Source organism: Equus asinus, chromosome 5 (genome assembly GCF_041296235.1).
Source record: "Equus asinus isolate D_3611 breed Donkey chromosome 5, EquAss-T2T_v2, whole genome shotgun sequence".
NCBI classification, from domain to species: domain Eukaryota; kingdom Metazoa; phylum Chordata; class Mammalia; order Perissodactyla; family Equidae; genus Equus; species Equus asinus.
This window is the reverse complement of record NC_091794.1, coordinates 96,456,611-96,517,558: the sequence shown is the minus strand read 5'-3', so window position 1 is coordinate 96,517,558 and position 60,948 is coordinate 96,456,611. Positions and strand designations below refer to the sequence as shown.

The 60,948-nt window shown below is 51.2% G+C and overlaps 2 protein-coding genes across 2 annotated transcripts; both read right to left on the bottom strand.

The window, feature by feature from the left end:
* Positions 1 to 4,150: 4,150 nt before the first annotated feature.
* E2F2 (E2F transcription factor 2) lies at positions 4,151 to 24,192 on the bottom strand. Its single transcript, XM_014855090.3, has 7 exons — positions 23,505 to 24,192; positions 18,000 to 18,105; positions 16,148 to 16,367; positions 15,168 to 15,326; positions 13,947 to 14,061; positions 11,958 to 12,150; positions 4,151 to 7,569 (listed from the first exon to the last, which is right to left on the bottom strand). The coding sequence occupies exons 1-7, from the start codon at positions 23,757 to 23,759 to the stop codon at positions 7,301 to 7,303; spliced, it is 1,317 nt and encodes a 438-aa protein (XP_014710576.1). The 5' UTR covers positions 23,760 to 24,192; the 3' UTR covers positions 4,151 to 7,300.
* A 16,777-nt stretch (positions 24,193 to 40,969) lies between these two features.
* On the bottom strand, positions 40,970 to 43,271 carry ID3 (inhibitor of DNA binding 3). Its single transcript, XM_014855088.3, has 3 exons — positions 42,192 to 43,271; positions 41,992 to 42,074; positions 40,970 to 41,458 (listed from the first exon to the last, which is right to left on the bottom strand). The coding sequence occupies exons 1-2, from the start codon at positions 42,813 to 42,815 to the stop codon at positions 42,015 to 42,017; spliced, it is 684 nt and encodes a 227-aa protein (XP_014710574.2). The 5' UTR covers positions 42,816 to 43,271; the 3' UTR covers positions 40,970 to 41,458; positions 41,992 to 42,014.
* Positions 43,272 to 60,948: the final 17,677 nt, after the last annotated feature.

Below are 60,948 nucleotides of genomic sequence, written 5' to 3'. Positions count from 1 at the left end.
ACGGTGGTTCTATGTTTAACCTTTTGAGGAACTGCCAAACTTTTTTCCAGAGTGGCTGTACTATTTTACATTCCCTCCAACAGTGTACAAGAGTTCCAACTTCTCCACATCCTTGTCAGCACTTGTTATTATCTGTCCCTTTGGTTATTGCCATCCTAGTAGGTATGAGGTGGTGTCTCGCAGTTTGGATTGGCATTTCCCTAATGGGTGGCTCATGATGTTGAGCATTTTTTCATGTGCTTATTGGCCATTTGTATATCTGCTTTGGAGAAATATCTGTTCACATCCTTTGTCTATTTTTTAATCGGGTTATTTATATTTTTATTATTGAGTTGTAAGTGTTCATTTTATATTCTGGATGCAAGTCCCTGATTAGATATATGGTTTGCAAGTATTTCCACCCATTCTGTAAGTTGTCTTTTTACTTTCTTGATGAAGTCCTTTGCAACAAAGAATTTTCCAATTTTGATGAAGTCCTATTTACCTATTTTTTTCTTTTGTTGCTTGTACTTCTGGTGTCATACCTAAGAAACTATTGCCTAATCCAAGGTCATGAAAATTTATGCATGTGCTTTTTTCTAAGAGTTTTATAGTTTTAGCACTTACATTTAGATCTTTGATTCATTTTGAGTTAAATTTTGTATATGGTGTGTGTTAGGGGTCCAACTTCATTTTTTCACATGTGGATATCCAATTGTCCCAGAACCATTTGTTGAAAAAATTATTCTTTCTGCATTGAACTGTCTTGGCACCCTTGTCAAAAACCAATTGGTTGTAGAAGCCAGCCCTGTGGCATAGTGGTTAAGTTCACGCACTCTGCTTTGGTGGCCTGGGGTTCATGCATTCAGATCCCAGGCGTAGCCCTACACACCACTCATCAAGCCGTGTTGTGTTGACACCCTACATACAGAATAGAGGAAGATTGGCACAGATGTTAGCTCAGGGCCAATCTTCCTCACCAAATAAGTAAATAAGAATGACAAGCTATTTATTTTTTAAAAAAATCAATTGACTGTAAATGTGGGGGCTTATTTCTGCACACTCCATTCTATTCCATTGATCTATATGTCTATCCTTATGCGTGTCTTGACTTCTGTAGCTTTGTAATAAGTTCTGAAATTGGGAAGTGTGAGTCCTCCAACTTTTTCTTTTTTGAGACTCTTTCGACTATTCTTGGTCACTTATATTTCCATATGAATTTTAGGATCAACTTGTTGATTTCTGCAAAGAAGCCAGCTAGAATTTTGATGGAGACTGCATTGAATCCATAAATCAATTTGCGAAATATTGCCATCCTTTCATTTATTTAGATATTAATTTCTTTCAACAATGCTTTGTAGTTTTCAGAATATAAATTCTGCACTGCTTTGGTTAAACTTATTCCTAAATATTTAATTTTTGAAGCTATTGCAGATGAAGCTGTGTTCTTAATTTCATTTTTTTGAGTGGTTCATTGCTAGCGTATAGAAATACAACTAATTTTGTATGTTTATCCTGTATCTTACCACCTTACTGAACTCATTTACTAGTTTTATATTTTTTGATGGATTCCTTAGGATTTTCTATATACAAGATCATGTTATCTGCAAATAGAACTAGTTTTTCTTCCATCCAATCCAGATATCTTTTATTTTATTTTCTTGCCTAATTGCCTCGGCTGGAACCTCCAGAATAATGCTGAATAGAAATGGGGGGAGCAGGCATCCTTGTCTTGTTTCTGATCTAGGGGGAAAGCATTCAGTATTTCACAATTAAGTATGATGCTGTCTGTGGGTTTTTCACAGATGCTCTTTATCTGGTTGAAGAAGTTCCCCTCTATTCCTACTCCATTGTTTTTTGTTGAATCACGAAGGGGTGTTGAATTTTGTTAAATGTTTTTTCTGCATCTACTGAGACGATCATGTGGTTTTGGTTCTTTATTCTACTGATAATGGTGTATTACATGAATTGATTTTCAGGTTTTTAAACCAACATTGCACTCCTGGGATAAATTCTGTAGTGTATAATCCTTTTTATTTATACGTTGCTGGATTTGGTTTGCTAGTATTTTGTTCAGGCCACTCAACAAAAATTCAACTCCAATCTCAGGCAACCACTAATTTACTTTTTGTCTCTATAGCTTCGCCTGTTCTGGACAGTTCATAAAAATGGAATCAACAACACGTGATCTTTTGTGATTAGCTTCTTTCACTCAGCCTATTGTGTTTGAGAGTCCATATTGTGTCAGTACTTCCTTCCTTTTTATGGCTGAATAGCATTCCAGTGTATGCATCTAATATTTTGTCTCTATTTACAGTTGATGGATATTAGATGTTTCCAGTTTGGGGCTATTATGAATAATGCTGCTACGAACATTCATGTACAAGTCTTGTCTTTGCATGAACATGTTTTCATTTCTCTTGAGTAGACACCTAGGAGTGGAATTACTGGGTCCAAACGCTCATCTTTCCAAGGAACTGCCAAAGTGGCTGCATCATCTTACTTTCCCACCCGCAAAGTACGTGGGTTAGCTGGGAACTTATTTAAACTGAATGTTTCCTCATCTATAAAGTGGTGATAACAACACTGACCTCATAAAGTGGGCATTAAATGAGACTGTGATGTGTGCAGGACTTAGCAGTGCTGGGCCCAGCCAGACACACAGAAAGGCTTAATAAATGGCATCTTTTTAATGTTCCCTTGTCATTGCTAACGTCTCAAACCTCAGACCCTGCTTTGCTCACCTGGGCGATATTGTCTTCCTGCCTTCCACGGAAACTGACTTCTGGGTATCAAGTTACAGACACTTCTCATTAGTCAGTCCCCTGTCGTCTAACAGGACCCCCAGGCCTAGTCCCCTCATCCCACTGCCCTCAGGGCTGTCAACCTCTTTGGCTCATTGGGCTTTCCTAGGGCAAGGGCTCCAAATTGGCAGCGTTGGGGCAGCAGGCAGTGCTCCGCGTGCCTGTCATTGTCTGCTGGATGACAGGACAGAAGGTATTGATTGCTCTGCTTGGAAGGGAGGTCTCCCTTCCCCCATATGCCTGAACTCCAGGCTACTCCTATTCATCCTGTAAGACATAGTTTGGGTACCTCCTCCTCCAGGAAGCCTTCCCAATGACCAACTCCCTCTCCCCCCAACTCCTATAATGTATATTACTGCAACTGTCACATCATTCATAACTATATTTCTGTGTCTGTGTCTTGTGAGCATCCTGAGGGTGGGGACTATTCTTATTCACTTCTATCTCCCCAGTGCCTAGCACATAGCAGGTATTCAATAACCCATAAGTAACCATATCCATGTACAAAGTATTAATGGTTACAAGTTAGCGTCAAGGAAAACTGCAGAAAATGTCCTTGAACTGGGCCTAGAAGAATAAGCAGAAGGCTGCTCAGCTGAAACAGAGAAAGGGCACACGAGGTGGAGTGAACAGCATGTAGAAAAAACCCAGAAGAGGGAAAGGATGTTGTTCTGAGGAACCGACACAGAAGCCAGTGTGGCTATGGGTGGTGGGAAGGAGTGGCCAGTGAGGCTGGAAAGGTAGGGGAAGCCAGGTATAAGGCTGCAAATGGCTTTTCATGCCAAGCCAAGGGGGGGACTTCATCCTGAGGGCAGAGAGGAGCCACCCACTAAGTAGGGGAGTAACACGATTAGAGCTGCATTTTAGAAGGATCTCTCTGGGGTAGGGTCATGGGTTCTCAAACTGCAGCTGCATTAAAATCACCGGGAGGGCTCATTAAGAGATTCTGGGTCCCCTCCCGTGAGTTTCTGGTTCAGAAGGTCTGGGGTGGGGCCTGAGAATATGAATTTGTCTCAAGTTCCCAGGTGATGCTGGTCTGAGGACCACACAGTGAGAACCACTGATGTAGAGGATGGGATGGAGAAGAGTGGGGAGCAGCGAGAAGAGTAAGGAAGCTGTTGAAACCCCCTAGGTGGGAGGTGACAGAGGCAGAGCAGGCAGGTGCTCACATCTTACATCTGAGCGCTGGTGACTTTTCAGTGTCTTAATGGTGAGATTTCAGGCATGGTACTAAGCCAACATGGGAAAGGGAGGCTGTTTCTGGGGAAAAGTCAGCCAGTTGGTCAGGATAGTCCCTACCCCTAAGCTGGGAGGACCAGATGCACACTTGACAACAACCTTCAGAAAGGACAACAGAGACGCAGCGCCCAGAGTTGCCATTTAATGCCCGATTATCACAACATGAGGAGGTTTACACAGTGCTCATCGAGGCAGGACCCAGGCGAAACCAGGCCAGCGGTAAGTGACCCGTGTGGAGCCCTAGCACAGGACCCACTCGCCCTTGAGACGTGTGCCAGATACAAGGCTTCTTCACTTACCCAGGAGCCAGGAGGCTGGCCGGGCTTCTGGTCACTGAGGATCCTTTGGGAGAACAGGGTCCCAGGATGAGTTGGGGACCTCAGGACACAATGATGAGAACCAGAAAGCTGCTTGCAAACAACCCCAAAAGCTTTCCCTTCAAATGCACTAAGCCACACAGCGCTCGGATGAGGGGACACCCAAACTCTTTCACTAAAAACTCTAAACACTGTGCGGAACTGAAGCTGAGAACACTTGGGGAGAGAAAATAAAGTCAAAACCATCCTGGAGCCGCTTTTATGAGGTGCACCATCTCGCTCTTCTTCCTGCAGCCACGCTAGTCAGCCCACAGCATTGCCGTGGGGAGGGGACGCCGCTAAGGTGGAGCCAACACTTTTAGCGGGAAGGGACACAGGAGCACGTCCCTGGTGTCAAGCCATCTCTTTGAATCCCCAACTCTACTGAACAATTTAATGCTACCGGGTTCCCTGGAGCCCCCGGGGCCTTTCATGCCCCTGGGGACACAGGTGACTTGGGGGCTGCTGGTGGGGCTGGGAAATTTCCTGGCAGAAATAATGTACTTCAGAAAAAACTGGCTTTCCTTCTGCCCTGGTTTTAAAGTTTCCCTGGCCCCTAAAGGAAATACCACTCCAAATGCATTCTTAAAGCACTGGAACATGGGAGGTTCCAAGCGTCACTGGCAAGGAAGACGTAAGAGCTTCTTTCCCATCCTGAGCCTGAGGCTTGGCCTGGGCGGTTCAGCCCCTGGGCCAGGCAGGGTGTGGAGAGGACAGCACAGGAGGGGGCAGGGGCAGCTGCTCAGGATACAGGCCATGGGCCCAAGGGGCAGCCCCTCTGTCCAGCCCTATGGCTGGGCATTCAAAGAGCTTGAATTCTGGCCAGATTTCATCATTAAACTCATTCCCGGTGGATCCTGCAGGCCTCTCTTTTCTCTGTTCCAGGAGAAAGTTCTAGACAATCCACGGCATGGAAGTCAAACATCTCTGTCCTCAGAGATGGTGCATGGCTAAACGGCAGCCCAGCGGAGACCTCAGAACAGCAAGGCCATCTTCAGTCCCACATGCCCCAAACCAGAGCCCATGCAGCTCCCCTCACCCCCGCCCAAAGGTCAAGGTGGTCCCTTGGCCCTTGGCCTCTTGAACTTCAAAACAGGCTTCTGATGAGACCCCTGTGAGTATCTGGGGAGGGGAGATTAACGGCATTTCTGTAAAGCATACAAAATTAGCCCTGTCTATAGAGCGGGGCATCTGTGACCTGCTGGCCATTCCAGAGAGGGCCCTAACTTGGGGGCCCAGGAAACGGAGCAAATGACAAGGCACCACTGTCCCAAGCTGGACATTAGCTCACATCAGACTCCACCCCCAAAGAAGCCCACCTCTCAAAATTCAGATGCCAGTTGGTGAGCTCAGGAGCTCTCTTACGAGGCCAATTTCATATTTTAAATCAACTTAATGCTACAAACTTAGAAAACAAGTGCTGCCCAGCTGAGCCCCTGAGGAGACCTAGCTCCCTGAGGGTGGGCGGCGGCCTCTGAGACCACCACCCCTGGCTGCCTCTCTCCAGAAGGCACAGCCTTGGTTCAGCGCAGAGCACCCCCCATCCCAGGCTGGGTCAAAGGGGAGAGCTGTGTCCCCCTTGCCCAGCTGGGCTACAGGGACAGTGTGGGATGGTCAAGCCTCTGGGGGATGGGGTGAGGCCAGACCTTCTCAGGACCCCAAGCCTGAAGAGGTAACACGAGCCCATCTCCCCATTAGCTGGTCTGCAAGGAAGACTCGTCCCTGTCACCCCTCAGCATCCCTGTGACAAAAGGAACCAACATGCCATCAAGCCCTGGTCACCTCTGTCCCTGGGGGGGGGTCTATGGGAGAGCTGGGGGGAACAGGAGGTCCTTAAAGAATCACCCTCCTTCAACAAACATGGCAAAAAAACGATCCTTCCAGGGAACGGGAGGACAATACTGGCAGCTACCAGGGCGGGAACTTTCTGGCAGTTTCTGGTTTTCATCCCACCCTTCTCTGGGGTGGAGCTGCCCGGGTCCTCAGCATCAAACAGCCCCATCCCAGAGGGAGGCAGAGCCGAGGACAGGTGCCCGCGGCAGCTGTTACAGCTGCTTCCACATTCCTGTCCGTGTTTCCACAGGGGCACTTCTCTGCTGACCCCCCGGAGGATGGTGTTTTACATTCTAAGGCAAGAGGTAAGGGGTTCCACAGGAAGAGGGTCTCCTTAACTGGCTGCTCCAGTTTCCTCAGGAGCCCAGGGCGCCCTGGAACCATCTCTGGGACAGAGAAGACCAGGAATCTGGGGCTGGAGTCTGCAAGCTGAGAGCAGGAGAGGCCACAGGGCCTGCAGCTGCAGCCGCGACAGAACCTTGGGGCCGAAGAGCAATCAGCATTTCAGCCGACGGCCGGCCCCTCCGAGACGCAGCCCCCGCCACCAGCACAAATCAGGGAGTTGGCCCGGCCAGGCCTAGGCCTGCCCTTGGCCCGTGGACAGCGTTGGGCCTGTCGGAGGAGAAGTCTTACTAGAAACTAGAACAATCTCCCTGCTAAAACTCAGGGAAGACAAACAAACAAAACTCAACCTGAAATAAATACAAAGGTATTAAGTGCTTCTTGATAAATCGAGGGTCCTAATTACCCCTCAAAAAGCAGTGGCAGGACCTTTCCTTATACCTAGCCACCTCACCTGTGGCCCTTCACATGAGAGGTCAGAGGTCAGAAGACTGGCTAGGCCTTCCCAGGCCCAGCTTCCACTAGGAAGGTCAGGACCCGACGCCTGATACACTCCTCACCTGCGGCCTCCACACCGCCCCCCCGAGACACTTCGGCCAGCAGGGAGGCGGAAAAGGAGAGGAGGAGACCCCCAGATCCTGACGGCAGCACCTTGTGTCCAACGTCCCTGCACAGGCAGAGGACCTGTCAGTCTGTCTGGGAGGAGGTAGAGACAGGAGCAGGGCTGCAGGGGACAGGCAGGGCCACTCAATTAAGCAGCAGTTCCGAGAGGTCATAGGAGTCGAAGAGGTCACTGATGCCCTCACCACCGTCCAGGCCCCACAAGTAGTCATCCTGGTCCAAGGGCGGGGAGAAGCTGATCAGAGGGGAGCTGCCCGGTAGGGTCGGGGACAGGAACTGGTCCTCAGTCTGCTGCAGAAGAGGGTGTGGCAGCTCCAGCATGCTGTCAGTGGCCTCCAGGGGGACAAGGGATGGTGGTGGCGGTGGTGGGACCTGCTGGGGAGTCAGCGCTGGCGCTGGAGACAAATAGACAAGGGTTATGCTTGCCCTGGTGCCCAAAAGCCCTGGTCAGACCTCAGAGCACAAGAACAGCCTTCTGGTTCTCTGATGACGGTGCACCCTTCTCCTTTCTCCTACCCTGCCCCACTCCTAATGGCACAGGGTCACCCTCCCTTTCCCGGCATCAGCTCTAGCCACCGCCCTCATTCTCCCATCCTCTCTCCCCTCTCCTCTCACAGTGGGTGGGGTCTCCTGCTCTCAAAACCCACCCCCAGCTTCTACACTCAACCCAACTCCCTTTCACCAAGGCCCTTGCCCCTGAAATAATTTTTCTTCCTCCTGCACCGTCAATTTCTCTCACTCTACATCATTCCCACCAACACAGACACACTCTCATAACTCCTGTCTTTAGAGAGCACCCTCCCTGACCTCGTGACTCTCTCCAGTCACCAGCCCGTTTCACTGCTCCGTTTCATGGTGGAACTTCTCAAGAACCGCCTGTCATACTCCCTCCTTTCCCACGGCTGTTCACTTCTCCAACCCACTCCAACCTGGGGTCTGTCCCCACCACGCCACTGAGCCAGGGACCTCCATGTGGCTAAATCCAATGGTCAGTTCTCTGGCCTTCTCTTATTTGACCTTCCAGCAGAATCTGATTCAGTTGTTCCCATCCTTCTTGAAACATCTTCCTCCCTTGGTTTTGGACGCACCAGCTTCCCCTGGTTTTCTTCTTACCTCTTCGGCTACTTCTCCTTGGTCTCCTTTGCTGGATTCTCCTTCTCTTCCCAACTAAACCCTGAAGGCCCCAGGGCTCCACCCTCAGCTTCTTCTCTCCTCCAGCGGCTCTCCTCCTGCCCTGTGGCTTTAAATCCCTCTCTAAACCCTCTGCTCCCAAGCGGAGGCCTCTGGCATGGACCTCCTCCCCGAGCTCTGGGGCCCTGCAGGACTGCTCCTGTAACATCTCTACTCGGATGTCTAAGGTGCATCAGAACTCAGAACTCAGCGGGTCAAAACCAAGCTCCTGGTCTTCCCCTGAACCTGGGCCTCCCCTCGTCTTGCCCCATCACAATTAAGGAAACACCACTCACTCAGTTGCCTTGACCAAAAGGCCCAAGAATCACTGTAACCCTGACATGTCCCCTGCATCCACTCCAGCAGCAAGTTCAGTCGTCTCTACAACCAAACGAGTTCTCCAAGCTGCCCCTTTCTCTTTAGTTCCACTGCAGTGATCCTGGTCCGAGTCCTCTCCTCTCACTAGGCCCCTGCAGGAGGTGCCTCTTGCCCCTTGCAGTCTGTGCTTGGATTGAAAAATGGCCTAGAACAAAATCCAAGTTCCCACCAGGGCTGGGAAGGCCTGTGTGGCCTGGCCCTGCCTACCCTCCCACTCCTTCTCCCACGTTCCTCCCACAGCTCACATGCACCCTCTCCAGCCACGCTGGTCATCAGCTACGCTTCAGTACACCAAGCTTGTTTCCCCCTTGAGGTAAGACGGTGGTTTCCTACACAGGGATGCGGAACAGGGCACCAGAAATCCCCTGCCATATATCCCGATGCCCGCGTCTCACCATCTGAGTCATTCCCTAACCCCCAACCAAGCCTTGTTTGAAAATGCAATGTGCTGGTAGGCCAGACTACCTGGTCAACCCCTTACTAGCCACGTAACTGTGGGCAGGTGACTTAATGTGTGTGAGCCTTGGGGTCCTCACCTCTAAAATGGGGACAATGATTACACCGCCCCACAGTGTTGCTAAGAGGATTAAATGGTAAGCGCAGGGAAAGAGCAGCTGATCTGCACGCCCTTGTCAATAATGAGAATGGCTCCCATTACCCAGGGCTTACGGGGGCCTGGCTCTGCTCTTAAGGACACTCACGTGGCAATGTTGTTAACCCTATTTACAGATGAGGAAACTGAGGCTGAAAGGAGTCAATTAAATGTATTTGAATGAAAAAAATCGAATGTTCCTTTAGTGCGCTGCAGAGGTGTGCAGGTGTTATAGTAAGAGGCCTGGCTTGGGAGCACGGAGGAGGTGGGCTCCGACCCCAGCCCCACCGCTCACTGGCTGTAGGACCCGCTGCCTCAGTTTTAGAGACGTGGGGACAGAGGCTGGGAGGGGTTAAAGCGACTCGCCTACAGTCACCAAGTCATAGGAGGTGAGGTGGAGACTCAAAACCAAGTCTCCAGTTCTAGCTCCTGCACCGTCGGCCACGTCTAGGTTCACTCAGAAGGTCGGGGCCTGGAGGGAGGTCAGAGACGACCCTTGTTCCCTTCCATTACAGATGAGGGAAACTGAGGCCCCAAAGGGTTAGCGATCCCCCGCTGATGTCAGCACTAGGGACAGAGCTGGGTCCCAAGACTGCAGTAGCCTCCTCGTTGGGCGTGACCCCTGCACTCACACCTCACGAAGACCCCGCTTCAGGCCAGAACGCGGAGGGGGTGTGTGGGGGTGTGTACCCCATCCAGAAAACTTCCTCCTGCTCCCTTCAGCAGGGACAGCACTGAGACGCCACGTAGCCAGGGTGGAAAGGGGCAGCCATGGCATGACCCCTGGCACAGAGCCGGCTGTGTGGCCCCATCAGCAACTGCCCTGTATGGCTCTACTCCTCTCGGGCCTCACACTCTTAATCTGTACAACCAAGCTAAAACCTGGCCCTCGCTCACGCTGCAGGGTCCCCCACCTCCGCCCAAGGTCTTGGAGGACGATGGAAGTGAAAGTGGTTCTAACTTTGGAGAGCTGTACACATGTTGACAGTGGGGCGAGAAGGCAGAGCGCAGGAGGAGGGAGAATGGGGTGAGGCACAGGTCTGGACAGGGAGATAGGCATTGGGAGGTGCCCAGAGGGACAGATGGCTGGTGCAGGGAGAAGCCTCGGTCTCTGGACAGGGCCAGGACACAGGAGACATCACTAGAGAAGGGAGTCTGGGCTCTTGCCCAAGCTCTACCACCAACTTGCTGTGTGATCTTGGGGAAGTCATTGGCCTTCTCTGGGCCTCAGTTTATTCACGAGTAAAATGAAAGGTTGAGTTAGATTAGGGTCCAGCAAACTCCTGTAAAGGGCTGGATAGTTTTTTAGGCTTTGCAGGACACGTATGGTCTCTGCCACACAGTCACTTTCCTTTTTTCTTCCCCTACAACCCTTTAAAAACATGAAAACCATTCTTAGCTCAAGGATCACATACAAACAGGCCAGATGTGGCCTGCAGGCAATACTTTGTCAATCTATGAGTTAAAGAAATGGAATCCAACCTGTGTTCTGTGGACTCCCCCACCAAGGCTCCTCCATCAGACCAGTTCTAGCTCTGTGCCTGCTTAAACATGAGGTTTCTACTTAAGGGAATTCTACTGCTAAGAAAACAAAACGTGGGACACGGGCCTACAAGGCCTCAAAGGATCCTGCGAGCCTGACCTGATGTGTATCCCAGTAAAGGGCAAAAACCATTCTTGGGGAGAGGCCTTCCCAGGCTCCCATTTCTCCTCCTTCCGGACTCCCGCCCTCCCCAGGAAGCCCTCAGGGACCTCTCCCACCTCTTTGCTCCCTGGCAATGGCCTCACACTACTTCCTGCCGGGCACAGCCAGCTTTTAGCTGTACTGTCCACCCCGCAGCCAGGCGTGAGCCTCTCCAGCCAGGGCCCCTTCCTTGATTCGCTCTGTGCCTCGAGGAGAGAGCACTGGGCTAGGAGTGTGTGTACCGAGGTCCAAGACAGCTCTGTGCGCGCCCAGCTGGGAGACCTTGGGCAAGTCACACCACATCTCTGGCTCAGTTCATTTATCTCTAAACTGGGAATAACAGACCCTACTCCAGAGCTGCTGTCAGGAGTAACGTGAAGCTGGTGCAGCTGGTACAGTTGTGGTTCAAAAAACCTTAGCTATTATCTCCCAAAAAAGTATTGAGCTTTCCTCAAAAAACCTATAGTTTCCATTTCCTGTGGGCTTATGGGGTAGTTGTCATGGAGCTAGCAGGACTAGTGGCAGTGGCAGTGATGAGGGTAATAACAGCTGACAGTTGTTGCCAGGCACCCTCTAAGCGCTTCCCTATATTGACTCATTTCATTCTCACAGCAAGCCGTGAAGTAGATACTATTCGTTACTATGCTCAACTTACAGATGGGGAAATTGAGGCAAGGAGAGGTTAAGTAGCTTGTCCAAGGTCACACAGCTGGTAAGTGGAAGAGCTGGGGCTCAAACCCAGGCCCCCACTCTGCCCCAGGGCAGCAGCAGCCTGCAAGTGAGACGAGGAGGAATGGCATGTGCCTTATAGAGTGTAAAGGGTGATGCACACACGTGGGGGAGGACGGCACCCTCTGCTGCTGGGTAGAAGGTGGGTACCCCACAAACGTTGCCGTGGAAGAAGAAACTGAGGCTGGTTGCTCTCCCCACCTCCTGTCCCTCTGGACAGAGGGCCCTACCTGGGGATGCCGTGGGTTTCAGGGTCCCGGGGTCAGTGCTGCTGCTGGGCTGGATGGAGTCAGGGCTGGGGCTGCGGGTGGAGGTGGAGGGGAGGGGTTCCTTGGCAGGACTGTCTGGATCCTGCACTTCCTCGGGGCACAGGTAGACTTCGATGGGCCCCTGCGTGCTCTTCAGATATATCTGCAGGTTCTCCTGGAAGAGGAAGAGAAGCCAGGTCATGGCTCTGGGCAGCTGGATACTTACTTATGGGTGAATGTATATGAACATGTGGCTCTTACCGTCCACAAGAGCAGGCTCAACTCCGGAGCTGGGCTCTGGGCTGGCCCCCTCTGGCCTGTGGACATCTGCTTTGTTGCCTGTCTGGCCCCAGGTCCCTTCTTTTGGGGACAGCACCTTGATTTTCCTCTGGGAAGTCACTCCTCCCCCCACTCTCAGGCCTGCAGTTGTGTGTGTGTGTGTGGGGGCAGCACCCTTCCCCAATTCCAGTGGGTGAGCCTGGGATGCAGGCGGGGAAAGTCAGAACGAGGTGACTAGTTCAGGGTGGCACATGGCTCAGGTCAGTCCAATCAGCATCAGGCTCAGGAGGTGTGGGAAATGGAAGCTCCCTCCCGCTGGGGTTGCTGAGCCGGTATCATAAAAGCTATCTTCGCCACCGCAAGGGGAGAGCCCCCCTGGGAATGGAGTCAGCAAAGAGGATGGCAGAGTGAGAGATGGAGAGCGTGAGGCGGACTTGAACTCACAGTTGGAGGCCCTGCATCTGGCCTTGTCTGCAATCGCCAAATCTTCCCCCTGCCGCCCCTCTCACTTAAGCCAGCTGGACTCGGCTTTCTGTTACTCATAACTGAGAGTCCTGATCCTTGGCCTTCGCAGCCCTGCCTCTTCCCTACCCCAGACCCGCAGCTCCAGCCACGACTGGCTACACACGCGCCATTCAGCCCGCATTCCGGTCTCCATGCCTGTGCTCATGCGGTACCCTCCACCCACCCCTACTTCACCTGGCAAAAGTCCTATTCATTCTTGAAGACCCAGTTTAAGTGTCACCACTTGTGGACTCTTCCTCCAACTATCCTTTCTCTGACCCTAAAAACACATCTTTGGTCTATAAATGACAGCATCACTGCTTGCTGGGGTCTTTTTCCCACTAGGTCTTGAGCTCCTCCAAGGCAGGGTGGGGCCTCATTTATCTTAATGTTCTTTCATTAAACAAATTAATTCTCAAGCCCTTATTATGAGTCCAGTTCTGGGCTGGGGGTGCCACGTGAGTGGAACGTGCTTTTGTGGAGCTTACACACTAATAGACAAGGCAGAACATAATCCAGTAATCATCAATATATGCCCGCAAATGGAGGTTAAGTGCAGTGGGAAAGCACAGGAGGTTATGAAGTCTAGGGGTGATCAGGGAAGGCTTCCTTGAGGAAGCGATGTTTGAGTTGAGACCTGTAGGATGCATAGGAGGAAACCAGGCAGAGAAAAGGAAGAACATTTCCGCTGGAGGGAACAGCACGTGTGCAGGTCTTGTACTGGCGACAAGCTTAGTGTGGTGGGGAAACCGCAGGCAGATCAGTGTGGCTGAAGCAAAGACAGAACAGGGGCAGCACGCAAGAGGAGGCTGGTGAGGTCAGAGCACAGAGGGCTTCATGGGGAGTGTTAAGAATTTTGGTCTTCAGCCTAGGAGTACGGTTCACAAGAAAGGATTATTGTAAGTACTAACACCGCTGTGTGTGGGCACACGTGCATGGGTGCAGGAATGCGGGGGTTGGAGGGACACAGAAAGAAACCAGGAACAGAGATTTTCTCGAGCCGGAACCCGATGCCTGTTGTACTTTCCAGCTTCCGCCATTTCTGCCCCAGCTCGGAGACCATCAATCTTGCCATGAGCACCAGAACAGTCCCGGGAAGCTTGGGGCTGGGCAGTGCCAGGGACAGGGTCGGCAAAGCTGCCCAGGACCCCCATAACGCTGCTCACCACCCAAAGTTTCCCCTCTCACCTCACTTCTGTCGGGCACCTCCAGTCTTGTCTGCGGAGGAGCCTTGACAGCGATCACTGTCTGCTCCTTAAAGTTGCCAACAGCACGGATGTCCTGGTAAGTCACATAGGCCAGTGTAGGGGCAGGAGAGTCAAGAGAAGTGACTGTCTGGTCAAAATTTGAACCCACAGCCTGCCAGCCAGGCATCTTGCCCACCTCTCCTAGGCCTCTGAGTATCTCCTTCTTACTCCTTACACAGATAGAAATAACCAAAAACTATAACCTGTTCTTTTAAAGTCATAAGCTACCTTGGATCCCTTTGGAAAGCAAATGGGGGAATAAATCATTAAAAAAAAAATGCCGCATTATATCAGCTTTTTACATAAAAGCTTCATCTCTGAAACTAACTAGATCAGTAGCTCTGAGAAGGCAGGAGACATGTCTCATTTCTTCATATATCTCACAATGCCTAGCATCCTTCCAGAAATACAAGGGCAGATCCAAAAACCGATTAGATGGCGAAGCCACTTGGGGAAAATGTATGAAAAGCCTTAGCAAAGGCCACGCTCTTTGACCTTATTGTTTCGATCCTGGGGATCTGACCTAGGGAAGTAAGTGAGAAATTTAGGAAAATGTTCTATATACAAAGATATTCATCACACTGTTGCTTTACAAAAGTACAAGTCTAGAATCAATCTAAATGTTCATTCTAGGCCTTATCAATAAGCCAGAGTATAGTCTGAGTAGGACATTCTCAAACCATGTAAAAGACGAGTTTAAGCCATATGAAATTGCTATTTTTGTGAAAGATGGTCCAATATCAGCAATTTCATGTGGATCAGTCAAATATTAGGAAGGATGTGTTACAACATAAAAACTGTCTATGGTGACATGCTAAGTGGAGAAAGGCAAGATATAAAATCTTATGTATAGCGGGGCACGTGCTGTATTTAAATAACACACACCCTGTCTATAGTTAAGGAACAATGGCTGGGTTAAGGTGGCAGCTATTTCTTTCTTTTCTCCATTTTCCATATCTAAAGAAATGTACTTGTCTTAGTTTTATAATGAGAAAGTAACTTCAATAGACTCAAGAGGAAAAGCCCCTGAAGAAGGAAGAAACAGAAGCCAGAGCGAAAGGGTGACTTATCCCCGCATGGAGGTCTTGCATCATGTCTGCATGGAGAGGAGCATGCCGAAGGCCCCTGCTCCCTGACTCCTCCCCACAACCAAAGAGGATATCTCTTGTTGGCCTTGTCCTCGGTCAGGTGCTTGAAGTTCAGAGAGCAGCTCTGGATGAGCTGGTCCAAGGCCTGCTCCATGCTCATCAGCTCCTTCAGCTCCTGCCCCAGCTGCTGCTGCTTCCCAGGCTGGGTGGGGTCTTCAAACATTCCCCTGCCTCTGAGAACAGAGCAGCCCGCCAGGGTCAGTCTCAGACCACATCTGGGGACCCCAACCCCAGGGTTGCTGTGCAAAACTGCACGGATGGTGCAGGCCACACTCCAGGATGAGCCCGTCCACATCGTCTACAATGGTGCCCCCTGGGTTGTGCAAATCAGTGGTCTTGCCAGGCTCCCAGGAAGCTGCCAGGGACTGGAACTTGAGGTTTAGGGGTTGGGCTAGAGAAGAGAAACAAGTCAGGCCTGACTCCACTTTTGGGGGGCTTTCAACTGTGTCCACCCTGTGTTCCAGGCTCCCCTAAGTGGCAGGGAGCTGGAGTGACCTCTGTCCTGACTCCTCTGCCTGGGTTCTCTCAGGGTTCATGCCAGGGGCTGCAGGTCGCTCTTTCAGACCTTGTAGAAGTGACGGAAGGAGTCTTGAGCAGTTACGTCTCGGAGCTGGAAGGAGTCTGGGTTACTACAGCTCAGCTCGCAGGGGACTTTCCTAAGCTAGAAGAGGGCGAATCTTGGGATCCCTGACTCAAGCGGACCTGGTATGCTCTGAAGCCTTTACACAACCCAGAAATCCCTCTCCACCTTCCCCCTGCCATGTTCTATTACTCCCGCAGTGCACCTGCTCTTCCACCGCCTCTTAAATACATTGGCTCCGCCCCCAGACTGTAAGCCTATTGGATGTTGCTCTTGCTCAGATCCCAGCATGTGTGCCCATTGGCTGTTTCTCTCAGCCCTGCCCTTGACATTCACAGCCGCTGGATACTGCCCCCGGCTGTGCCCACAGCATGTGCACCCACCGGTGCCATCGGCCCCAGCCCAGGCACTCACACCCACTGGATGTTGTTCTTGGCCTTCTTGCGGATGAGCTGGATGCCCTCCAGCACGTTGGTGATGTCATAGATGCGCCGCTTCTGCACATCCAGCACCTCAGCAGCCCAGTTCAGGTCCAGGACACCATCCTCGGACTCACTCAGGAGATAAATGAACTTCTTGGTGAGAAGCCCCAGCGACGTGTCATACCGAGTCTTCTCACCGGGGGATTTGGGGGCTGAGGAGAAAAGGGGCCCAGTAACTGCTCAGAGAGGGCCAGCCTGGGGAACCCCCTCCCTTGACCTGGACCCATGAAGTACCACCCTTCATATGAGCACCCACTTTCCAGTTTACAGAGCACTATGAGGCAGGGGTCATTCACCACCATTGTCCAAACAGGGAACCTGATACCTAGAGAGGAAAAGTGACTTGTTTAAGGCCTCACAGTCAGGGGCAGTGTCAGGGCTAGAAAGCAAGCATCCTAACTCCTGGTTCAGAGCACCTTCCCACCACAGCTTGGGGCAACCATACCACCACCACCACCAACAACAGTAAATGTGTAGGTCACTGTTCTAAGCAGTATTTGTTGCATATACAACACATGTAATCCTTACAACACTGTGTAAAGCTGATGCACAACCATCCCCATTTTATAGATGAGAATACTGAGGCACAGACAGCTTAAGTAACTTGCTCAGCTCACTCAGCTAGAAAGTGGCAAAGCTGGGATTTAAATTCAGGCAGTCTGGCTCCAGAGTCTTCCTTCTTAACCATTGCCCTATCCTGCCAGTTATGTCAGGAATCTGGAATGAGAGAAGGGAGGGAAGGATGAGCTTGGTTGAGAGCATTTTTATAGGCTTGCTTTTTCTTTCCATGTGTAGCCCAGTGATGATCTGAGAGGAATCAGTCCTGGGACAACAAATGGGGAAGGTTCATGAAAAAGGTGAACCTTCTTAATGAGGTCAATGTCACAAGACCACTTCTCAGCTGCAGCGTCTTAAACCACAGGAGGACTTGTGCAATCAAGTGACTTGCAAGTCACATAGCAAGTTAGTGGCCAAACTAGTTCTGGAAACTGAGTTTTAGCGAGTCTCAGATTCCTTGGGAGAGGGACTTTAGAATCTCTTAACATATAGATGGCAAGCATTTGGCAAACAGACAATTTTGCCAAGCTCTGCACTCGTAGCAGACATTACTAATTGATCAGCACACTTAGGATCCTTCAATAAAAAGCTCTGGGCAGCCTCTATCAATCAACTGCATAGGAAACTTTCTTGTTTTTCCTGACCTAGCTGTATCTCGTTTTACAGATGAGACAACTAAGGGTCACAGAAGAGGAGTGACCGGTCAGGTCAGGGCAGAGCCTGAGGTAGTGTGGGTGGGATGAATTCCAACTTCACTTCTCTCTGCACCTCTGACTTAGCTCTCTGTCTGCATGTGGGAAAGATCTTAGTTAGCCCCTCCTCCTCTCTGAGCTGGATTCTCTCTTAGCAAAGCTCGGATTGAACTAAATAGAAAAACTTTTTAAAAATAGTAAGCTCCTCAATAACACGTCACTGGTTTAGATCACAGGAGTGGTGTGTGGTGTGGGAGAAGCAGTGTGGCACTGGGTTCTAGTCCTGACTCCACTTCTGGCAATGTGACCTCGGACAAGTCACTCCAGCTCTGTGGCTCAAGGGCCCCAGCAGAGAGGGGGACGATTCTGCCCACCTGGCGGGACCCAGGGAGAGCACGCACAGGAAACTGTTTTGTAAACCAGGAAGTGTGCTCCAACTATTACTCCTGGTGGCCTGGGCAGGGCTGTACCCTCTGCCCCCACTCCCTCCCCGTCTCCTGAGCCCGCCTTCAGATGCCCCATCAGGCCGCTTACTTTTGGGGCTGGGGAGGCCATCCACTCTAACGCTCTTCCCCTTGGGAGTCCGGAATTCAGGGACCGCAGGCCTGCCGATTCCCTCCAGGTCCAGCTTCCTTTTGGCCTTGGAGAGAGAGAGGCAGAGTTTGAGGATCGTTCCCCCTCAGCCTTTCCCTGTCCTGGGGCCAAAGCACTGAGGCTACCAGCAGCCATCTCCTGCCTCAGTTTACCACCAGTCCTGGTGAACTATCACTGTACCTGGTAAGGAAATATCAATGGCCTGAAAGCAAGCTTTCAGGGGAAGGAAGTCCTATTCTCCGAGGGGCACACAACACTCCCGTCCTCTGAAGCCCGGGCGCTTGAGACCCGATCAAGGTTAGTCGCTCAGGGCTCCTTAATTGCAGGCCCCAAGGTCACTTCTACATCTGCCTCCTCCCCCCCCACACACCCAGAGGATGATGTAGGGAGGAAGGAGTGGGTGGGGCCTAAACCACATCAGGCTGGGGAGAGGCCCCCCCGACAGAAGCAGCTGGGCCAGCCAGACTGTGTGCCCATCACTGCTCTACAGCTGGCCCTTATCTGGGTGGGGCTGGGCATCCGCCCAGGCCCAGGGGACTTCCTGGCTCCGTGCCACACCCCAGGGAGGTGCCGAGATCTGGAAGCAGTGCAAACATCCCCCCCCACCCCCCGTTTGGGCTCAGCTCAAGGGCCCCAGGGCCTCCTGAATAGACCCCATTTGCCATTCTTTCTTTGCCGAGAGGGGTAGACAATGAATCCTTCCCCTGTGTCTTAAGGACTGGCAGCTGAGGTCCCCCTGCTCCCCCCTCCCCGTTCCCGCCAAGCTTGGGAAACACCTGCTGGGGAAATCAAACCACAGACCCATCTGTTCCTCTCCACCCCACTGCCACCCGGCCCCAATTAGGCCCAGAGGCCGTGCTGGCCCGGAAGGGGCCTCTCCTGGTTAGGGCTGGGCAGGGGCAGGGCTGGGGCACTGGGGCACAGGTCAGAGCCCGGGGCTTGACTCTCCCAGCTCCTTCACGGGCTCACTGTGTGACCTGGGGCAATGCTCCACATCTAGAAGCCTCAGTTTCCTCCTCTGTAAAATGGGGCAGCAAATACCTACCTCAGGGGCTGTTGTAAGGATTCAAGGAGATAACTTCCGTGAAGTGCTCAGCCTGTGGCTCAGCACACAGTAGGTGTTCAGGAAATGCAGAGTCCCTTCCAATCTCGGCCTCTTCGTTGACACACCCTTCTGGGGGTCACTGAGCCATTTCCTTCCTCTCCCCCTCCCCCACCACCCCAATCCTGCTTGGGATACAGACGCCTATTTTAACCTTTGGTGGTGAGGTCATGCTCGGCAGTGCTGAGACTTCTAACCGCTGCTAAGCACAGCTGGGCTGACAGGTGTGGGAGGTGGTGACAGTTCTTCCTGCTATCAGCTCCCCTCCCCCCACTCCTGCCTCCTCCAGGAAGTCTTCCTGGACTGATCTGAGGAGCCTTGGCTATGACGCTCCGCTCCTCCACCCCTACCCAGAGCAGGACATGATCCGAACACCTCCCTGCTCATTCCTCTTGAAGTCTCTCTGGAATCTTCCTTTTATAACCTCCCAGCTGGAGAGATCCTAGATTCTAGGGAAAGTGACCTGCTCTGGCTCCATCTTGTCTCTAGAGAAAGGCCCAGTCATTTGCTGAGACCTTCCACATGCCCAGGGCCAAGCCCCAACATTCACTACCTCACTGAATCTTCCCAGGACCACTAATCCCCATTTGACAGCCAAAGTCACTGAGGCTCGGTGAGCTCCAAGGCCTTAAGCACTCCTGATGGAGGTTGTCCGTCCCAGCATCCTTCATCCATCCCTCAGAGGAAAGGCCAAGGGCAGGGAGAGGATGGGGAGTCAGGCTGAGTTCCACCACAGGCAGAGGTGGGGCAGCCCGGAGTTGTCCCCAACCCCACCCGCCTCCCCCACCTGCGAGGAGCCAGCCCCTGCTGAGTTCACAGAACACACCAGGAAGAACCTCACTACCTGCAAAGCAGGGAGAAGGAGGGGAGGGCCTTGAACACAGGACCTGTGCTGGGCCTATCACGTGCTCATCAGTCCTGCAACAGCAGTATTGGTAATATCTCTTGGTAGAAGAGAAGTGGAGACTCAGAGAGGTTAAGCCACATGCCCAAGGTCACACAGACAAAGGACAGAGCCAGAGTTTGAACCTAGGTCTGTCCGATTCCAAAGCCATAGACCAGGCTGCCTTGGCTCCATCCCACACACATTGCCCCAGAATTTGCTGGGATTTGAGCCAAGACCTGGCTATGTCCACCTGCCCCCATCACTTTACGCACACACTCCAGTCCCACCAGTCCCCTCCCTTCTCTTACTCTCCCTCACCCTCATCCTGCACGCCAAGGGTCCCTAAGCAGCAAAGTGTCCCCCACCCAAGGACATCTCCCTGACATCTTTGGGCACTGCCTAGAGAAAAGTCAGCCCATGGATGGGTCTAAGCCTGCAGGACAGAGGCGGCAGAGGACAAGCCTAGGGGGATGAGGAACGAGGAGAGGCAGAGCACAGGCCTCGGAGTCAGACCTGCCTGGGTTCCCATCTAGGCTGGGTGAGCTGGGAAGTCGGCTGACCTCTTGAGCCCCACCTGTGAAATGGGGATAATCTGCTCGACACCTCTGCTGAGGATTCAGTGAGACAGCAAAGCGCCCTGCTCACGCGGGGCAGCTGCTGTCACCAAAGCGCCAGGGGCCCCAGCAGGGGAGAGTTCAGAGTGGGGCTGAAAAGAGACGGGATGTGCCAAGAGCCAGGGCCAGCGTGGCTCTAACCTGGACCCTCCCAGGCAGCCCCTTTGGCTGTTTCCTAAAAGGCCTGCTTAGGATTCGAGCCCACCTGCCAACCCAGAGGAAGAAGAACAAAGCTCCTTCCACAGGCAGCCCCGGGAGTGGGAGGGCCAGAGACCACCAGACACAACTCCTTGCAGTCACCTAGGTGAGGGAAGCAGGGCTCGGGGGAGGGGAAGTGATGTGCCCAAGGTCACACGGGGGTGGAGCCAGGTCTCTCCTGAGCCCCAGTCCTAAGTTAGACAGTGGGGCAGGAGCAGGTGGCAGTCAGAGAGCCTCGCTGTCAGACCCCAACTCTGCCACAGGGAGCCTGGGAGTCACTGCCTCACCTCTCTGAGCTGTATGTCCTCATCTGACCCGCCTTGCAGGGTTGTTCATTAAAATGTTCACTTTCTTTCATGGTTCTCAGACGAAATTTGGAAAATAGAGACAAATGAAAAGGAAATAGAAAAGAGAAGGAGAATCGTGCAGAACCCCACCCTCTTCACAGGTTCCTCCAGGGATGAAAGAGAATGATGCAGTGTGCCTGGCGGGAGTAGGGACGCAAAAAGAGCATCCCAAGCCTGCGCCAGAGGGTGGCGGGAAGAGCGCTAGACAGGGAGCGAGGGAACCTGGGCTCTGGCCTTCATTCTGCTGTTGAACTTGGTTGCCATCCCTGGGCAGTGCCTGAGTTCCCTTTAAACAGCTCCCCAACAAATCCTGCTCACCCTGCACTTTGCAGCCTGGCCGCAAAGCAAGGGGCCACACCCAGGGTTGGGTCTGGAGCTGCTCCAGGTCACACCCTGGTAAAATGAGTAAGCAGGGTCCAAGGCCTGCCCACAGGGCTGGGGGCACGGGGCGTCTGGAGACGGACACGAGAGGGGGCTCTGGGCCTGCTCGGCCTTTAGGGTGGTCTGAGGCAAGGACACTCTCCTACTTCTTGGCTTGTGACTTGGACAAGTGACTTCACGTCTCTGCTCAGTTTCCTCATCTGTAAGATGCCTCATCCCAGGCTTCTTGACCGAGATAACGAATGAGAAGAGTGCCAAGCAGTGCCTGGCACACGAGAGGCGTTCAGTAAAAGAGAGCCATTCTTGCTGTGATCACTGAGCCCCTCTGGGAGGGAGGTACAGACAGATGCACTCAGGCTCCCCGGGGAGGGAAGCAGTTCAAAACCACAGCTGTTACTGAAACTCCGCCCGAGCGCCTGAAAGCAGCTAGCCAGAGGAGACTGGGCCTGCCTCTGAGCCCCTTCCCCGGGGCCACCCAGCTCCTAAGTCAGGCAGCACTGGGGAAAGTCAAGGCTGCAGAGAAGAGACTAATGATCAATGCCCTGTGGGTCATACACCTCCCTGTATGACCTTAGACAGGTCACAGGCCCTCTCTGAGCCTGTTTCCCCTGCTGCTAATGCCATCTACTTCACAGAGTATAAAACTGTTTTAGGCTGTAAACTGCTGAACACAAGACGTACTCAGTCCTGGTTATCCTTGGCTACTTGACCTGTAAAATGGGACTAGCACTCCTCTTAGCTGAAAATAACGGCAGGAAGGGACTCTGGGAAGGTTAAAGCCTTAAGCATGGGCAAAGCATGATTCCAGTGGCAGGAATGGGGGCTCTGCCTGCATCCAGAGATGGCTGGGGGCCTGTGCCTGCTGACTGCCACAGGCCTGACCAGATGCCTCTAGGGCAGTGGGGGTGGTTTATCCCTGTACCTGAACTTATTCATCACTCACAACTAAGCAAATCTACAACCCTCCCATCTCCCCGCCCTGGAGACTGCTTCCAAGACCCAGAACCTGGAGCTGGGAGTGACCTGAATTAGCTGTACAGCCACTCCATGCACACACACAGTTTCAAGAAAAGGAAACTGAAGCCCAGACTGGAGCCAAGACTCGTCCAAGGACACACAGTGAATTAGTGGCAGTCAGGACCAGAAATCAGGCTCCCCCAGCCACCACCCCCACTCCCTCACAGCTTTTCCCACCCCACCCCCACCCTCTGGTTGTTTCGATTCTCATGGGCTCCAGCAATTCCACTCCTACAAAACACACCCTGTGCCTGGTGCCACCACACTTAGGGCCCTCCCTGGCAATGGGCCTGGGGGCTTAAGCAGGGAACAATCAATCTCAACAGGAACCCCAGGGGGCTGCCCTCCACTTGCACCTGCTACTGGCTGTCTGGGAGGGAAGACTGGGCCTGGGGGAGAACCTAGGGCACATAATTGGGAAGGAGTTGGCTGGATGGAGAGTTTGGAGTCTGTCCAAGCCAGACTGGACCTGAGAGACCTCGCCTCCATTTTAAAGTCCCCACGGAATCCCCAGGCCAAGCTCTCTGCCTGCACAATAGCAGGTGCCCAGTACTGGTTTCTGGGCCAAACAATGAATGAAGGAATGAATGACTGATGGCAAAGTTGGCTCTGTGGACTTCCCCAAAGTCACACAGTGCACTGGGGGTAGTGGGGTGGGTCTCCACGCTCCCAATCCAGTGCTCATTCCACTTCACTCCAGTGGATGAGATTATTTCATCCCAAGTCTGCAAAATGAAGTACTCAGATATTGGGGGCAATGGGTCGTTCGGGAAGCTGAAAACTCCCCTTGTCCCTCCCCAAACTCTACCTGCTTCACTCAACCAGGGTCCCAGGCGCCCCTCCCTCCTTTCCCACACCCGGAAAAGCATAGGGGGAAGCGATGGGGGTCCCCAGCATTACCGGCAGCCGGCCAGCCGGCACGCATCGTACAACTTGGCTCTCGGGTCCGTGTGGGGTGGCGTCGAGGCAGGTGCCCGGCGGCGCCGCAGGGGGAGGCACAGTCTGCGGGTACAGCGTGGTGTAGTAGGTGGTGGTGGCCGGGCAGAGCTGAGGGCTGCTGAGGCCGGGCGACCACAGCTCGGTGGGGCTCATCGCGGGCAGCCCCTTCGGGGGCGGCCCAGCCGCGGGAGCCAGGGCCCGGGGCCCTCGCAGCATGACGAGCGCAGCGCCCCCTCCCCAACCGGGCCTGGCGCGCCCACGGACACCTGCAGGCTCCCGAGCCCACGCCGGCTCACACGGCCCGCGGCATGGCGCGGAGGCCGGGGCAAGCCGCCAATGGACGTCTGCGGGGCAAGGCCGGACCCTCCCTCCTGGCCCGCGGCCGAGCCGAGCAGCGCTTGGAGATCGCCGCTTGGAGATCGCCCGGTGGCTGCGGCGGCGGCACGGCCAGGGGCTGCCCCGCCCCGAGGGCGGCCGCGACCCGGGACGGCCCCGCGCCCCCGGAAGGCCTCGGCACCTGGGGTCCGGCCCGCTCCGGGGAAGGGTCTCTGGGGTGGCCACCGGCTCGGTGGAGAAGCGATGCACTCGGACAGAGACGGGGACCGATTGCACGGACTCCCTCTCGCCTCCCTCTCTAGTTCCCGAGTCTTTCTCTGCCTATTTTTTTTCTTCTTTTTTTTTTTAGCGCCAAACTGCGTGCCGCGAAATTCGGATCTCCCGCGGAAAATGCCGCGCTCCGGTTGGCCGCTGCAACACGCACAGGCTCCACCCCCCGGAAAGGACCGGTCCCCAAGGCAGCGATTACAACACGAGCTTCGCTGCTTAAAGGGGCCGCCACACCTGCTGTCGCCCGCCGGCCTCCCGCCGCCGGCGCTAGCAGCCCGCGAAGCAGACTGCTCTCGCGCAGTGCGGAGGCCGCCGGAGCAGCGCGCTGAGGAATGGCCCCCAATTCCCTGGTGGTTGGGGGAAAGATTTGGGCACGGAGTCCTGACCTGAGCCCAGACCCAGCAACACATTGCCCCGGCCGCATTGTTGCTTAGCGGGCATATATGCATTTATATCCACCTCCCCCCCCCCCCATCCCCGCTAAAAATGAAAGCCAGGAACCTGTTCTCCTTCTTGATAGGGGTTGATAGAGGGGCAAGGGACGGAGTCTAACGTTTATACCTCTTCATAGGGGGATACTAACGTCAACTGAGCACCTGCAGTATGCCAAGCACCCTGCTAGATGAATACATGTGTTGTTTTATTTAATTTAATCCAATCCTGGGAAGAAGAATGATTACCTTCCTGGTAAAGATGGAGAGTCTGAGAGGCTAGCTCCCTTTCCCAAGGTCACACAGAAAGAGTCACTGATTTGAGAAGTGGCAGTCCAATCTGGGACAGGCCAGCTCCGGAGCCCTTGTTTGTTCCAATAAAAGGTTCCTCTTTCACTCTCCCAGGCTGTGCCCTGCCCCTTGCATGCATGGGGTGTGTGTGTGCACGCGTGTGCATGCCCAGAGTGCAGACGTCTGTCTTCTTCACTGTTGTATGTCCACAGCTCAACACTCAGTAAGTATTTGAACATCTCCAGGTTTCTCCTGAGTAATCCTTTTGTCACAGAAGCTTCCCTCCCTCCCTCATTCAAAACCTTCATTGCTGATGATCCATTTACAGTCCTCCTCTCTCCGGTTTGGAGATGCTGAGGCTCAGAGAAGTGACCTTGGCTAGTGAGCGGCAGAGCTGCTAGAAGCTGCTGCTAAATTCCAGGTCCACTGATTCCTGCCTGGTGTTGTGTGATTTTTATGCAAGTCTGAGCCTGGCATTCAAGGCCCTCCAGAGTCAAGTCCCCAGCTTAATACCTGGTCCTCATCCTCAGATTGTGAGGATGACATAGCAATAATGCATGGTGATTAAGAGCCCAGACTTTGTAGTAGATGGCCCTGGGTTCAAACCCGGGTCCTGTCACTTTACTAGCTGTGTGACCCCAGGCAAGTTTTGTAAACTCTGAGCCTGAGTTTTCTCATCCCTAATAACCCCTGCCTCATAGGATTATGGAGAAATCTCATGAGATAATGCATGTAAAGCTCTCAGCCAGAGCCTGGTTCATAAAGAACCTCAAAAAACGGCAGCTTTGGTTCCATCTCTAGCCTTATCTCCAGCACACAGACCCTTCACTCCAGTATACATATTTCACGGGTCCTTCAAGGCCCAGCTTAAACCTCACCTTCTCCAGGAGGCCTTCCCTGCCTGCCTCCCCTCTCCCAGTCAGAGTGCCTCTTGCCCTCTTTGGACCCTTATTGTGTTCTGCCTCAACACACTAAGGAGCCCTCAAGGGCTCAGGAGCTGGCCTGTCCCAGATTGGACTGCCAGTTCTCAAATCAGTGAATCTCTCTGTGTGACCTTGGGCAAGTTAGCCAGCCTCTGCTCTGTTTTCATGCCTTGTTTACCAGGTTCTAAGCTCCCTTGAGGACCCAGGTGTTCTGTGTTCTCTCTCTCTAAATGCCCCTCAGCATGTCAGGCCTGGCGGGGCATGCAGAAGGTGGGTAATAAATATTGACTATGCGATTTGCTCATCTTCCCAGCAAATAGAGGCAGAAGTTAATGAGATCTGAAGTCAGAAACTCATGAGGCCCGATGCAAGTTCCACTCTCCACTGCCTGGCTCAGTGACCCTGGACAGGCTCCACCTCTCAACCCCAGTTTCCTCAACCGTAAATATGGAGAATTCTTCCACTCAGCCTATTTTACCGGACTTCAGGGACACTATAAAGTGATGGTGGTGATGAGGCTCATTAATATTTACAGAACCTACTACAGATTCTGAATGTGCCGGGCTCCGAGCCTTGGGCATCTGTTCTGATCCTCATAACACCCCTCTGAGACAGGCACTATCATTATCCCCATTTTACAGATGAAGAAACCTGGAAGGAATTGTGGCAGAGCAGGTTTGGGGAAGGAGCAGAGCCTCAGGGCCAGGAAGGGAGATGGGGGTGGCAGGGTGGGGCTGAGAAGAAAGAAGGGAGCCAGCAGGGGGGCGGCGAGCCAGCTCTCTGCGGTTGAGTTTCGGGCAGCTGGGACTGGCTTTAGAGTTTCACTGCCTGGGAACTGACTAATTCCTGCAAAAGCTGTGGGGTACAGATCTGCAGCCTGGCTCCCCTTGTCCCGTCCATTCCTAGTGTGCACTCTTGGTCAGGTTGCTGGACCTCTCTGAGCCTCAATTTCTTCATCTTTGAAATGAAGATGGCAAAAGTGAACTTTCCATTTATGGTGAGGATTCAGTAAGGCATTGGATAGAAAGTTCTCAGAGGGGTGCACAGTAGGTACTTAATACATTTTAGCTAAGATTTATGCGGACGGACCAAAGAGGTCCTCATATGGAACTGAACGAAAATACTTACAGTTTTCCATTCAGGCCCTACACTTCCCCATTTCCCAGGCTTTAATTACATGGCTCCACATGCACAGGGCCCCTCCTCCCTTCCATCCCTACGTGGTCAAATCTGATCCAGCCTTCAAGGCCCTACTCAAATGGTGGAGGGGCAGGAGCAAAGAGTCTAGAGTTAGATGTCCAATGACACTTCAAACTCCTTGGGAACAGGACCATGGTTTGTTTTTACCTTTGTGCCTCCTCCCTGAGAGTGCCAGGCACATAGTAGGCCCGAAGTAGTGATGATGGTGATAACAGCTCATGTCTTCTGAGTACTTCCTCAGTATAAATCCCCCAGCCAGGCCCTTCACATGCATATTATGTTGAGACCTCCCAACTACCCTGTGACATGGGTGCAGTTTGGACAGACAAGGAAACTGAGGCTCAAACAGGTAGAGGGGGCCGGCCTGGTGGTGTAGTGGTTAAGTTCACTCACTCCGCTTTGGTGGCCTGGCATTCGCTGGTTTGGATCCTGGGCACAGACCTATGCACTGCTTATCAAGCCATGCTGTGGCAGGCATCCCACATATGAAGTAGAGGAAGATGGGCACGGATGTTAGCTCAGGGCCAATCTTCCTCAGCAAAAAGAGGAGGATTGGCAGCAGATGTTAGCTCAGGGTTAATCTTCCTCAAAACAAAAAAAAGAGTCATGTAGAGGGACTTGACCAAGGGCTGGTTAAAGATGAAATCAGGATCTGAACTCAGACCTCTGTCTCCCAAGGCACTGAACCATTTTGAACAAAGAACTCAGCCCCAGGACCCCACGTGAAGGCGAGTGTGTTCCTCTGATGAACCAGGAGTTGCAGTGCTGCAGACACTGTTGGGGTGGAGTGCGCCCCACAACTAGATAAGCGAGGGATGCTTAGTCCCATTTTCCAGATGAGGAAGCGGAGGCATGGAGGACACTAAATGACCTGCCTGAGGCTGCACAGCTGGTCAGGGAGGAGCCCCCATTCCAGTCAGGCCCTGAAGGCCCGGAAAAGCCCCCAAACAGCAAACGTCCCTTGCAGCTGGTGTATCTTCTCCTGAAAAATGCCTCAGATTCCCTCTGCTCAGAATCCTCCTTAACAAAATACAAAATGCTTGATGGAAGCTTCCTGAATGCAAAGACTTCCTGTTCCGGGGCTCCCTACTGTGTTACCTGTTCACGCCAACCCCAAATCAGAGAGAAGCCAAACGGGAGCCATGGGACAGAAGGAAGAGAAACCTCTGCTCCATCTTCTCTGTGCTCCTCTGTACAGGCTGGTCCAACTATTCTATAATAAGCACGTATTACTGTGGGAATTGGAGAGAAAAAGTTGCTTTTTTAAAGAAACAACTTGCTGCTTCAGGGAAGTTCTGCTAGTGATAACAATGCTTTTGCTGGAAAATTGTTAGAATGTGGATTCATGGGTTCTCTGAACTGGCACATAGTAAATACTATATGAATGTTTGTTAAATAAACAAAATTCTGGGCCCTGACACTCTTTAAGCTGTGTGCTCTTGGGCATATCATTGCACGACTCTGGGCCCCAATTCCTTCACCTGTGAAATGGGGCTGAGCATGACTGTCTTATAGGGTTATTGTGATAGGTGAAATCTGGGATGGTATGTGAATGTGCTGTGTGTATGTGTGTGTGGCATAATATTACCAAAATGTGTTGAGAAGGTAAAGGATTTGGATGGACGAACCTCCAAAGAAGATGCACAGAAATGAATAAGCACATAAAAAGATGCTCAACATCATTAGTCACTAGGGAAATGAAAATCAAAACCACAACGAGAATCACACCCACTAGGATGGCTATAGTCAAAAAGACTGACACTAACAATTGTTGGCTGGGACGTGGAGAAATTTTTGAACTCTCATTCATTGCTGGTAGGAATGTGAATTGGTGCAGCCACTATGGAAAACAATTTGGCAGTTCCTCAAAAAGTTATACATGGAGTTACCATATGATCCAGGAAGTCCATGCTTAGATATATACCCAAGAGAACTGAAAACAAATGTTCACACAAAAAACGTGTACATGAATGTTCATAGCAGCATTAATCATAATAACCAAAAAGTGGAAACAACCCAATGTCCACCAGCTGATGAATGGATAAGCAAAATGTGATATATCCTTACAACGGAATATTATTCAGCCATAAAAAGGAATGAAGCACTGGTACATGCCACAACATGGATGACCCTTGAAAACATTATGCTGAGCAAAAGAAACCAGCCACAAAAGGCCACATATTGTGTGATTCCATTTATGTGAAATGTCCAGAATAGGCAAATCTATAGAGACGGAAAGTAGATTAGCGTTGCCAGGGGTGGGTCAGTTTCATCTTATGAATGAGGAAGCTGAGGCTCAGAGAGGCTGAGTTCCACTGTGCCCGTCTCTCTATGGGACTTTGGACTGGTGGCTTCGCCCCTCCAGGTTTTAATTTTCTCGACTGTAGAATAGAGATAATGACGCATACCTGAGAGACCGGTTGTGCATCCTTCTCATTTATTAGTTCCTTTTCCCTCCTCTCTTGCCTTTCCGGGAGCTGGTGGGCTTTAAGGGTTAAGGCTGCCATCTAGAGGTGAACTCCAGCACCTGCCAAAAGCCTGCCAGGCTGTCTATTCTCATCTTTAACCGGCTATGGGCTTGGGAAGGAGAAAAAGGATGTGAAAGATGCTGCCCTGCTGGGAAGGCCAGGGCTACCAAATCGGCCAGATTCTTTCCAGATGTTTCCAGCCCCTGGAGATGTTTTTCACAGATGTTAGGTCCTGTGGAGGTGGCCCCTCGTTGGAGACGGGCAATTGGATTCAGGTCCCCAAAGAGGTGCCCAGAGGAGTTTGGGGGATGCGCCACCTACAATTCACGTGATTATCAATTTATTCCCTCCTTTTCCCGCGGGAACTCTTTAAAATGCACACCTGACCTGGTCACTCTCTAGCTTAAGGTCTGGCAAGTAGCTCCCCACCACGGAAGGCCACCCCACCCCACCTCCTCGCAGCCCCTCTGATCTTGAGCCCCCTTCACACAGGGACCTTAGGCTCTGATCAGACATGCTTTTGCGACTCCCCCCGCTGACCTGCCTGCTCTCCCTGTTTGCTCACGCTGTTCTCTCCGTTTGGGATGCTTCTCTCTACCTCTTCTACCAGGAAAAAGGGCCTGCTCTCAGACACAAGTTTCTCAGATACACGTCATTGAGGATGCTGTGGACCCCATATGCACACATGACCTCAACCAACACTCAATGAAAATGGGTGTGTTTTCACTCTTCAGACTAACAGAATTGAAACCCAGGACAGCAAACTCAAGACTCCAGATCAATTGCTAACATTGGAAAATAAGACTCAGAATTCTTTTGAAATAAGCAAGACATTCAGTCTTTGCAGTCCAGATGGCACTGGCCACAGTATGGGAATGGGTGGTGATGGCTTGTACGGCCCATCTCTCAGACCCTGCTCCCCACCTCCTGTTGGGAGCCTCAGTCTGTCATCATTTCGCAGTGTAGTGACAGTTGTTCTTCTGTTCTGTGCTCCCCTCCAGATTTAAGGTGATGCTTGCCTTCTTTGTCTTCCCACCCCAACACCCAGCCCAGTGCCCCTCGCAGAGAAGCAGCACGAGAATTGCTCACTGAACTGACCTCAGTGGAAGGTTTCTGGAACCACTGAAAGACCACACCCAATGTCCTCCCAGGAAAGTCTCTGGCCACTGTCAGTCTCTGTGTGACTCTGCATGGAGGGGAATGTGAGGCCGAAGGGGTCGCGGGGCCAGAATTCTCCGGTACCTCCTTCTCCTGGCCTGTGGAGAGAGGAGAAGCAGAACCTCTCCCTTCCGAATCTTGCCCCTTCCCCTACCCTGCCCTCGCGATCATTCCTCCCTACAAAGGCAGGTCAGAAACGAAGCTAACAGCAGCAAAGCAAGCACATTCACACCCCAAATCCACTTCACCGATCCCAACAGCCCTAAGAGGAAGCCACGACTGGCCCCATCGTGCAGGGGAAAGGACTGAGGCAGGAGTAGGTCAACAATATGCTGATGGCACACAGCTTGAGTGTCAGGGCCCAGAATTCATTTCTTTACTATGCCAGGCACTGTTCTGAAGGGTCACAAATCTGAACTCACGTCATCCTCATAACGTCCCTCTGAGGTACATATTGCTGTCACTCCCACTTTACAGATGAAGAAACGGAGGCTCAGACTTTAGGTCACAAGGCTGGCGATGGTGGAGCAGGTTTTGGTCCCGGGCTGCCTGAGTTCACCTCTGGACCTCTCTGCTATCTATGCTTCTAGCCTCTGAAAGGCTTGCCTTCAGCACGTGTAAAAAGGTTAAGAACACCCCGCTCACAGAGTGGTTGTGAGGATTAGACCAGATATGTGTGAGCGTCGGGAACACGGCAGACACCCAGGAAGAAGAGGTCATAATTTTTGTTCCTCTCCAGCGCCGCAACTGACAATTGCAGCTACTGGCCACCAGAGGGGAGTCATGTGCTGAAGAAGGAAGCCCTTCCCAGGGGCCCGGCTGACCCGTCAATGCTTCAGGATTCTGTGGAGCCCTTTTTCCTCTGCCCAACCCTGGGATCAAGGACACATCTCACCAGTGTGGAACCTCACGGAATGGACCTTCCTGCAAAAGAAATAAGGTTTAGGCCTTAAACGCATCCAAGGCCCCTTTGCCAACACCAGTTCTGGGGCGCGGTGGGAGGATGTATGTGGAGGGGAGCCCAGCTGTGTCCCATTTGATGGGGGGGGGTGGCAATTACCAGCAATGCCCCTTCTGCTGGCGGCTGGGTTCCTGGAGCCACAGCTGCAGGGCGGAGGGTGGCAGGGAGAGCTCTGGAATTGTCTTCCTGGGGGTTTCCATGGTTACAGATTGATGCAGGCAGCCCACTAGGCTGGCTCCTTTATCTGTATTGTCTTCTGGGGAGACAATGGGCTTTGGGGGTGGGGGGGCACTCCGTGCAGATCACTGCTGCAGCAGAGGCCTTGTGTGCCCTGCTCTGTGAACCCCCTGACCCTGGCTGTGGGGCTGAGAGAGAGGAGCATGGGGGTCAGCCTTGGTAATCACTCCTCACTTGTGGGCACAAAACTACTGCTGTAGACACTCAAGAGAGGCCATCTTCAAGGCTCCGAAACAGCAAAGCTGCAGAGGAATCGAGGTATTAAATAAAAAGCACACATTTTGGAGTCAGCCATGACGGAATCGTGATTTTGTCCCTTGCTGCTGTGTGACTTGGGCAAGTAATTTCACCTGCTCAGTTTCCGTGTCTGGAAAGTGGGGACAACACCTGCTTTGTAAAATTACTGTGAGGAAGCACAAGCACAAAGCTTGGTGTCAAGAAGGGGCTCAGAGAGGGCCTGAGCTCAGATGGGTTCCTGGCATGTCTTGGGTCGGAGGACTGGCTCTGTCACTCACTCTTGTGACCTTAACCAAGGCCCTTCTTCTCTCTGGGCCTCAGCTGCCCTGTGTATGATTTGGGGACTTTGAAAGGTTTATCAAGGATGAAACGCGATGGTAAGAAAGTGCTTGGAAAAATAGACGTCAAATCCCTAACACACAGCTCTGCTTTCTAGGACTTAAAGCTGTTTTGGAATATGCAACAAATGATCAGAGGGGACACGTGGTATTTGGTGAGTGGAATCTTCGGTGCTATGGCAGATGAGAGAGATTTTCTGAAGGAGGAAGGGCTCAGAAGGTCTCAGAATCAGGGCTTTATTCCTAAAAGATGTGCCACCCTGTGCCAAAAAGAAACAAAAGCCCAGAGGGGTGAAGGGACTCAGCTCTTTGCCGCCCAGCTTAATTATCTCGCCCCATCACCAACTTCTTCTCCAAGGGAAGGGTGTGCGTAGCTGGGGAGGAAGGAAAGGAGGAAGGGAAAGTTACTGTCATTTATGAGCCACCTTTACATGAGGCCAGTTGATCATTAGCCCCATTTTATACATAAGGAAACTAACGATTGCTATTATTGTTATACAATGGATTGGCCAAACAATGGAAAAGACCCAAGAATGAAATTAATTTGTCTGCAGCATGGAAAACAGAACTTGCCCTAGGGAAAAGGACGACAATCCCTTCACCTTTCAATCAGCAGCAGAGGGAACCCAAACCTTTTAAACGTCTGTCACTCATCCTTCCATTAGGATGCCCTCAGCCCAGAGCCTCGTTCACAGGGAGCGTTCAAGAAATGAGAATTCCTATCTCCCTCACCATTATTATTAAACTTATTAGTACACATTCAATGCTGGGGCTGAATAAAGGTCAACAAAACTCTCTCTTGTCTTTGAGGAATTCAGCCTAGTGAGACGGAAGGGCGTACAGGAAAATATCTCTGGCACGTGTTCGACTTTACAATCTACAAAGCATTTTCACATACACTGTCTCGTTGAATTCTCGAAACAACCTTGTAAGAAAGGCATTTTTCCCATTTTAGAGATAAGGAAACTGAGGCTCAGTCGGCTTCAACGACGTGCCCAGACATTGTAAAATATGAATAAAATATGAAAGAAGATAATTTAGGAGGAAAAACACCTTGATTGGATTAACAGATGTGTTCAAATGCAAGAAAGTGTATTAATTGTGTAAGGCACACAGACCGTAGCCCCGTTTTATTAAAGTACATATAAAAGACAGCTTTTATGGAGCTAAAACACCAGCCAGACTTTTAAGAGCTCTCACTTGTGGAGCCATGACTATGTGCAGGCCCTTTTTATGCATTTCTCTGATCCTCACAACAAGCCTGAAAGGTAGAAAGCGTTTCACAGATAAGAAGCTGAGGCTCAGAGAGGCAAAGCTAGGTGACCAGGGTTGCACAGCAAGGAGAGGAGAGGGCCAGGACTGGGACCCACGGTCTGACACTCAGGTTAAGGGCCAGAGCCAGGAATTCCTCCCAGGTCAGTCTTGCCAAGGAACACGCTCCTGCTGAGATGTGAGCACCCTTTCTCGCCTCACTCCACAGAGCATGATGAGCAGGACAGAGAGCGCAGGCAGTCCTCAGGGCTTAGAGGGCTTGCTTCGGCCCATTTAGGAAGCAGCCCAGCGGAGCATGGCCTTCTCAAAGCGTACATCCGTATGCACATATGCAATTGTGTGTGAAGTTGGCTGGGTGCCGGGTTTCACAAAGCCATGTGATAAAAATCTGGTACATCTTCCTGAAATGTCAATTTCACTAAAAAAAAATGGAGACATTACGATTTTATATTAAAGCACAGATGGCTACAGAATGTATAAGAACACAAACTTCAGACGGTATGCTGAGAGAATGAAAGACAACTAGCATTTGGGGGTTCTCTGTGCCAGGCCCCAGTCTGAAAGTTCTATACATTCATTAATTAATCCTCACTGTCTGTGGCAGGGACGTTTATCACCACCATTTTATAGATGCAGCCACTGAGAATGAAAGAAGCCAAGTAACTTGTCCAAGTTCACACTGCTAGTGAGTGGAGGAATGTGGGCACACACAGGCATTTCAATAGCCAAATATTACAACATCTGTATTATCCATTGTTTGTTCAAGTTGAAAGTTTACGATAAGATTTGCAGGTGAGGGTGATGACGAAGGCACAGCCTGTGCCCCCTCCCCACTTCCTCTCGAAAAAATCATAAGGGCTGCCAATCCTGAGGAGCTCACCTGTGCCAGGTATGCTATCTCCGATGTCTTATTTAATTCCCACAACCCCAGGAAAGAGGCACTATTGGGAGTTTTACAGATGGAAAAACTGAGGCTCAGAGAAGTGCTGTCACTAGTCTGGTCACACAGCTAAGGAGTGGCCGACAGGGTTTCAGCACAGGTCTGTCTGATCACCAAGCTGCTGCTCATATCCATGATTTCACCACCTCTGGCCTCCATGTCCCCTGGTGTCTGGGTCATGTCCCTCCTACCCCAACCCCCAACCCCTATTCTCTTCTAGAGAGGGGCACTTTCATGAGTGAGATGGTTCTGGAGCAGGCTGAGCCTGGACAGGCTCATGGATCTGAAGCTCCATCCTTCCACCAGCTGATAACACATCTGCTGTGAAATAAGTACAGACCCCAATAATGGGAAAGTAGTAGCTGGACACTGATTGGATGACTCCAACAACATTGCCACCCCAGAAAGATGAGGAAAGAATTCTGTTAGGATTCTGACAACTATGCCCAGCCAGCTCTGTGGTGGGGTTACTATGCCTAATACCAGGCGCTCTACCTACGTCATCTTGTTTAGTCATCACAGCAATCGTGTGAGGCTCAGAGAGGATCAAATAACTTACCTGTCGATGGCACAGCTCACACACGACAAAGCTCGGAGTTCAACCAGCAACTGTCTGATTCCCAGACTCACAGAGAGAGTACCCGCAGGGCTGCGGTGGCTGGCAGAGGCCACTCTGTGTGATCCATTGCTTTGCACAGATTTAAATGAGCTGCGGACATGGAAAGCACTGGATGTGCTGGAGACATGGCCTCTGACACTTACCCCAGGGTGACCTTTGGCAGGTCTCCCAAATCTGTGAACCTCGTAAGGGTGAAATGGAGGCAGCGCCCCCTGTTCCTGTTACCACGCAGACTAAGATGCTGTGAACTACTGAATGCCTCTTCTGAACAATTTCTTGCCACTCTATTTATATATGGAGTCAAACCTGCAGTGGAAAATGCAATTGATAGGGTGCAGGACCAACATTCAGGCCCCTCGAGGCCCACCTGGATGAACCCTTGACGGAACCTGGGACCAACCCATCACACATCTGAGTCACTGCAAGACCTGCCAGGGGCCCCGGTGGGGGAGGTAGGTGTGTGAGTCAGAGTGTGTGTTAGGGGTGTGTGACTGTCTGGCCTGATGGTCCCCAAGTCCTCATCTCCTCCCTGCATAACCTAGAGGGCCCAGTACCCAAGTGTGTCTTGAAACCCTTTTTTTTTTTTTTTTGAGGAAGATTAGCCCTGAGCTAACATCTGCTGCCAATCCTCCTCTTTTTGTTGAGGAAGACTGGCCCTGAGCTAACATCCATGCCCATCTTCCTTTACTTTATATGTGGGACGCCTACCACAGCATGGTGTGCCAAGCGGTGCCATGTCCGCACCAGGGATCTGAACCGGCGAACCCTGGGCCACCGAAGTGGAACGTGCACACACAACCGCTGTGCCACTGGGCCGGCCCCTGACACCCGTTTTTTGATGCTAGAAATGGCACAGGTCAAACACAAAGTGAGGGTCAGGAAGAACCTGGCTCAGTGAGCGTGTGGGTTATTCTGGGGAGTCTGCTGTGCATTGGGTACCCTCATTGTCACACAACGCACACTTTTAGCCCCCAAGCCGACCAACTGCCAGCTGGCCAGCAACCACTTCGACTTAGGGTAATGAGTTCCATATGTTTCCATAAGGACCCAGCTAAGCTTTTCCCCAGCAGTGCTTAAAAAGTGTTCTCTCCCCTCCCTGGCTTCCAGCTCATGCTTGGCCACCCTTGTTTCATTTGCTCCTAATGAGGGCAGGACGGAGGGGGCTGGGTGGCAATGACAAGGAGACAATGCTTTAGGGAATCAGCATTCTCTGACTTCACATTTCCCGACTCTCAGGGTGGGGGGCTGTGCAGCCCACCAGCCCCTTGCAGTTACTCTGTGAGAGCTGTTTGAGTCCCTAAGCCTCGCAGGGCCTCAGCGGCCCCATCTATAAAATGGGAATAACACTCCTTGCTCAGGATAGGCATAGTACACAAAAAAAGCCCCAGATAGGAAGCTTGGAGGCTTGGGTCTGAGTCCTGTCTTGACTACTAACTTGCTGTGTGTCCCTGGGTAGGTTCCTTTCCCTCTCTGGGCCACAACTGTGACCTCTGAAGGCTCTTCTATCCCTGACAGGCTTTGGATTTATGAACAAATGACAAAAGGTGCAGGGAACAGCATCTTCTTACCTGTTAAACATGGGTGGCTCCAGGATGGGGTCCCCCAGAAGCTTAAGGCTACCCTACCATGGCCAGTGTTACTGCCAGTCTGGGCTCCCTTTGACCACAGTCTGGCCCGATGTGGGTTTCTGCCTCTAGCTTCTGGCACAAAGTAGGAGCCGAGTGGTGCTGAGCAGAGGGAGTGGCCGCACATGGAAGGTCAGCTCCATGGCTTGGGTGACGGGGGAGGCTGTGGTCAGCCCCCAGCACGGAGGGATAGGAATCTGAGTTCTCAGGCCTCCAGTGCCCTCCTCCTCTTATCTGGCTTGTCAGAGGCAAGCCCCAAATCCTGGTCTCAGGGTGACCTACTACCCTGATCCGGAGGTCCACTGACCTTACTCACACACTGACTCACTAACCTTGACCTCTGACGCTGCTCAGACCAACCCTCACACCCTGTCTGCGAACGGGGCCCCCAGACTGACTGCTGCCGACTTCTGCCCACACGTATCCCCAAACCCTGCCACAGTCTGGCCGAACCCCAACAACTCTGGCCACACTCTCTCACCCCACTTTCAGACTGACCCCTGATTTAGGTCACAGAGAGACCCCTCGACCTTGCCACAGCCCGACCCTTAACGGGAGGGAGAAATAATCAGAGAACAATTACATGCTCAACTCTGAGTGAAACAGGACATCAGGGAGGAGAGCGGGGAGCAGGGTGGGGAGGGAGGCTGGGGTGGAGGGCAGAGGCTTCCCGGAGGATCCCGGTGGGCCGGGGGCCACACTCGGAAGGTCGGCGAGGCCTTGTGCGGGGCACGTCGCAGGCGCTCGAGGAATGCGAGCTGCCTGAAAGAATGGAGGAAGGAAGGAACGGGGTGCGATCCAGGGCGGCCGCCCGGCCGGGGCAAAGCTGCCGAGGCAGGAAGCGGGGTGGGGGCGCGCCGAGGCTGCAGCGGCCCGAGCGCAGCTGGGGGCAGCGGGAGAGCAGTCGGGTCAGCGACTCCGCCGGGTGGGGGGCCCCCCAGGCCGGGAGGCTGGGAAGCGGGAGGCCGCGCTGCTGGCAGAGCGGAGGGGGCGCCGCGAGGCTCCGGATGGGCTGGGAGCCCCGCCCGCAGGCTGCGGAGGGAGCCGGAGCCAGAGTGGAGCCAGAGCTCAGACATCCGGGCGCCAGCGAACACCTGCGAGCGGCCCCCAGGGCCCGCGGGGGGAGCGCGGGGCGCGGGGCCGGGGGCGGGGCGCGGGGCGGGGCCGGCGCAGCCCCGCCCAGCCGGGCCCGGGGCCACGTGGGCCGAGACTCCGCCCCGCCCAGGCGCCGCGGAGCTGCGGGCGGGGAGCGGCTCTCTCCCCGGAGGGCCGGGAGCGGGCCGAAGGGACCTCTTGGATCGGCTCTGCGGGAAAGAGAGAGCGACAGGAGGTTTCTAGGGTGTAGTCTGGGGGATGAAGAAGCGTGGAGGCCAGGAGAGGTGATGAGACCGGGAAGACAGATAATTGAAGGTTGTCCGGCGCATCCACAGCTTGGGAGAGCTATAACTGGCCTTCTCGAAAGGGCACCATGTCTGGTGTCACTAGCATGGAGTTTGAATCCCCGTTTTGTTACTTAGGAGCTGTGTGGCCACGGACAAGTTACTTCGCCTGTTCTGAGGCGCTTTTTTAATTTACAAAGTAGAAATCCCCTCCAGATTTCAGAGCTGATGCAGTGATGAACGTAAGATATTCAGTTAATAGTGAATTTTGTATTTCAGGGAGCTCGGTAGATGCTTTACGCGTGTTATCTTTAATCTGACCACAAACCTGCAAAGGAAGTACCATCCCCTTCTCACAAATGAGAGGGAGATCTGAGGTGGCCTTAGGTCTTTTATTCAGCAAGCACCCACTGGAGACCAAATATAGGCCAGGCCAAGCGAATGGGGAGGGGAAAGAGCTGGACTGGAGTAGAGGTGAGAACGTGGGCTTTGAAGCTAGATGGAGCTGGGTTTACTAATGCATGCTGCCACTTCCTTGCTCTGTGACCTGCATCAAGTTATTCAGCCTCTCTGAATCTGTAACACAGGAATAATGATGCCCACTTTGCTAGGTTGTGGTGAGGATTAGAGAAAATTAAGATAAAATGGAGCCTGGCACCTGGTAGGCACTCGATAGGTGATTATGACAGAAGACTCTATCCTCTCTCTCAGAGTTTTCCGACCTAGGGCCAAATTGCTTTCACTCTCTAATGAGTAATGAATTGGCATGCTGACTTCAGCTTTTGTCCCAGCCACCTGAACAGCCCAGTCTCAGCGGACTTGACAGGCAATTTCCTTGGAATTAGCTTAATAATACCTTGTAGGTGTGCGATGCATTTCAAAGAACTTTCCCATCATTATCTTCTCTCTGGGAAGGCAGCAGTACAAGAACTGCCAGCTGTTGGGCAAGGGAGGAGAAAGGCTTGGAGAGGTGAAGTGGCTTGCTCAAGGTCACATGGCAGATGAGCGATTCAGCTCTTTCTAGCCTTCCACAGTCCCGCAACTTCTGAGAGAGCAGGAAGCAGCATGCTGTGGCAGAAAGGGTACAGGACGTTGAGTTCAGTGCCTGGCTGTGCTGCAGTTAATGGTGTAATATGGAGCCAGGTGCCTCAGAACTGTATCCTCAAGATCAGCAATCTTAGACAGTCATGGAAACTGAGGCTTGAGAGAGGCTGTCTAGCCTGCAGTTTTACTGCTAACAGGTTGCAGGGCAAGGATTTGCACCCTGTGTGACTGTCTCCAGAGCCAGCACTGCACACCTAACAAACAGCCCGAGGGAGACCCAGCCTGGGTCTTGTACTCACTTGGCTTGAGGCAAGAGCTCCTCATGTGGGGACTGAGGGCTTCCCACAGATGGGAGGTCTGCTACTGCTCTGCAAAAATTGTGTGTGTGTGCAGGTTTTTATTTTCTGAAGAGAATGTTTGTACCTTCCATCAGATCATCAGAGACCAGGAAACAGGTTAAGAACCAACGGCCGGCTGGGAGGATGGCTGGCAAAGACAGCAGTTGCCTCCCTACCACGTGCCCCTTTCACCCTTGAAAGCTCACCAGGGTTAAGGCGTGAAGGGTGATGATGTGACCTGTTTGTTAGGAAATATTGAAGTAATTCATGCCAGGGGCCAACACACAGATGAGATCATATCATAAACAGGAATCTAGTGAAGCCAGGTGCCTCATGGAGCCCACCTGGGGAGCTGCCAGGTGGGGGGCAAAAGGGGATGGCCTGGGTTGGGGGGTCTTGCCCTCTGCTCCACTCTCAGGCCTGGCCCCATGGAGTGGCCAGTCTCGGGCCCCGCTCCTGTCCACTACAATCGTAGTCACTGTAGTTAAGGTTCCAATCCCATCTCTGCCTCTGGAGGGGCTGTGAGAACCTGGCTCAGGCCCATTATCCATGGAGCCTCAGTTTCTCCAATTCTGAAATAGGAATAAAGATGCTTACAGAGTAGGTTCCCAATGGAGGTGCTATCGGAAGGAAATACCAGAAGGAATGAGGGCTGTAGAACCTCTTTCTCAAATTCCCAGCCCAGGGTCAGAGTCTTCAAGTACCTGGTGATGGAGGAGGGCTGGGCACCAGGAGGTTCTGGCCAGCACCAAAACCCTGGTCAGTATGACTGGGGATTTGCGGGAAGAAAACCCTCTCCTACTTTTTCCAACTTCGGAAGCCCAAGAGGAAGACAAATTAGAGAGCACGAGGAAGGAAATGAAACCAGGCCCGGGGACGTTTATTCATCTCTGAAATGGGTCTATCAACCACCACCTCCGTCTGGACACCAGGTGAGGCTCCACTCTTTCCCGTCCCCTGCTAGAAAGACATGAGTATTTGACCATCTGCTAATGTAGCAAAACAGCTCTCAAGGGACCTAAGAACTGGGACTCAGGAGACCTGATTTCTATCCTGAGCTCCCAACTTGCTGGGTGAGCTTCTACCAGTCACTTCCCCTGTCCATATCTCATCTGTAAAACGAGGAGCCAGGGCCAGCATCGTCTCTGCACCCAACCCTCAATGGATGTGGGGCTCCCATGATGAGCCCTTTCCATTCCCCCTCCACCCCAGTCTTAGCTGGGCATTTTCCCATCTCCCTTTTAAGGGAATAAGCAAGTTTGCTTTTCCCAAGCTCCAAGAAGGACATTTATATATTTCCCCTAAATTCAGCCCCGTGAGAGAGTGTTAGCACTTCAGGAATCAAATTATATACACAAATGTTTAAAAACCGTTTATTATGCAAAATGATAACTTTTATAAAAAGTTTAATAATATACATCGCATGGTTACAGAAAGTCACCTTCCTGCAAACAAGGTACAAAAGCTATATACTCTATTATAGAGTTCATAATCAGGGCAAACAGAGCCTTTCTTCAAGGAGAACAGAAGACCAGCTCTACCGCTGCCTCGGCCGAGTCTGGAGAGCAGCCACTTCTCCCCACACCTCCACACTCCGAAGACAGTCTTTAAAACTTGGGGGTGGGGTGGGGCCTGGGCGACGTTGCCAGCTGGTGCCCACAGCTAGCTCTGGCGCTTTAGGCCACCCAAGTTCACAGTCCTTCGCTCCCGGGCGCCAGGTCCAGCCTCGAGGCAGGGGTGTGGGGAAGTCAAGTGGGCAGGGCGAGGCTGGGGCCCATCCATGCCCTCGGGCTTCCGGCCGTAGAGGGTCCCGGGTTCCCAGGCGGAACGGGCGCCAGCACCTGCGTTCTGGGCGGGGGAGGAAAGACCAGGGAGCCTTCAGTTTCCGCCGAGCGCGCCGCGGCGGGGGCCGTCCGCAGACTGGCCGGCGCCAGGGAGGGAACTTGGTCTCTACCTCCAGCTGATAACTCCGCGCCCCACGCTGCCCCCACCCAGTTGGCGCCAAAGGACCACAGGCGGAGCTTGCACCACCCCACCCTCTTGGAACTGACACTAGTTGGGAGGGGGCCGTGGAAGACTACAAACAGCACTGCTATTTTATTTAGTCGGACCTGAGCCTACTTTCTAGGGCCTTTGGCCACTGGGGGAGGGCTGGGACAACGTGCGTTTAAGGTTAAAATGTACACTGGATGGGAATAAGTTCCTCATTCATTTCATGTGACAACCGGCAAGTCACTTGCCCCTCTATGGCCTGGGTTTCCCTAAACCGAGGGGATAGTAATCCCTTGAAGGCCTGCCAACTGCAAGATTTGCTTTAAACACCGGTTCCGCCGCCCCCCCCCCCCCCCCCCCCCCGCTCCCGCGAAGGCGGGAACACTCACCTGGAGGCGCCAGGACGGCCAGGTCAGTGGCAGAAACTCCTCTTGTCGTTGGAGATCACAAGTTCCGGGGCGAGCTCGGCTGTCTGAGAGAAGGGAAAGGGGGGAGAGTTACGCATGGCCCTTGGGATTTCTAGGGGTCCAGCAGCATCCCGGCCCTGGAGCTCAGCCCCGCCCCGGCTCCCGCGCACGCCCACGGTCACCTGGATAGGAAGATGCGGACTGTCTGGGGGTCCAGGAGCGGGCTCCGCCAGGACCACCTGCAGGTCGAGGATGTAGTCGATGACGCGCTGCAGGATTTCCACCTGGCTAAGCTGAGTGCCTCGCGGGACTCCGGGTACCAGTTCCCTCAGACGTGAGTAGCAGTGGTTCATGTCGTCCAGCAGGCTCAGCGGTTCCTCTGCTGCCGGGCCCTTCCCGCGGCCCCGCGCGATGGCGAGGCTGCGTTCCGACAGACAGCACACCGCCTCGTAGCAGCCGCGCACCGGGCTCAGCGCCTTCATGGTGGGGATTGAGGTTGGAAGTGCCGAGAGGGCGCAGAAAGCCAAACAACCCCTAGAGCAGCTTGCAGTGCGCACACGCTCGCCGAGGCCCGCACTTATAGAAGCCGCCTCGAAGGCACGCCCCCTTATGCAAAGCAGCGCGCCTGGGCCCCGCCTCCGCCAGCCCTGGGCGTTCACGACCCGGTTAAATTGCAAACAGGCTTCCTCCGGCTGGTCTGACGCCGAATACCGCGGAGCCGCGGATTCAAAGAATGAGGAAGCGCTGATACTGAGGAAAGGCGGGCCTCTTTGCCAGCAAGGATTTAAAAAATCACTTAAAATCATTAACTTTAAGAATTTGCCTTTTCCTGGCAGCGCCCCAGATCTTTTGAGCTCTCCTGCCCCCTGCTAGTCCACCCACAGCCCAACACTAGCTCTGAACCCACAGCTCCTCCGAAGTCATAAATCCCTGAACAGCAAAGAAGCTTTTTTTTTGCAAAAGATTTTTCAAGGGAAACTTGTAAGGAATTAGTGCCGCCTTGTTCCCCAATTTGCTGTTCGTCTGACCTCCAGACTCACTGGCGTCAGGAATTATCTTGTGACCAGAGGGGAAAAAAATTAATTGCGGTGAAGCTGAGGTTACAATGAAGAAAACAGATTTGGGCTAGGCGCTGAGATTGCAGAAGGAGGAGGGGAAGGGGGTTTGAGCAAAGAACACTATTTATTTGAGCAACGGGGGAAAAGAAAAAAAAAGAGAGCAGCCTGAATCTGTGCTTTTTGCACGAGGAAGGGAAAGAGCCCCCACCCTCCTGCCCCATGCACTCCATAAGGAGCCAAATATGTGCCCAGTTGTGTTTTGGAGGTGAGTTTCTTACAATTCTGGACATGGTTTTAAATATGGAGGGATAGAAGAGATGAGTGCTAGATGAACCTTTATAGGAGTCCTCCATCAGGTGAGCAAATCTCCTAACCCTTCTTTTCCCCTTTCCCTCCACTCCATGCACCTCTCTATGCAGCAAACAATAGTTTGGTAATTTCATCGCTCTATTGTCTATCCCTTTCTGCTATGGAAGGGCAGGCCACCTGGACTTGATTATTCTTAGCCTTGCTGAAATGGCTCCAGCTCTATCTGAGAGCCCAGGAAAGGGACCAGAGGACAGGCAAGCTAAGCCCTGTATTGATTGCGACAGGACAGTGCACTCAGTATTCTTTTCTTGTCTTCTTGGCACTTCCCAGGACTTCTGGGAGTTTGCAGCCTCAAAATGCTGGTTTCCATCTTGAAACTGACGAGGTGGGGGGTCCCCCAATGATGGCTTCCTTAATCAATCAGTTGGTAAATGTTTTGGAGTTGCCCCACGTAAAACAGTGGCTCCTGCTCTCCAGAATCTCATAATTTGGGGAGACAAAAATTAACACAGGAAACAATTGAGAAACTCAATTGTTCTACAGTGTGTGGTGCTGATGAACAGGACAATGGGAGCTCAGAACTAGAAGAGTCTCAAAATAGTCGGAGTAGAAAGGACACTGGACTGGGAATGAGGGGTCCTAGGCTCAACATCCCAGCCCTGCCAATCATTTGTCATGTGATCTTGAACAAGCCCAGCTATCCCATCCTTAGTTCTCTTGTGAATAAGATGAGGAGATGGTGCGAAGTGATTATTTTAAATCCTCTCCAACTCTACAAGTCTAAGGCTTTATGAAATTTGGACAGGCAGGTGTGGTGAGATGCTAAAGGGCCCAGAGAGGGGCTATGCTCAATGTCACACCACAAGTAATGGCAGAGCCAGCCCTGAAGCCTCACTCTTTGCCATCATACCACAGGGTTCTGTGTCCCAGGAAACACATCTTCAAAAGATTGCTTCCTGGAGTATTAATTTTTCAAGGACAGCCTCTTTTAAATAAGAAGGAGGAAGAAAATAACCTGTGAGTGGATAAGTCAGTCTATATATGCTGCAGACATCAAGTGAAAAGCATGCCAACTATTTGGTCATGGGGCGGGAAAATGGTGGTGATACAGACTCCAAAATGACCAAGTAGAAAAGTCTTTCTTTTTCTATCATTCAGACTTCCAGGGTTTGTACAAAATGGTCAAGCCCAGAAGGTTCTGGAAAAATCACGGCCATTAGGGCCAGGCAGATTTATGTTCAAATCCCCATTCTTCTCTTTTACTAACGATGTGAACTTTGGGTAAGTGAATTCTGTGCTTTGATTTCCCAATTCCTAAAATGGAGCTAATGAGACCTAACTCATTCATTCAACAAATAATTATTGAATACCTCTTCTCTGTAAGGCACTTGACATGAACTCTCCATTAGATCTGTTAGTCTCCTTGGTGCCTGGGGACCTAGCATGGCGCCAGGTGTGTGGTAGGTGCTTGGTCCACAGGTCCACACAGGTTCTCCTCTCTCCTTTCCCTCCTCCAGTTACTACCACTGGTGCCTCAGGCTTGGATAGCTGTTTGCAAACACTTTCATATTTATTATTTCCCAAGATGCTTTCAGGTTGAAATGCCCAGGGGCTGTGTGACACAAGGCAGGAGAAGGATGCAGTGGGATTAGCAAGCAGAATTCTGTCCTGGCCATGCCAATAACTTGCAGTGTGGCCTTGGACGAATTTCCTCCCTTCTGGGCTGCATTTTCTGCAAATTGGGGGAAGAGGGGGTAGTGAATGACCCCTAATGGTCCTTTCCAATCTAAGATTCTAATTTCGAAAGAAGTAGGTTACAGTTGGGAACATCGAATAAAGTTTGAACCCAAGAGACTTCTTTTCCCAACAGCGGACTGGAGGCCCAGCTCAGGCCTTCTGTAACTTGCCTAGCGGTGGCGGGGCCCAGCCTCTTATTCCAAATGCCTCTGAACTTTCTGTTCCCAGTTCTGCTCCTTTTACCAGCTTTTTCCCCCCTCTTGCATTTTTTATTTTTATGAAAGGATGTCATTAAGGCTTTTGTCTGCGCTGTTTTTGTTTCAGAACTTTTCTCACAATCCTATTTTTTGTTGAGGAATCCGCTCCTTTGCCCAGCTGTGGGTCCCGGTCCCACAGCTGTGTTGATCTAAGACTCAGCCCCAGACAGCCTGGCGCCAGGGTGGGACGTCATGCGTTCACACAGGGATGCGTGTCCCAGGCAACCTTTCCTCGGGCAGTCACCGGCCGGAGCAGGCGGCCCCCACCAATGAGCGGCTGACACCCGAGAAAGGGGCGGGTCTGCGCCGCCCAGACCCGTGAGCGGCTTGAGAATTGCAGATGCTGAGAACTTGATAACGTTCCTTGAATTGGGGCCCTTTAAAGACTTTTACCCCCCTCTTTTTGCTCTTTCTTTTCTTTCTTTTGTTTATTCTCTTTCTTTCCACCTTCTTCCATTATTTATATATGTATATAGTTTTTCTTCATCTTCTTCCTTTTCCTTTTTTAACTATCTCCTCCTAGTGTCAGGAATCATTTTGTAAGCATTTCCAGGAACTGAATCTTCCTTTGCCAAAATTAAAGACAAAAAAAAAAAAAAAAATCTAGTGTTGTGCTCTCTGATTTTTTGAAGAGTTGGCAGAACTCTTAAGTTATACTGTTTTGTCTTTTAAAACTTAAAAAGTGGTGGGGGGTCACTGAGCTGTCGATTTCAAAGCCAAAGTAATGATGATGAGAACCACAGATGTCTTTTTGCCTAAACTGAGCTTCTATCTATGTACCTATCTATCTTTTCCCATTTATGTTGTAAAGTGGAGATCAAGGGAACCTCCGAAACTTGCCCAAGGTTACTTGCAGTGTCAGCTGCTGACCTGTGGCCAGGACCCAGACTCCCCCTCACTTGGTTGCCTGTGCACTCTGCCCACTTACTCTCCTTAGCATTGGGGTGGCCCGCTGTGGACTCAGAACATCCCCAGATGCTGCATTTCCTAATAAGGACCTGTTTGCTCACAAAATACCTGTAAAGGTGGGCGGAGGGCTTCCAGCCATACACATGGAACAGATCCCTTCTCCTCCCCTCAGCGAGGCTAGACCTCAGAGTACCGCTTGACGCTCACGTGATACCAGGAAAGCACAGGGAATTCAGAATCAAGACCAGGCTCAAACCCTTGCATGGCCTACCTACCCTCACACTCTGCCTCAATTGTCTCCTCTGTAAAATGGGGAGGAAAATAATATCCACAAACCTCACAGGAGAGAATCAAAGGGGAGGAAGGCTGGAAAGTTCGATGAGAACCAATTAGTTATCTTTATGTGCTATGGTGGGAGGGAGCCCCTGGGGAGCGGGATAGGTGGTGCCAGCTGAGTTGAATGGCTCCTGCTGAGACTGTTCTCAGGAATGTGGGTAATACTGAGGCCAGCGGTATGGGGAGCATCACGATCTAAAGGCAGGAGTCCTTATAGGGGTGGGGATTTCAGGGGCCTCCAAGATGGGCTACTCTATGTTCAGAAGTACTCGGTGCCATCGTCATCGTCATTGTCCTTCACTGAGTCTTCACTGTTTAAGTCCTGTTTGCCTTCTCATACATTATCTCATGGGCCCATTCTACAGACGAGGAAACTGAGACTCAGAGAGGTTAATGTGCTTGCCCGCGGTCACATAGCTAGTAAGTGGCAGATCCAAGATTCGCACTCAGGTCTGCGTGTCTCAACGCTGTGTCCTTCTGTGCCTGTGCTTTTTCTTCTGCCTCTTCAAGGGACCTCCTGGGAAGGGGGCTTGGACCTGAGAGGGTTTTATTCTGTCAGATAGAGAAAAAGCAAGGGGTGAATGTATTAGGTAGGAAGACAGACACTAAGGTATTGGGGAATTAGGGGAAAACTTTTGCTTTCTAATAAGCAGAGAAACAGTAGTAAAAATTTCTTGGAAATTTGAAGCTTTTGGGTTTTTTTCCCTCCCCTCAAATCCTTCCTGTCCATGCTTTAAGGGATGTTTATCCTTAAAGTGCAGAATGACTACTCTTGTTTTTAAGAGTCAACTTTCGAGCTGAGCTTCCTCCCTCTCTCCTTCTTCCAACCCAAAGCCAGCCCAGCTTGGTCCAGCCATACCACCCTGAAGTTAACGAACCCCTGACCTCAGCAGGTAGGCAGTGACCATGGGATGCCCAAGGGCTGGATGGCATCTGTGGGTGGACACCCACAGGGAAGCAGGAAGGGAGTTTATTTTCTGAGAACCTATCCTGTGTTGGGTGTTTCATAAATTCTATCTAGTATAATCTGCTCTAGACTCTTTTGGGGTAGGTATTATTATGACGAAGATACTGACGTTCAAAGAGATTTCTCCACACAGCTGGTAGGAAATAAATGCCAACAATCAAGATTTGAACCCAGGCCTGTGGCTCAAATATTGATACACAGAAGGATGGAGAAAGACATTCAAACTGCACACACAAGGACTAGTTCCTTCCTTCCTGCATTTCTAGGCTCACAAGGGTGGACAGGGACAACCTCATTTCTCTGTTAAGGGAAAAGTTTGGAACTTTTAGAATTTGGAGAGCATCAGTCGGTTATGTGGGAGTTGAACTCTGATTTAACAAATAACAAAAGGAAGAGAATATATTGCACAGGTTTTAGTATTTACAAAGCACTTTCATTTACAGTTTTATCAAACACCCGGACAACCTTGTGGGACATGGGGCTCATCTGCTTTGTAATCAAGTATTCATCTCCCCTGTCTCAATCTCCCTCACAGTGCCTGGCACAGAGTGGGCACTTTACTGAGATGGATGTACGGAATTAAGTTCAACCCCAGTAATCACTTTTGGGAGACCACTTGGAGGCGGGATTTAAAAGTCAAATGCAAGTTGTGCTAGACGGCTCTCTGATTCTGTGGCTCCCAGGCATAATGTCCCTTGCTGCAGATGGATGCTGACAATTGCATCTGGGCTCCCAGTAACAGGGTTCAGGAAAGGCTTCGGAAAAACGATGGAGTCGGGGCAAGAAAAGATGAGGGTAAAAAAAGACCTTGAAAGGCAATGTTCACCCTGCCCAGATATTGTCTTGTGTTGGCCTAGGGCCCAGCAGCAGTTCAAAGGCTGCCAGGGAAGGTAGGGAGGTAGGGAGGGGAGGCATGCGTCCTGGGGACAGAGCTGACCCTGCCAGAGAGGAAAGGGCTCCCCCACCCCCAACTGGGCCAGAGCTCTGCAGTGAGCTGGAAATGCTGGAAATGCTGGAATGCCGGAAAGCACAGACAGCCGCTGCAGCTCAGAGAGAGCCTCCTGCTGGCCAAAGCTGTTTCTGAGTGTAATCATTACAGTGGCCTAAGCATCAGCACGCTTATAAAGGATAACTTTTGCTGAGCGCCAACAATGAGCCAGGCATCTTACATGTATTGTCTCCCTTGATCCTTATATCGACTGAAGCTCAGAGAAGTGATGTGACTTGCCCAAGGTCACACAGCTGTTGGGAGGCACAGCATGGCTGCCTAAATCCAGAGCTTGTGCTTTGAAACATTAACCAGGCTATCAACTGGAGGGAGAGAGGAAGCAAATGCTGCAGAATGGGAGAGTGTCTTAAGGAGAAATTGGGGATGGAAGGAGAAGGAAATTCATATTTGAAACCCATTTTGTTCAACAGACCCTTATGGTCTCAGACAGTGTATGTGTGTTTGAGTCTCAGAGTAAGCCGATTCTTTGTGAATGTATGTTTTCCTCCCTGAGCGTGTGTTGTTTGCCCCTCGCTGGGCGTCGGACCCTCCTTGAGGGTTGTGTGTCTGGGCCCCTGGTGAGAGTGTACGTGCCTCTCCCTGGATGTTGCAACCTACTTAAATGTGTGGTGGGACTCCCTGACTGCTTGTGGCCCCCTGCCTAAATCTATGACCTTCTCTGGGTGTCCGGCTTTCTCCCTATGTGCCCGGCCAGGTGCAGAACAGGGCTAAGAGGACAATGGGCTTGCGCGCCCCGGTGGCTTTTTCTTCCACTCCCTCACCCACCGCGACCCTCCCCGCCTGTACCCCGCGCCCCAACCCCGACCACCCCGGCCAGCCCGCGCCCCGCGCCCCCACCCTGGCGGCCCCAGGCGCGCAGCTGCGGGACACACAATCGCCGGCGCCCCCTCCCCGCCCCCCGCGCAGCCCCTCGCCCAACAAAAGCCGCTTTCTTTCCCCACAACAGATTAAAGACCAGGAGGGGGTGAAAAATAGCTTCTCCAGCCCTGGCGGGGGAGGGGCGCGGGAAAAGCTGGGGCTTTGGGGACTCTTTGATGGCGAGTGTGTGGGAAACCCGGAGGAATGTGGCCGCTCGGACCGCCGCGGCGGGGCAGGGCGCCGAGAGGAGGGCCCGCCCCCCGGGACCCCCGCGGCCCCGGCGCCCCCCAAGTCCCCAGCCGGGCGCCGCCCGCGCCCCCGTGCGCCGAGCTCTCCTCTCACGCTCTCGGTCTCTCTCTGCCCCATCGCGCCCCTGCGCCTTCAGTGTCTCCCTCAGTTTTCTCAAATTCTCATTTCTCTCTCTTCTTCCTACTTTCCCTTCTTCTGTTTCCTTTCCGTGTTTCCCCTTTTCTCCTCCATGTTTTTCTCATTTCTATTCTCTGTCTTTATCTTGATCTGAACATCCATCCTTTATCTCCTCTCTTTGTCTCGGACACACTCTCTGTGCTGCTTTGTGTCCGTGTGTCTCTCTCGTTTCGTGGTGGCTCCTTCTCCGTTCCTCTGGCCAGGGCTCTCCTGGGTTAGCTCAGAGGGATGGTGCTGGACTTCTCACAGTCTCTGTCGCCCTTTCTCCTGCCTCTTTGGAGAGGGCCAGGAAGAGGGACCCCAGGATGTGGACAGTTTGTCTAAACATCCCTCTCTCCACACACACGTGTGGGTGCGGATGGGAGCTGACAGGGGAAGTCTGGGGGAGCCCAAGAAGAGGCAGGGGGGAGACTTGGGGAGGCCTGGTCAGCTAGACCAGGGTCGAGTAGGAAGAGGGGCTCTTGGAGGCCTTCAAGGTTTCACAATTATTTTCGGCTCAGTTTAATTCAGTCTCTGAAAGGAATTCCTGGCTCAGGACCGGATGGTGGCCTTGGGACCCTGATGGGAAATGGGTTGGGTCTCCTGGCCCCCTCCTCTCTAGTCCTTGGGACAGGCTTGGGGGAGGGGGGGACTAGTTCCAGACAAAGGGCTTCCAGGTGGCTGGGGGCAGGGTCCTTCCATGCAAAGACAGTGAGGTACATGCGGGAAGCTCAGTCTGGATCCTGGAAACCCAGCTTTTGCGTTTGCCTCTACCACTCGCTGACAACCCCTGGTAAATCCTTTCTCTTCTTTGGGCGTCAATTTCTCCACCTGTAAAATGAGATATTTGTTTAGATCAGTGGTCCTCAACCTTTTATTCCACCCACAGATCCCAAGATCCGATTTATTCCAAATGCATTGCTTATATTAATTAATCTGCTTCTTCATTTGGTTTTTATGAAAGACAAGCATTCAGTCAGAGTCTCTGATTAGCATGATTCATTACCATCCAGAGCTGTTCTAATTCCAGCCAAAGACACCCCAGGGAGACCCCCAAAGCCTTGGTGCGTTGGAAGTCTGTGTAGCAAAATCTCATGGAAGACTGGGTTTTGGAGTCAGACAACTCGAGTTTGAATCCTGAAACTGCTAGTGTCTAGCTGTATGACCTTGGTGAGGTCACACTCTCCCTCTGTTTCCTTGTCTGTAAAAAGGAGATGTTCATAATATCTGCCCCACAGGATTGTACTGAGCATTACGTCAGATAACAAAATGTAAGAAATAGGTGCTCAATAAATAGCAACTGTTAGGATGTTGATGCTCTGCACAACACTGTCCAATAGAACTATAATGCAGCTATAAATGTGAGCTGCGTATATAATTTAAAATTTCCTAGTGGTCACATTGTTGAAAAGTAAGACGGGTGAAGTTAATTTCAATAGTGTATTTTACCTAACTCATTTTACCCAAAATATTATTTGAACATGTAATGAATGCAAAAAAACTATTTCTTTTACATTATTTTTCACACTAAGTTATCAAAATCTGGTGTGTGTTTTATAAAAGAGCGCATCTCAATTCGAACTAGCCACATTTCAAATACTCAATATTCACACACGGCTAGTGGTTAGCAATTGGACAGTACTGGTCTAGTTAGAAAGTCAAGATAGACATTAGAAGGAAAGGACACGAGAGTCTTGAAGGCCAGCTGGGATTTTAATATGTGAAGAGAAGGTAGCAGGAAGACAGGAGGGAAAGGACAGAGAACAGTGTGGGCAGAGGGGCTGCTCAGCTTGACTGGGCAGAAGCTGGAGGGTGGCGTGGATGCTAGCCAAGACCGGATAAGTAGATGGAGGTGGATGCGTGGGGAGCCTTGAATGCCAGGCTAAAATCATGCAGAATATGGGTATTAATACTTCAGAGTGACCGTCTCTTTGAGATCCACTTTCTTTTCAGGGAAGGAGGCAGCAGTCCTATGGGTACTGTACCTACAGCTGATTCCATTAAGACCTCTATTCCTACTGGCTACCACTGATTGAAGCTTCACTAGGACCAGGCACTGTGCTAAGTACTTTTTGTTAATTACCTCATTTAATTCTCTCAACAAACCCTCATACATTGCAGATGGGAATGTAAAACTTTGGAAAACAGTTTGGCGGTTTCTTAAAAAGTTAGACATCAAATGACCATGTGACCTAGTAATTCTCCTGCTAGATATCTACCCAAGAGAAATGAAAACGTGTCTACCCAAGACTTGTACAGGTATGTTTATAGCAACGTTCTTTATTATAGCCAAAAAGTGGAAAGGACTCAAATATCCGTTGACTGATGAATGAATAAACAAAATGTGGTATATTCAGACAATGAAATATTATTCAGCACTAAAAAAGGAATGAACTACTGATCTACGCAACACATGGATGGACCTCGAAAATTATGCTAAGTGAAAGGAGCAAGACACAAAGAACCACATGCTGTGTGATTCTATTTATGTGAAGTTTCCAGAAAGGTAAGTCTATAGCGACAGAAAGTAGATCAGTGTTTGCCTAAGGCTGGGAGGAAGAAGTCAAGTGACTGCTAATGGGTACAGGGTTTTTTGGGGAGGATAAAAATATTCTCAAATTGATGTGGTGATGGTTGTACAACTCTGTAAATATGCTAAAAATCATTGAATTGTATACTGAAAGCAGGTGAATTTTATGGTATGTAAATTATACCTCAATAAAGCTCTTTAAAAAAAGAAAAGAATTCTCCCAACAACTTTTGTGATAGATACTATTATTATCCCATTTCACAGTTGTGGAAACCTCAGAAAAGTGAAGCCTCAGGCCACTTAGCAAGGAAGTAGAGGAGCCAGATTTGCAACCTGCAGGGCCGTGCTCCTGGCCTCTGGGCTCTCCTGCTTCCTGGGGGTTGTGCCCTTCCAAGGGCACTTCCTTGCACAGTGCCCTCTTTTCTGGGGCATTTAACTCACAAATTTGGTGCCAGACGTGTTTTTCAAGCTGCAACAATTGCTTCTTAGATGACAAGGGTCAGGGGGAGGCGGCAGGGGGCCTGGGGTAGACTAGGGACACTGGGAGTGCCTCCTTCGTGAGAAAGCTCAGGCAGCAGCTGGGCCAGGGTCATCCACGGCGATCCCCACGCTCTGACACCCCCTCCCCAACCCTGTCTCACTCCCAGGGGACGGAGGAAGTTGGCTCCAAAGCTGAGGCCGTAATGTGAGCCAGAGACTTGACCTGACCCCACCTTGGAATCTACCGGATCTGGGGCCATGATGGGGGAGAGGCTTTCTCCAAGCCAAACTAACAAACCGAAATCCAAGCGCCCCACGCAGCGTGTTATTTCATAATCACACCATAGGACAGATTGAGTTGGAACTCATGGGATCTGGAATCTTGAAAATCTGATTCGAGCTCCTATTTTCTCTGTCTCCAAACTCAGCGTCCTTGAGGCACTCATTTACCTTCTCCAAGCCTAGGTATCCTTATCTGTGAGGTGGAGACAATGATACTCCCCTCAGAGGATGGTTGTAAGGAGTTGGGGGGCCAGAGGTTAAGTTCACTTCATTTCAGAGCACCTACGTTATGTATCTTAAGTTGTTATGGTTTTAATGATTTCCTCACTCAAAAGAAACAAGGTTAAAAGAAAATAGTAAAAATAGTTAATAATAAGAGTCAGCATTTATGAACACTGATTTTTTGCTGTTTCAAGTGCTTTGCATACGTTAACTCATTAATCTTCCTAATAACCCATGAAGTTGGTATTATTATTACCCCCATTTTACAGATGTGGAAACCGAGGCTCAGAGAGGTGAAGTACATTGCTCAGTTCACCCAGTTCACCCAGTTGTGGAAGGGACAAGCCAACTGAACTCCAGAGACTTAACTTTTTGCCGCTCAGAATGGAATAGAATAGAACTCAAGAAGACATCAGCCTGGTTCATTCAAGTCCTGGTGTGTGAGACTAAGGGAAGGCAGCCAGCAGTCAGCTAAGATGACAGGTCTAAAGCAATTGGCCAAACGTATTAACCTTTCACCATTTCTAAACCGTCCTGCCGTGAGGTCACACATACCATCTTCATGAAAGTGCCGCAGAGTCACCATGACCACTGCATTCGTGGTTTTACCTTTAGCGTGAACGACTGTATTCTGAAAAATTTTTAAATGAATAACAGGATTTCGATGTAACGTTTTAAATAGACAACACTTTCACCTGGTTCAAAATTCAAAAAGCGTGAAAAGGTATAAGGTGATAAACCCCCACCTCCCCCCCAGCCTGCTGGTCTCCTCACAGCCAGCCAAAATTGCTAGTTTTTTCAGGGGGAAGGGAAGAACTGATACCTTTTGAAATTAGAAAGGGTGTGCTTGATTTGTTCTGAAGCCACGAGGCATAAAGTCTACCTTACTCTGGTTGATTTCTTCAGGTCGGCCTCTGCCTGGTTTCGTGTACCCTTTGATGCACCGCTGCTTCCTGCAGGTGATGGTCGGTCCCTCAGGGAGATGGTTGGTCCCTTCTCCCTCTAAACTTTCCCCCGAGGCACCCCATTCAGTACCCGCTCTGCTCCTGACCACATTCTCTCCCACCTCCAGACTCAGCTGCTTCCTCATCCCCCGGAGCCTGCAGAGCCTGTCAGTAGCAGAGAACATCTCCTCATCTCGCCATGGCCGATGGCCTGGAGGCGGATCCAGAGGTCACACCTGGGTGACCTCGGGCCAAATCTAGCTCATGAGCATTTTTTTTTTATTGGCTTTGCCCAGTGATTTCAAAATTGGAAGACTTCGCCTGAAAATCTGATTTTCCAGCTTTATTTGGAATATTGGCAGATCCAGCCACACTGTGTTCATGCATGATGAAATCAGCTGGGCTGGGTAGCAGTTGCCCCCTAGAAGGAGTATGTGCTCTCTGATTGTCATGGTCCTTACCACTCCCTGTTGGTTAACATGGTAGGCAGATTAGTGGCCCCTCCAAAGATGTTCATGTCGTAACCCCTGGAATCGTATGTTACATCACGTGGCAGTGGAAATTACGGTTGCAGATGGAGTTAAGATTGGTGATCAGCTGCTCTTAAAATAGGGAGATTATCCTGAATTATTTTGCTGGGTCCACTGTCATCACAAGAGACCTTAAAAGTGGAAGAGGGAGGCAGAAGAAGAGAGTCAGAGAAAGAGATGTGACTGTGGAAACAGGGTCAGAGAGGTACCGTTATGCTGCTTTGAAAATAGAGGAAGGGGCCGTGAAACAAGGAGTGTCAGCAGCCTCTAAAAGGTGGAGAAGGCAAGGAAATGGATTTTCTTCTGGAGCCTCCAGAAAGAAACAGGCCTGCCAACACCCTGGTTTTAGCTGGGTGAGATCTGGGGATGGGGGAGTGGGGCACAGCTGGTGAGAACTGTTGTTGAGTATGTGAGAAACTTAGCTTAAAATGCTTGACCAATGGCGCCTGTTGTTATAAGGAACACCTTGTCAAGTGGCTCCCAAGCAAAGGGGAGACGTGGGTGATTCTTGCTTTGGCTTTTCCTCTCTCCGCTCTCGTAACAACCCCCTGCCTGGGTTGCTTCCCAGAGCCCAGTGCTCGCTGGGAGAGCCTGCCTGGGCCCGGGGCCGTTAGGCCTTGGGGGCTGCCCGTAGCAATCGCTCTGAGTTGGCGGGCGTCAGCATCCAGTGGAGGAATCTGATCCCCGACTGAGGACAGAGCTAGAGGGTCAAAATGGAAAAGCAGGGACTGGGCCCCAGGCTGGGTAAAAGGACCCTCAGAGCTGCAGGGGGAGGGAGGATCAGAGCAGGTCCTGGCGTGGGGTGCAGTGGGTGTGGGGTGCAGTGGGCATGGGGTGCAGTGGGCGTGGGGTGCAGTGGGCGGCGGGGCGCAGTGGGCAGCAGGGCACGGGGCTGGACCAGGCTGGAGGCCGGTTTTAGGTGGTGCTGGCTGGTGTGGGCGTGACTGATGGATTAGGATTGCTGAGGGGAGCAGTAGGCTGACCTGTTGGGAGGGAGCTGATAAACTAATTTATCCTGGGCCATGACTGATGACTGATAGTGGCTTACCGTGTTAGACTTGCCAAAGATATTCATGTTTAACAGTGCGTATCACTTTAACATAAAAAGATGAAGTTGCATTTAAGGCAACAGTGTCTGAGAAGGAAAACCTCATGGCCAGGGGAATGTAGGATGCCACATGGACAGCCATATGCCTCATCTGCTTTCAAGGCCCTACCCACCCCAGATCTCCCATCTTCCAGCCCCCATGCCCTTAAATGTCCTTAAGGGTTTTTCATTTTATTTTGTTTTGGTGAGGAAGATTGGCCCTGGGCAAACATCTGTGCCAATCTTCCTGTATTTTGTATGTGGGAGACCGCCACAGCATGGCTGGATGAGCGATGTGTAGGTCCACACCCGGGATCTGAATCCACGAACCCCAGGCCGCTGAAGCAGAGGGCATGAACTTAACCACTATGCAACCAGGCCAGCCCCATGTCCTTAGATTTTTATTATCATTCTTCCACTTATTTTCGGTGTATTCTGGGCAAATTTGTTTATTTATTTATATACTTTTTAAGCAAATACTCATAGACTACTTAATATGTACCAGGCACTGTTCTAAGCGCTTTACACATATTAATTTATTTAATCATCATAACGACGGTTGACAGAGATCCTGTTATCTCCATTTTGTAGATGAGGACACCAAGACACAGAGAGGTTAAGTAATCTTCCCAGGACCACATGGCTGGCGAGTGGCTGTGCTTTCTGAGCCTCAGCTTTCTCAGATGCTAAATTGGGATGCCTGTAAGAGTGCCCTCCATATAGCAGGGGTTCTCAGTCCTGGCACTATTGACCTTTGGGGCCAGATAATTCTTTGTTGTGGGAACTGTCTTGCCTATCATAGGATGTTTAGCAGCATCGCAATGCTGGCCTCTACCCATGAGAGGCCAGGAGCAACCCCCGCCTCCTAAATTGTGACAACCAAAAACATCTCCAGATCTTGCCAAATGTCCCCTGGGGGCAAAGTCAACCCTAGTTGAGAAGCACTGGGATAGGATCTGGGGAGGATTAAGCGAGGTCATGCATACATGGAAGATACGTCTATAGACCCCTTCCCTGACCCTTCCATATCTGTACGTGGTGAATTCTGACTCCTCGGAGCCCTCTTTCTCTTTCTGTTCCTGTACCGCTCTTGAAGATGTGGCCACCAAATGTAGCCTGAGTGCTTAGCAGCTTCCTGCAAAGCCGAAGCTGACGGCAGGAGTCAGTCCTGCACCTGGTGTGATCGCCTCCACTGACAGGCTGTGTGGCCTTGGCTGAACCCCCTCCCTCCCCGAGCCTCAGTTTCCCCAAGTGTACAATGAGGGAGTTGACCTAAAACCTTTCTGAAAGATCTTCTCACTGCAGAAATCAGTGACTGGGTGATTCATGTGACATACAAACAAATTCCCCACACAAAGTCCAAATTCTTCCAGAGACTTAGTCATTCCAGGGTTTGAACTTTCTCGCAAAAACCATTTGAAAAATTCTTCCAGCTTAAAAAAAAAAAAAAAGCTATTAAAAGAAAGTAAAAGTTTCAAAACCAAATCCTAAGCAAACAACTCTGAAAACAATACACACACACGCACACACATGCACGCACACACGCACACAGCACCCAAGGTAACTCCGAGAACAGGATATGAAACCTTGCAGGCCAGCACTAAGAAATGTTTCACAGGCCTTTAGAGATGCTTCTATTTCAAGGCATGATCCGCCCACTGGATCTGGTGGCTCCAAAAACAAAATAAACCTTAAAGAAGCTGCCGTTTCTTATCTCAACACAGAGTTAGGCTTGCCAGCATCTTCAGGTCTCAAGAGCTCCGGCCAGAAGACCAGGCTGAGGCCTGTGAATTCCCTTTCTGTTCTATTTCAAGTCTCAAGCTGCTGGCTTGTTTAGAGAAGGTCTTTTGCATCCACCTTTGGTTGGCTGACCCGAATTTAAAGTAACACAGCCTAACGAGTTGATCACACAGCCACTGAGTTCATAAGTTTAGTTTAGCAAGGCCCCTGTATGGCTTTGTCCTGCTAGATTCCAGTAGATTCCAGGCTTGTCATTCCAGTAGCTGTCTTCAGCTAAACAATCCTGCCTGGCTTGGGCTGACCACTTGCTCCAGGTCAGGAAACATGAATTTTAGCATGCCATTCAAAATTTCATGCTCTTATGTAAGCTATAAATATAAAAGTAATTTATTCATTGAATAAAATGCTTATTGAGCACTTATGATATGCTAAGCACTGGGCTAGGCACCAGGGATGAACTGGTGCTAAGACACAGCCCTGCCTTCAAGGAGCCTTGTTGAATGAGAGAAGCAGACAAGTTAGATATAGAAGAAACGTATGGAACTATTCCCGATAGCAAACGTCCTGCATAAAGTGATGCCAAAGTTGGAGCAGAATTTAAAGAAACTCAAACAACTGTGATATGGTCAAGTGCTTTCTTATGTGTGCTTACTTTTGATCTTTTGTTTTCGATTTAGAAAACGTCTAACTTTCATGGATGTTTCAGTTGCCCTCCCAGAATCCTACGGAAAGGGTCACCATTGGCCCAGACATACTTTTCTTACCAACTAGTTTCGTCGCCCCAATCTTAGGATCACACCACCATTGCTACACGGAGCCTTCCCTCCTCTCCTTCTTAGCTGTCCTCCAGGGCCTGATTCAAAGCCTGTGTCCCCCGGGAAGCGTTTGCAGACCTATCTGGCCATGTCCTCACTGTTCCTAAGCACACGGGTCTCATGCTCTTTACTGGGCTTTTAGCCGGTCCTACCTCTCTTGCATTTCTGTCCTGAACTTTTACCTAACTTATGAATTAGGGGAAAGAGGACAAGAACTGACATTTATTAAGTGCTTTCCTCGTGCCAGGCATTTTACTAGCCCCTTACTCTTTATTATGTGCCTGGCGCATAGAAAATGTTCAATAAATAGTTGCTGACTGAATGCTTGAGTGATTTCACTTAAACTTAATTATAACTCTGTGAAGCAAATGCTATTAGTATTCCCATTTTACAAATGAGGAAACTGAGGCACAGACAGGTTAGAGGCTGCATTTGAGATCTTTCTGCCACCAAAGCTAAAGTTCAGGTGCATTCTTCTATTCTGTGTTGCTTTTTTTCAAATATATGTATTTTTCCCTAAAGTATCTTACACAAAGTAAGGGCTTAGTAAGTAACTAATGATTGATAGGATACATACAAGCTCCCTGCTTTACCCTATCCCAGACAGTATTGCTCTCTTTTGTGGGGTCATATTCTTAATCTCCACGCTTAGTTTAAAAACCATTCCACCATTGTCTGTGCTGTCTGTCTCTCCCAACAGACTGGGCAGCCCTAATGCAATAATGCCATATGCCTGCCGTGTCCCTGGCTGGCACATTGTTCATGCTCAATGAAGATTTGCTGAACTGGGCAGGGGGTGGGGTGCAATGTAGTGGATTGAATTATATCCCCTAAAAAGATATGTCCAAGTTCTAACCCAAGTACTTGTGCATGTGACCTTATTTAGAAATAGGGCATTTACAGATGTCATTAAGTTAAGGATCTCAAAATGAGATCATCCTGTATTTAGGGTGGGCCCTAAATCCAAGGACTGTTCTCCTTACAAGAGAAAAGAAAGCGAGATTTGAGATACAGAGAGAAGAAGGCCGAGTGAAGACGGAGGCAGAGACGAGTCATGAGGCCCTAAGACGAGCACCCCAAGGGTTGCTGGCACCCACCACAAGCTGGAAGAGAAGCATGGAACCTCTGGAGGGAACCGACCCTGCTGACACCTTAGTTTTGGACTCTGGCCTCCAGAACTGTGAGAGAACACATTACTATTGTTTTATGCCACCGAGTCTGTCACAGCACTAGGCGACAATACAAGAGTTGAGCAGGAGGACACTCCTGGCTGAGAAATTCAGGGCTTAAAGAGAAACGGCTTCAACTCTGGGGTCTCACAGACCTGGCTTTGGCACCTCCCCATTCACAGGTCTTGACGAATGGCTTTGCACTTCTGAGCCTCAGTTTCCTCCTTTGTGAAATGGGAAGAGTCGTAGCCATAGCCAACGTCTGTAGAGTGCCCGGCAGCTTGCTAAGCCCTGTCCAGGCATCCTCAGACTCGGCCTGGACAATAGGCCAGGAATAACCATTAATAAAGGATGCGTGGTTTGAAATTTACAATCTCTCCTTGCCATGTATGAAGAAATCTCCACCTGGCATTGTTTTGCTTTGAATCTGACAGCGTAATAATTCATGAAAAGGGCATAGACGGAGTCAGATAGAATCCATTCAAATCCTGGCTCTGATGTTTACCAGCTGGATGAACTTGTGCAAGCTGTTTTGTCCGTCTGAGCCTCAGTTTCATCATCTGTAAAATGGGGGTGGTACCTACTTCATAACGTTGATACGATGATTGAATTAAATGATATAAGGGAGTGCATATGTGGAGCTATGCTGTAAAGGGTCGTGCCATTCCGGCACATAGTAGGTCGTTAATGAGAGGAAGTGGCTGCTGCTGAAGATGATGGCTCAGGAGGAGACAATCCAGAACAGTGAGTGAGTGAGACGGGGACTGCAACAGCTGGTGGCTGATTTTCCCAGAGGAGGACTGCGGGACAGCAAGGGCCTCTCGGGCAGCTGCTTCCTGGGGTTGTGATGTCACCGGCCCATCCAGGAGGCCACAGTACCAGCGCCTGTCACTGCCTCCCAGCTGGCCGGCTCCACTTCCTGCGCCCTGAGCCTGCCCTTGCCTTCTTTCTCATGACCCTCGGGAGGCAGCTGGACTGCGGCTCAAGGAAGAGCTCTCATCTGCAAGTTGGGAGAGCAGCCGCTCCTATTCCCCAGGCTCCCACACCTTGGGAGGGACCCAAAAGAGGGACTCTTGTTGATTTTCAAACTGGGTTCCTCCAAAGCCCTGGGATGCTGTGAAAGTGCCTCTGGAACCACGGAGGGTGGGGAGGGGGAGCATGGTGGAAGCAAGGAGCACACTAAGCAGGCTGGGCTCTCAAGCCGCACCCCCAGGCTTCAGAACAGCCCCATGCTTCTCTCGTTTCCATAGTGGGTCGTCATATAAAATGTGGCTTTGGAAAACAAGATTTTGCAA

Coding starts and splice junctions, on each gene's coding strand:
- E2F2 (XM_014855090.3), bottom strand. CDS start 23,759: ATGCTGCGAGGGCCCCGGGCCCTGGCTCCCGCGGCTGGGCCGCCCCCG. Junction 18,106..23,504: donor TGCCGGCTGGCCGGCTGCCG/GTAATGCTGGGG, acceptor TCTCTCTCCAAG/GCCAAAAGGAAGCTGGACCT. Junction 12,151..13,946: donor AGGTGCCCGACAGAAGTGAG/GTGAGAGGGGAA, acceptor TTCCTCTTCCAG/GAGAACCTGCAGATATATCT.
- ID3 (XM_014855088.3), bottom strand. CDS start 42,815: ATGATTTTAAGTGATTTTTTAAATCCTTGCTGGCAAAGAGGCCCGCCT. Junction 42,075..42,191: donor GTCCGCATCTTCCTATCCAG/GTGACCGTGGGC, acceptor CCCTTCTCTCAG/ACAGCCGAGCTCGCCCCGGA.